This window comes from Wolffia australiana, chromosome 12, assembly GCF_029677425.1.
Source record: "Wolffia australiana isolate 7733 chromosome 12, ASM2967742v1".
Lineage (NCBI taxonomy): Eukaryota > Viridiplantae > Streptophyta > Magnoliopsida > Alismatales > Araceae > Wolffia > Wolffia australiana.
In genome coordinates this window covers 515,674-587,762 of record NC_135846.1, presented here as the reverse complement: position 1 = coordinate 587,762, position 72,089 = coordinate 515,674, and the positions used below count along the sequence as shown (strand labels likewise).

General features: G+C 48.3%; 1 long non-coding RNA gene and 1 other non-coding gene across 2 annotated transcripts; both read right to left on the bottom strand.

Annotated features, from left to right (window-relative positions):
• Nucleotides 1-39,235: 39,235 nt before the first annotated feature.
• On the bottom strand, nucleotides 39,236-39,341 carry LOC144710763 (small nucleolar RNA R71). Its single transcript, XR_013583407.1, has one exon. It is a non-coding gene; the product is annotated as a small nucleolar RNA R71 (small nucleolar RNA).
• Nucleotides 39,342-59,000: 19,659 nt separating this feature from the next.
• LOC144710653 (uncharacterized) lies at nucleotides 59,001-62,166 on the bottom strand. Its single transcript, XR_013583361.1, has 2 exons — nucleotides 61,533-62,166; nucleotides 59,001-59,347 (listed from the first exon to the last, which is right to left on the bottom strand). It is a non-coding gene; the product is annotated as an uncharacterized LOC144710653 (long non-coding RNA).
• Nucleotides 62,167-72,089: the final 9,923 nt, after the last annotated feature.

Sequence of the window (72,089 nt, the reverse complement as noted above, 5' to 3'; positions counted from 1 at the left end):
GCGCCCGCTGGTGTCCTGTGGCGACACCCGCAGCTCCCGCGCCGTAGGCACCTCGCGCCAGGCCGTGCGGCAGCCGCTCCTCGCCTGGATCGTTGCTCGCCGCTCAACGCCGAGGCCGCCGCCGCGCTGGCTGCGCGGTGCCACTCGCGCGCTGGGCGCCGCGCACGGTCCCTAGCTGCAGCTCACCAGCTGCGCCGCTGGTGTCCGTGCGACACCCGCAGCGCTGCGGGCAACAGCGCGCGCGTGCATCGTGGCGCCATCTCGCGCGCCGCTGGCCGTGCTCACCGGTGCCTTATGCGCCCGGCCGTGTGCCACCGTCCTCGCGCCGTGCCCGCCGTCCGTGATCCGCGCGACGCTGGGGTTCCCGTTCTGCTCACACCGACGCCGCTGCCCCTCCGCACCAGTCAACCTCCGGCGCCCCCGACACTCCCTCTTCCGGAACCAGTTGGTACGAAGATCCCGTCGCCAGCGCGACGAAGGTACTCTGCTTCCCCTCGCCTCTTTACGTCATTTATTTCCTTCAGTATTCTTTCGTATTGCCTCCACCGCGCTCGGGTTAGATAGGTGAGCGAGACAGAGTGAGAGAACAACGAAACAAAGACGAGCGTCTTACCTGTCCGGTAGGAGTCGAGACGCCCCGACGCGTGTGAGCATTCCAGTGGGAGTTACCCCATTCGACGGCGTGCGCGCCCTCGACCCACCTCGGACGACTTGGAGGGCTGGTTCGACCCAGCTTGGCGACCCCGTCCCCGCTCCGGGTTGGCTCTCATAGCTTGTCGGCGCACCGCACGTACCATAGTAGGACCATCATCCTCGTCAACGTCATACATACGTTCCTATTCTCCGCATATCCATCGGTTGACGTCGAGGACGAGAACCGATTAGTTCGTGATACGACACCGAGTCCCTACCCTCGGTGACAGTCGGACGCCGTTGAGACGACGTCCGGCATCAAATTGGTATCAGAGCCCGGCTGTGGTCGCCCACAGCACGTCTCCGACTTCGCATCGCATCTAGTGCATCGCATCCATCGAATTTACGTGCATTCATATATGTACCCAGGGAATGGCCGTAGAGACGCGATCCGCACGGATGGCGCAACGCGGAGGTTCTACCCCCCGCGACGAGTCGAACCGTCGCGAGACGAGAGAGGCAACAAGATTGCCCTCTCGAGACCTCAACCGGCGTCGCCGGTTGCGGATCCTACCTTACACCATATTGAGGACACGCTGGTCCCACCCGACGTCGCGGGTGCTCCAGGCGCGTCGAGATCACCAGCATCGCCCGGTGGTTCACGCCGATCACAGCACTCCCCACGCGGCACCCCGCGCGTCCTCGACGACTCCCGATCGAGTGACTACGAAGACCGGGATACAACGAGACGACGACCACACGGGAAATCTCCCGTCGTCGAGTACACTCCCAGAGCGACCCCTGCACGGGGTAGAGGACGAGGACGAAGAGGCGCCACTCGCCAGTACCCGCCAAGAGAAGAACTTCCGGAAGACCAAGAAGCTCAACGTCGCGCATCGGCAGCTAGGATTGAGCGCTTGGAGCGGATGCTCGCCGACACCCGAGTGTCCGAGCACGGAGTTGAGGCGGGACCGGTTGCACGAGGCCCCCCTCGCCCCCCTTACGGGGTCGGTAGACCCGAATACCGTGGTCACCCCGACCCGGACTTCGCTGATGATTACGAGGTCCCTGATTGCCCATTTTACGGCGTACCGCCACTGGTCCGCCTAGCTAGGGAACCCGCGCGCGACCCCCAGGATGTCCGCGCTTGGGACATGCATCGCCAGTGGGACGACTACACCCGTGGCTACGACGGGGACCCTTATGCTCGACCTGATCTCCCTATACGTCAGTACGAACGCGACCCGAGCCGTGACTACCCGGCTCGTCGGTTCGACCCCGTCCCTCCCCGTGGTCCGCGGTTCGACGAGCCACCGGCACGACGCGAGGACTACCCACGGCCGCCACCCCCGCCATATTACGGGGTTGACGGTGCATACCAACCCCCATATTGTCCGGTGCCTTTGGACCGAGCACCGCGGGAGGGTCGTCCCTACCACGGGGACGACCGTGGACACGACCCATTCCCGCCCCGTCGCCCCATGGACTAGCGACGAGGGGACTACCCCGTGCCCGAGCGGCACTATGATGACGACGAGCGTCGGCGCGAGGAACATCGTGCACGCATCTAGAGGAGCGTGCGTGCCAACGTACCCGTCTACGAGGGCTCGAGGAAGCCCAAGGAGTTCATTGACTGGGAATCAAAAATGAACTCGTATTTCAGGTGGTACAGGATGGATGACGACCTTTCCGTCGAGTACGCGGAGACACGGCTTGACAAACAAGCCAAGATCTTCTGGGAGAATGAGCAATTCTCGGCCGAACGACGAGGACAGCCCATCATGTCGTGGGCAGAAATGGCGCGGAAGCTAAGGAACAAGTACGTTCCTCGTCAGTACCAGATGACACTCTTCCTCTCGTGGCTCGACCTTAAGCATGGTCGACTCCCGGTGTCGGAGCACATCGAGGCTTTCAAGGAATGCCGGATGCGTTGCCGTTTCGTGGAGGATCCCCGCGTCATCATCGGCCTCTTCGCCACGGTTTTGGCCCGCCTTTGCGCAGCAGGTCCTCGATCGCCAACCGGCAGAGGTCGACGAGGCATACCACCTAGTGGAACACATGGATCCGCCTGTCGAAGACGCCCCGGCGCCCAACGCGCACACCACGCCGCGAGTTCCTACGGTTCGGCTTGCACCCGCTCGTTCCACCCTACCCGCGACCACTCGGGTTGCACCGGTCACCGGGGGCCAAGGAACGACCCCAATCACCTCAGTGGGGTCTACCCCGCAAGCCTGGGCCTCGACCGGCGATGCCCCGGCCCGTAGCGCTGCACCAAGTCAAGCACACATCACGTGCTACAAATGCCAAGGACGAGGGCACCGGGCACACCAATGCCCATCTACACTTTTGATTGATGTCGGGGAAACCGAACAGGATTATTGCGATGGAGCCGACGTACCCCAGGAGGACCACTATCACGGGAACGAGGAATGCGCCCTTGAGTACGAGGAGCCCGATGGACAGATAGGATTCATCCAGATCATTGAGGCGCGAGGAACCCCACCCGTGGCAGGCCGTGCGTCCGTCCGGCCGTTAGCCAGCATCGCTGTCGACACACCCGGCAGCAGTAGAGATAGGATATCACCGCGGGTTGACAACACCGCTAGACTTCCACAGGCTGCTCATCAGCCGACACCGTTCGTTGATGCGGCCACCCGTACCTCGATCTTCTACACGTACATCAAGATCAACGGCAAGGCGTGCAAGGTGATCGTGGATAGCGGTAGTTGCATCAACGCGATCTCAGATACTATGGTCAGTGGCTTAGGGTTGACTTCGATAGAGCACCCCACGCCGTACGACGTTTCATGGATCGACGCTTCATCACTATCTGTGAAGCATCAGTGCCGCGTCCCCCTGAAGGTGAACACCTACGCCGAGGACGTACTCTGTGATGTACTACCCATGAAGGTGGGTAGCATCATCCTTGGTCGGCCATGGTTATATGATCACGACGTTACCTTAGCAGGGCGCGTGAACACCTGCTCCTTTATGCACCAGGGGCGACGAGTTACGTGGCACCCGTGCACACCACGGCCGCCGCGCGACCCAGTAGGGTTAGTGATAGTCCGAGGACCCCTATTCACTCGCGACCTTGGCCGCGAGGGTGACGATACACCTATGTGTCTGGCCGTCACCCTTGACGTCCCTGATGACAGTGCAGTGACCCCTCGCACCCCAGAGGTTGAGGCTCTCCTATCGGAGTTCGGAGATGTCTTCCCGGAAGAGCTACCAAGCGGATTACCCCCGATGAGGAACATACAGCATGCCATCGACTTGGTGCCCGGCGCGTCACTTCCGAATCTACCGCATTACCGCATGGAGCCGCCGAAGTACGAGGAGTTGCTACGACAAGTGAGGGAGCTTTTGGGGAAGGGCCTCATTCAGGAGAGCATGAGCCCCTGCGCAGTACCCGCTCTCCTAGCGCCGAAGAAGGATGGCATGTGGCGCATGTGTTGCGATAGCCGTGCCATCAACAAGATAACGGTCAAGTACCGTTTTCCCATTCCGCGTGTGCAGGATCTATTCGACATGATGGCAGGATCCACTATCTTCTCCAAGATAGACTTGAGGAGTGGATACCATCAGGTACGGATCCGTCCTGGCGACGAATGGAAGACCGCCTTTAAGATAAAGGACGGTTTATATGAGTGGAGGGTTATGCCTTTCGGCCTCTCCAACGCGCCCAGTACCTTCCAACGTCTCATGAACGAGGTATTGCGCGCCTTCATAGGGAAGTTCGTGGTCGTCTACTTCGACGACATCCTCGTCTACAACAGATCCAGAGACGAGCATGCGGACCACCTTCGGCAGGTCTGCACCATCCTACGGCAGGAGCAGCTCTACGCCCACCCCAAGAAGTGTAGCTTCCTTACGTCCGAGGTTGCCTTCTTAGGGTTCATCGTGTCCGCCCAGGGCGTTGCCGCCGATCCGGAGAAGGTCCGGGCCATCACGTCGTGGCCGACCCCGGCAAGCATGCACGACGTTAGGAGTTTCATAGGACTGGCGACTTTCTATAGACGATTCATACGGAATTTCAGTTCCGTTACGGCCCCCATCACCGACTGCCTCAAGGAGGAGTCGTTCACCTGGACACCGGCAGCAGAGAGAGCCTTCCAGCAGATAAAGCTCATGATGACACAGGCGCCGGTACTACGGCTTCCCGACTTCGGGAAAGTGTTCGAGGTTACATGCGATGCCTCAGGTATCGGCATCGGAGGCATCCTCAGCCAGGAGGGCCACCCCGTCGAGTTCTTCAGTGAGAAGCTGAACGATGCAAAGCTTCGATACTCCACGTACGACAAGGAGTTCTACGCGGTCATCCAAGCCTTGCAGCATTGGAGACACTACCTCCTATCATTGGAGTTCGTGCTCTTCTCGGATCACGAGGTGCTCAAGTACCTGCACTCGCAGCAGAAACTGAGCGATCGGCACGCCAGGTGGGTCGAGTACCTACAGGACTACACCTTCGTCATCAAGCACAAGAAGGGCAAGGATAACGTCGTAGCCGACGCCCTCAGCCGGAGAGCTCACGTGGTCAACGTCATGAAGGTGACAGTCTTGGGGTTCGAGACCATCCAAGATGGGTACGATAACTGCCCTGATTTCGGCCCCATCATCGCGGAAGTCCGACGAGGACCATCCCAGGATTACAAGGACTATGTCCTTACTGACAGATACCTGTTCTTTAAGAACAGATTGTGCGTACCCCGCACATCACTACGTGACTTCCTCACTTGGGAATGTCACGCCGGAGGCCTTAGCGGTCATTTTGGCCGCGACAAGACGATCGCCGCCATGGAAGGCCAATTCTACTGGCCTTCCCTAAAGCGCGATGTTGGCAACATAGTTGCCCAGTGCCGTGTATGTGCCTTGGCCAAGCAGGTCAAGAAGAGCGCCGGACTTTATACCCCACTGCCGACGCCGGCGCCCTCGACGACGTGAGCATGGACTTCGCCTTGGGACTGCCCTGCACGCGAGGCACTACGACTCCATCATGGTAGTCTTGGATAGGTTTTCAAGATGGCCCACTTCGTGCCCGCGCGAAGACGTCGACGCCGTGAAGGTCGCCAGATCTTCTTCCGAGATCGTGCGCCTCCATGGCCTGCCATCCTCGATCGTGACCGATCGTGACGCGGCGGTTCACGAGTTACTTCGAGGACCCTGTGGAGCCTCTTGGGCACGGCTCAAGTTCTCGATCGCCTACCATCCGCAGACCGACGGTCAGACGGAGGTGGTCAATCGTAGCTTGGGCAACCTACTACGCTCCTCGTGGCGAACACCGCGTCTTGGGATCTTGTCATACCACGCGCTGAGTTCGCATACAACTCCTCGGTGAACAGAACCACCGGGTTGAGCCCCTTTGAGATCGCCTACGGCCAGGCACCCCGTCGACCCCTAGACCTAGCTCCCATAGATCCTCATGTTAGGGTTTCCGAGGACGCACTTGCATTTGCCCAGCATGTCTCCGCATTACATCATCGCATTTATGATAGAATCACGCAGCAAAATGCATTGTACAAGCAAGCCGCCGACTTGCATTTCCGACCCAGAGCATTTGACGTGGGAGACCTAGTGATGGTCAGACTCAGGCCGGAGAGATACTCTCCCGGGACGGCAACGAAGCTGCATGCTCGCAACGCCGGCCCGTTCCGGATCCTCCGTAGAGTGGGCGACAACGCGTATGTCGTCGAAATTCCTCCTACGTGGGGAATAGGCTCTACATTCAATGTGGCGGACCTAGCTCAGTACCGGGCCCCTTCTTCCCCCCCACCCCCAGCCTCTCTAGACCCCTTCACCGTGAGTGAGTTTGCCGACACCACTCCCCCGATTGTTTCACCCGATAGGCACGAGGCAATCGATTGTGTACTGCAGGAGGTAATTGACCATGCAGGTGGGGAAGCATCGAGGAGATTCCTAGTACGTTGGGCGGGCCACACCTGCGCGGACGACACGTGGATTGCAGAACAGGAGCTTCGACGCCTCCGTCCCGACCTCCTTCCACCGTCGCCGACCCTCCACCTTGACTCGCCGGAGTCGAGTCCTTCCCACCCCGGGAGGGTTGATGGCGCGTCACCACCGGTCGTCATCGAGCCAGCAGCAGAGGAGCAGCAGGACTTCCCCGACTCAGCACCCGAGGAGCCGGCACTACCCAGCTCGCCACCGAGACGAGTCCAGCCACCACGACGAGCCGCCGCAGCAACACGGGATCCCGCATTCCGTTACTCGGCATGACGCGGACGCCGACCACCGGAGCACACCGTTACAGTCGGTTACTTTATCTTATAGTTTTTCCCTTTATTCGTATTGTCGTGTAGCGGGGGAAGGGCCCATAGGAGGAACCCTTTCCCCCCTTTTTTTTATGTTGGGCCTGACAAGCCCGTTTCCTATTTTCTTGCTTATTTTCTCTCCTTTTCTTTTGTGTTATTGGACTTAAGGAAGGGCCATCTTCACCCATATATAAGGGGAAGAGGTGGGCGCTCCCCTTACCTTTGACCTAATTTTGAAGAATTGCACTTTGAGAAAGAAGGGTCAGGTCGTGGAGAAGAGGAGAAGAAAGAAGAAGAAGAAGAAGAAAGAAGAAGAAGAAGAAGAAGAAGAGGAAGAAGGAGAAGAAGAGGGGAAGAGAGAACGCCGCCGCGCCGCCCTCCTGTCGCCGGACCTCGCCGTACCGCCGTCGCCCTACGTCAGGGCCTTCGCGGCGCCGCCCTCCCTCGCCCGGATCGTTGCCTGCCGCTGTAAACGCCGAGGCCGCCGCCGCGCCGCTGCGCTGCGGTGCAGCTCGCGCTGGGCCCGCTGGCGCCGCACAGTCCTAGCCGCTCACCAGCTCGCGCCTGGTGTCTGTGCGACACCCGCAGCCTCCGCGCCGTAGGCACCCGCGCCAGGCCGTGCAGCGCCGCCTCGCCTGGATCGTTGCTCGCCGCTCTGAACGCCGAGGCCGCCGCCGCCCGCTGCGCGTGTGCCACTCGCGCGCTGGGCCCGTCGGCGCCGCACGGTCCTAGCCGTGCTCACCAGCTGCGCCCGCTGGTGTCCGGTGCGACACCCGCAGCGCGTGGCAACAGCGCGCGCGCCGGTGCATCGTGCGCCATCTGCGGCGCCCGCTGGCCGTGCTCACCGGTGCCTTATGCGCCCGGCCGTGTGCCACCGTCCTCGCGCCGTGCCCGCCGTCCGTGATCCGCGCGACGCTGGGGTTCCCGTTCTGCTCACACCGACGCCGCTGCCCCTCCGCACCAGCCAACCTTCGGCGCCCCCGACACTCCCTCCTCCGGAACCCGTTGGTACGAAGATCCCGTCGCCAGCGCGACGAAGGTACTCTGCTTCCCCTCGCCTCTTTACGTCATTTATTTCCTTCAGTATTCTTTCGTATTGCCTCCACCGCGCTCGGGTTAGATAGGTGAGCGAGACAGAGTGAGAGAACAACGAAACAAAGACGAGCGTCTTACCTGTCCGGTAGGAGTCGAGACGCCCCGACGCGTGTGAGCATTCCAGTGGGAGTTACCCCACTCGACGGCGTGCGCGCCGACCCACCTCGGGCGACTTGGAGGGCGGGTTCGACCCAGCTTGGCGACCCCGTCCCCGCTCCGGGTTGGCTCTCATAGCTTGTCGGCGCACCGCACGTACCATAGTAGGACCATCATCCTCGTCAACGTCATACATACGTTCCTATTCTCCGCATATCCATCGGTTGACGTCGAGGACGAGAACCGATTAGTTCGTGATACGACACCGAGTCCCTACCCTCGGTGACAGTCGGACGCCGTTGAGACGACGTCCGGCATCACTAGGGGAAACCAAAGGGGCGATAGCAGGGGGGAGGGGAGATCAAACTATAGGATGAACCTCCCTCCTTACACGCGACCTTACGATTCAGAAAATGATGAACTACGAAAACCACGACTAAAACAACGAACAAAAAGATGACGATAGGGTGTCCATTACCCGGAATACTTGAATCCGGGTGTTCGTATCGTCGCCTTGACTTGTCGAGCAGGCTGAACACATACGGCTGACGGTGTCAGGGGCGCCGGTGATGACTCTGAAGACGTATCCGAGGCTCCTGCTGGTGCTGCCGGGGATGATGATGACGTCTCTAAAGATGCTTCTGGTGCTTCTAATGGTGTTGCGCCATCAATCCTTCTAGGGTCGGAAGAATTCGACTCCGGCGACTAAGGGGTGTCGAAAGGCAGCGGCTGAAGTAGATCTGGTCAAAGGCAGTGAAGCTCTGCCTCTGATATCCATGCGTCGTCTATGCTGGTCCATCCCAGCCACCGTACCAAGAACCTCCTCGAGACCTCGTTCCCTGCATAGTCAATTATCTCCTACAGTACACAATCGATTGTCTCGTGCCAATCGGGTGAAACAAACAGGGGAGTGGTCGCGGCAAGCTCACTCACGCTGAATGGGTCTAGAGAGGCTTGGGTGTGGGGGTTAGAAGGGGTTCGGTACGGAGCCAAATCTGCCACGTTGAACATGGAGCTTATTCCCCACGTAGTAGGAATCTCGACGACGTAGGCGTTATCGCCCACCCTTTGGAGGATCGCAAACGGGCCGGCACTACAAGCATGTAGCTTCGTTGCATTCCCGGGAGAGTATCTCTCCGGTCTAAGCCTAACCATCACTAGGTCTCCCACATCGAAGACTCAGGGTCGGCGGTGCAAGTCGGCAAACTGCTTGTACGATGCATTTTGGCTCGTGATCCTATCATGAATATGCTGATGCAATGTAGAAATATGCTGGGCGAATGCAATGCCGTCCTCGGATACCCTAACATGCGGGTCAACAGTTGCTAAGTCTAGTGGGCGATGAGGGGCCTGGCCATAGACGATCTCAAACAGGCTCAACCCAGTGGTGCGGTTTACCGAGGAGTTGTACGCAAACTCGGCGCGAGGGATGATCTTGAGCCGTGTCGCGAGGTGTTTGCCTACTAAGGAATGTAGTTGGTTGCCCAAGCTTCGATTGACAACCTCCGTTTGATCATTGGTCTGCGGATGGTAGGCAATCAAGAACTTGAGCCGTGTGCCGAGTAGACTCCATAAGGTCTTCCAGAAGTAGCTCGTGAAGCGGACATCTCGGTCAGACACGATCGAAGCTGGCAGTCCATGGAGGCGCACAATTTCTCGAAAGAACAGTTGTGCGACCTTCGTGGCATCGGACGTCTTCGCGTAGGGCACGAATTGCGCCATCTTCGAGAAAGTCATCGCACCACGGTAGAGTCATGTCGTCGTGCTGTCCGGGGTAGTCCTAGGACAAAGTCCATGCTAACGTCATCGCATAGACGCTTGGGCGTCGGTAGCGGGGTGTATAACCCGGCGCTCTTCTTGACCTGTTTGGCCAAGGCACATACGCGGCACTAAGCAGCGATGTTGCCGACGTTGCGTTTCAGCGACGGCCAGTAGAACTAATATTCTACGGCAGAGATGGTCTTGTCACATCTAAAGTGACCGCTCTGACCTCCGGCGTAACATTCCCATGTGAGGAAGTCGAGCATGGACGTGTGTGGCACGGAGAGCCTGTTTTGATAGAACAGGTAGTCATCGGTAATGACGTAGTCCCAGTAGTCGCGGGTCGGTCCCTGTCGAACTGGTGTGATATTCGGCCCAAAGTCGGGGCAACTGTCGTATCCGTCTCTGAGGGTCTCGAACCCGAGGACTCTCACCCTCATGATGTTGAGCACGTGGGCTCGTCGTCTAAGTGCGTCGGTGACGACGTTGTCTTTGCCCTTCTTGTGCTTGATGACGAAGGAATAATTCTGTAAGTACTCGATCCATCTCGCGTGTCGATCGCTCAACTTCTGCTGGGAGTGCAGGTATTTGAGCGCCTCGTGATCCGAGAAAAGTACAAACTCCTTGGAGAGGAGATAGTGGCGCCACTGTCGTAGTGCTTGAACGACTGCGTAGAACTCCTTGTTGTACGTCGAGTGGCGTAGTCTTGAGTCGTTCAGCTTTTCGCTAAAAAACTCAACGGGGTGACCCTCCTGGCTGAGGACACCACCGATCCCGACGCCCGAGGTGTCATAGGTAACCTCGAACACCTTCCCAAAGTCGGGTAGGCGGAGGACAGGAGCCTGCGTCATCAAGAGCTTTACGTGTTGGAAAGCTCGCTCAGCGGCGGTGGTCCAAGTGAACGGCTCCACCTTGAGGCAGTCGGTGATAGGAGCCGTGACAGAATTGAAGTTCTGTATGAAGCGTCGGTAGAACGTGGCGAGGCCGATGAAGCTCCGTACGTTGTGGAGGCTGGCTGGTGACAGCCAGGATGTGATGGTCTGGACCTTCTCCGGATCCGCGACTATGCCTTGGGCTGATACGATGAACCTGAGGAAGGTGACTTCCGATGTGAGGAAGCTGCACTTCTTAGGGTGCGCGTATAGCTGTTTGCAGACTTGTCGAAGATGGTCAAGGTGCTCCTCCCTTGACTGGCTATAGATAAGGATGTCGTCGAAGTAGACGATGACAAATCTCCCGATAAAGGCGCACAGTACTTCGTTCATGAGGCGGTGAAAGGTACTCGGTGCATTGGAGAGGCCGAAGGGCATGACTCTCCACTTGTATAACCCATCCTTTATCCTAAAGGCGATCTTCCATTCGTCTTCGGGACGAAGCCAAACCTGGTGGTAGCCACTACGTAGGTCTATCTTTGAGAAGATAGTGGCTCCAGCCATCATGTTGAAGAGGTCCTGGGTGCGGGGAATGGGAAAACGGTATTGTACCGTTATCTTGTTGATGGCACGGCTGTCGCAGCACATCTGCCATGTGCCATCCTTCTTCGGAGCTAGGAGGGCGGGTACCGCGCATGGGCTAAGGCTCTCCTGGATGAGGCCTCTCTCCAATGAGGCGTCGGGCACGAAATTGATCGCGTGTTGGATGCCACGCATCGCCGGGTAGCTCCTCAGGGAACAAATCGCCAAACTCCGATAGTATGGCCTCAACCTCAGGGGGTCGGTGCTCTACGGGTGGATTGGCGGGGACGTCAAGGGTGACGGTGAGGCACAAGGGCGCGTCGTCTCCCTCACGGCCCAAATCTCAAGCGAATAAGGGGCCTCGGACAACCATAAGCCCTATGGGCTTGGTCAGGACTGGCTTGCTTGCCGGTTTTGTCATATACACATGCCAAGTGACGCGTCGTCCCTGGAATAAGAACGAACACGTGTTCGTCCTTCCGGCTAGAGTGACATCATGGTCATATAGCCAGGGACGGCCCAAGATGATGCTTCCCTCTTTCATGGGAAGTACGTCACAGAGGACGCTCTCATCGTAGGAGCTCACCTTCAACGGTACGCGGCACTAGCTCTTTACCAGTAGTGATGAAGCGTCGATCCATGACACATCATAGGGAGTCGGATGTGGGATCGGGGTTAACCCGATTCGGGTAACCATCATATCGGATATGGCATTTGATGGCACAGCACCGCCGGTCGTCATCGAGCCAGAATGCGAGGAGCCACCGTCGTCATCGAGCCTGCCACCGACACATACCCGGGTGCCGCGACGAGCCGCCGTAGTGACGCGCGATCCAGAAGTCCGTTATTCGGCATGATGACGCGCCGCCGCCACCTTCGGATCGCTCACTGTCTCGCCAATGCTTTCATCTTTATCGGCGCATCTCTTTTCTTTTCATCTTATCTTTGTAAGAGGGGAAGAACCCATATGAGGATTCCTTCTCCCCCCCCCCTAGCACCTTAGGGGGCCTTAATAGGCCTTCTGTCTTATTTCCCTTTTCTTTTTCTTTTTTTTCGCTTTTCTGTTTTGTTGGTTATTAGGGGCCCATATCATCTATCCTATATAAGGAGGAGGGGCGCCCCAAGAAAAAACACTCTTGAATTTTCATGAAATCTTAACGTAAGAATTTGAAGTGTCATGTTCGCGAGGATAGAAAGAAGAAGAAAGAATGAAGAAGAAGAAGAAAGATGAAGAAGGAGGAAGAAGAAGAAGGGGAAGGAGAAGAAGAGAGGCAGGAGGAAGAGAAAGGAATGACGGTCGCCGCCCGTCCATGCGGCCATCCGTAGCACGGTTGCCACCGTCTACGCCGCCGCCGTCCACGCCGTGGACCGCCGCCTTACTGCCGCCATCCGACTCACGCACTCTGCCCCGCTCCCGTCCACTCCCGTGTCTACCTCTCGCAAACCTTGCCCGTGTCGCCGCCCTCAGAGCTCGCCTAATCGCCCAACCAACCCCCGTCCTGCATTTTTTTTTTCCGGTAGCGACCGTCCGGCTAACTGTCCTGGTCGTCGCTGCCTGGTCCCATCGGCTACCCCTTTGCCAGTCTCACCCTACGCCACTTCTCTCTCGCATCCCATTTGACCGCCTACCCGTCGTACCTCCCCTCTATCGATCTCACTCCTGCCACTCCCTCATTCTCTCTTCACTCTGCCCCATTCTCCTTCCCGCCCCTTCTCTCTCACACCCCGTTTGACCCGCCTATCCGCAGTACTTCCCCTCTGTCGATCTCACCCCATGCCACGCTCTCATTCTCTCTTCACTCTAACCCATTCTCCTCCCCGCCCTTTCTCTCTCACATCCTGTTCGATCCGCCTTCCCGCGGCACGTCCACCTCCACCCGTGACACCCCGACTAGGGGCGCCGCGTCCCATGTCGTCCCTGATGGAGGACCATCTCGAGGACGACGCCACGATGACGAAGAACCATCTCGAGGATGACACGACGGGATGTCGTCAGCCACGCCGAGCAGCTCGCGCCGACGCTCGCCACCCGGGGTTTAAGTACCCCGCGTAAGAACTTTTATCTTTTTACTTATGCTCATTTTCATGTGTGTTTGTATTTTTGGATTCGTGGACTGGGCCAATGTTGTTGGGCCCGCCTCGCTATTTTTACTTTTATGTTTGTATTTTGAATTTGTAAGGGAGGCCGAACCACGTCTCGCGACGGTTCGTCCTCTCCCACGTTCACTTGGCACCCATCCTCACTATATAAGGGGATGGCATGCCCAAGGAACACCTTGGAGTCATTGTTGAAAAGTTTATTCACAATCTCCCCTATCGTGAGAGTAGTGTAGGGGTTTGGCTAGCCCCACCCCACGCCGAGATCACTCCGTAGAGCCCACGCTCTCCCGTCGAGATCACTCCGAGGAGACGTGTTAAAGCCGCCGCCGTCGAGATCACTCCGGTGCGAGGAAAGAGTTTCAAGAAGTTGCCGCCATCAAGAATCGAAAGAGGCCTTCGTCGAGATTACTCCGGGGGTCTTGGGAGATTCAAGAAGCGTCGGCGACACGTCATCAACCTGGGAAATCTGCTCCGAGGAGCACACCCAGATCCATCAAGAACTCCTCTTTCTTGGAGGGTTCTTGGTTGTTACAGTTCAAGAAAGCCATTTCTTGGTACCTTTTTTTCCACCCTTCCACCATTCCTGATCCATACCCCCCCTTCTCTTCGTTCTTGCTCCACCCCACCCCCGTTCTTGCACACCCTCCCACGCCTCTTGACTTACCCCTCCTTCCCCCTTTCCCCTCCGTTTCTTGATTCCCAACCGCCTCACCTAGCCTTTCTTGACCGCCCACCCTCTCTTCCCCTTCGTTTCTTGATTCCCAACCGCCTCGTCTTGCCTTTCTTGATCGCCTACCCTCCTTTCTCCCATCGTTTCTTGATTCCCAACCACCTCGTCTTGCCTTTCTTGATCGCCCACCCTCCTTTCCCCATCGTTTCTTGATTCCCAACCGCATCCTCTTGTCTTTCTTGATCGCCCACTTTCTTTCCCCTTGATTTCTTGATTTCTTGATTTCTTGAATTCTTGATTTCATGATTTCTTGATTTCTTGATCTCACCATATCTCCTTGATTCCCCTTCGTTCTCCCCTTCGCCCTCATCTTTCTTGATTTCTTGATTCCCACCCTCTACGCCATAACCGATTACTTGGTTTTCTGCCCTACCCCCACGACTATTCCCACGATACTTGGTTCGCTGTCTTGCCCGCCCACACGACTACGCCGTGCGCCAGCCAGCCCAGCCGCGCCTTGTGCGCCCTCTGCTCCGACTTTTGTTGCACGCCACCCGTGGACTCAGCTCTCTGCTGGTAGTTACGACCGCACCGTCCGCACCCGGTTTTGTCCTCGTCAACGACACTCGTCCGCACGACCCGACACTAAGCATCCGCTCGACGACTTGGACGCCTTGGACTAAGCGATACAAAGGTCAGTCTCGTCTCCCCTCCATAAACTCTAGTATTATTATCTTCGACAATCTCGTCTTCCCCTATCGCGTCCGCTACCGTGATATTCTCGAACATCATCGGATAGGACTAGCCACCTTGTCGAGCATAGGGATTCTTGTGGTAGACGGACTGTCATCCGACTTGGACGCCGAACGCTCCAGGGCTGTTAGATGCCCCTCACTTAGTAGACGTCTAGTAGGTCCACCGGGTCATTGGGAGTTTGATCTTAGGAGCACTCGTCTCTCATTGATCGGTACGGCCGACGTCGTTATCCGTCAAGTCCTTATCTACTCATTCGTATTTTCTCATCATTCGGCTTACATCCCATACATTCGCATCATAACCCTGTGACGTGAAACGCGCCGATCGATCCCGGCCGTCGTCGTTTCACATCAGTCCCACTGTGTGCTGCAGGTCGCGCGCGCAGCGCTCACCGCCAGCGCGGATCTGCCTCACGCCGCGCAGCCGGTCCTACCCGCTAGGCGCTCGAGCACGCTCAGCCATCCGCATCTTTCTCGTGCGCCGCCCCTGCCACGCAATCTGCCGCCGACTTGGTTGCACCTAGGCTACCTACACACTGACGCCGACGCACAGTTTGCCCCTGCACCGTTTGACCGTTTGAGCCCCCCCCATCAGCAGCCTCCGGCCGTCTAGAGTCCCTGCAGTTCTACGGATCTCCGATTACGAATATCTGTCACCCGCGCGACGACGGTACCTCTCACTCGCTGTCCTTTACGTCCTTTACTTTCTTTAGTATACTTTCGTATCGTCTCCTCTGCGCTCGGGTTCGATAGGTGAGAGTGAGACAGGTTGAGAAACGACGAAAATTGCACGAGGGTCTTACCTGTCCGGTACAAGTCGAGACCCCCCGACGAGTGTGAGCATTTCAATAGGGTTTCCGCGTTCGGCGGCGTATTCGTCCTCGACCTTCTCGGGCGAGGTTCAGGAGGTCTGTCCAGCCTCACTCAAAGCGACCCGTCGGTTCTCTAGAACGGCCCCCACCGCTTGTCGGCGCACGCACATACGATCGTAGGACTTTCATACATACATCATCGTCATTATATCTGCTCACTAGCATTCGTCGGACGACGTCGGTCGATGCCATCCGACTAGTCCTTGATACGACATCGAGTCGTACCCTCGGTGATGACCAGACGACGTATTGACGACATCCGGCATCAGCATTGATGCAACTCCCGCTATCGACGATCAGTTTACACACCTTATCATTGATCTTGATATAAGTGTAAATGATCGAGGTGCAGAGCGACGCGCCCGCCATAGGGTCTGGTCAGGGCTCTACGGGAGCGGTCTGAATAGGAGGGGCGACTCGAGGTGGTGGTCGTGTCCTGCTAGCACTAGGCTGGTCAACGGCTATGTTGGCTAGCAAGCGATCTATGACTCGTGGTGCCGGTGTCGGAGACGTGGGAGGAACCCTGATCTGGATGTACCCAATCTGTCCGTCGGGTTCCTCATACTCGATGGCAAACTCCTCGTCTCCATGGTAGTGATCGTCCAGAGGCGCGTCCATGTCCTCCGTATAGTCGGGGTCAACGTCTCCAACGTCGATCAATAATGCCGAAGATGGGCATTGGCTTGCCCAGTTCCCTCTACCTTCGCACTTGAAGCACGTTAAGTATGCTTGGCTGATGGTGATGCTACGGGTCAGTGTGTCGTTCGTGACGACCCGAGCAGGTGGGTTAGAACTCACAGAAGTGGCGGGGGGGCTTCCTTGCACCCCACTGGACTAAGTAGCCCGTATGACTATGGGTGGGGTAGGCCGAATAGGAACGGGCCGAACCGGTTTGGTTCGGGGCACGATCGTCGCGCTAGGTGGAGTCACCTCGTCACTCGGAGGATCCATGTGCTCAAATAGGTGATACGCCTTGTCCACCTCAGCCGGGTTGCACATGAGAACCTCGTTGCGCAGGGCTGGTCAGAGCCCGTGGGCGAACAGTCCGATAATGACTCACGGGTCCTCCACGAATTGGCAACGCATACGATACTCCTCGAACGCCTCGATGTATTCCATCACGGAGAGTCGACCTTGCTTAAGGTTGAGCCAGGTGAGGAACAGTGACATCTGATACTATCGAGGAACATGCTCCGTAGCTTCTGTGCCATGTCGACCCAGGACATGATGGGTCATCCTCGTCGCTCGGCGGCGACGCGCTCGTTCTCCCATAATATCTTGGCTTGTCCGCCAAGTCTCGTCTCGGCATATTCGACGCAGAGGTCGTCATCCATGCTGTACCACCGAAAGTAGGAGGTTATGCTCGACTCCCAGTCGATGAACTCTTTGGGTTTCTGTGAACCCTCGAAGACGGCGACGTCGGCATGTACGCTCCTCTGGATGCGGGCACGATGCTCCTCCCGTTGTCACTCCTCATCGTCCGAGTGACGATCGGGTACCGAGTAGCCCTCGTGACACGGGTTGACGCGTCATCGAGGTGGGGTCAGCTCGCGGTCACTGTCGTCCCGAGGGCGGGGACTCCCATCGCGAGGGGCGCAGCCCTCAGGCATCGCGCGTGGCGGGTGACGGGGGACATGGTCGTCCCTCTCATACCGGCGGTGTGGTGGTCGATAGAGGTTGTCACGGCGGGCAGGTATGTCCGCTACCTGGTGATGATCGCGAGGCGGGACGGGTTTGTCTCGGCGTGCCGGGTGGTCGGCGTCCAGGTCGCGATCTCATCGTCAGAAGCAGTGGTCCGCTCGGGCCGGACGGTCGGCCATGTAGTCGCGGACGTAGTCATCCCGCTGGTATCGTCTATCCCCAGCATGGGCACCACGTGGGCCTCGTACGGGGTCTAGGTCAGGACATCCACGGTATGGGACGTCATCGTACCAGCGGTCGTAGTCCTCGTACACGTCTTCGTCTACGTCGTAGGGGCTCCTCGGTCGTGGCGCGTGTCGGGTAACCCAAGGCGGGTCGTGGCGGCGTCCTTGAGCGGGGAACGCTGGTCTGGGTACGTGTAGGGGGGATCGGGGGCGCGCGAGCATCCGCTTCATGCGCTCCATCCTGGCGGCTATGGCACAAAAGTACGCTGCTTGATCTTCATGCGGGTCCTCTTGGGGTGGAAGCTGGCGGTGTACTCCTCGTCCGCGAGTAGCGGTGCTCCAGGGTGTGACCTCCTCAATTGGAGTCTTTCCGTACGGTCGACGTCCTACAGCCATCTCGTCATCGTAATCACTAGGGGGGGACTCGCCGCGAGAGGGCGGTGAGCCGTGCGGGGAGACCCGTTGCTCACAAGATGCGCTAGTGGGATCTCGTGGTCCGGATGACCAGGGGGCACCCGTAACGGCGGGTGCAGTCTGCACGACTTTGATAGGCGGCGGTATCGGGCCAGCCACTGGTGTCGTGGGATGATGCTCCGAGAGAGCAGTAGCATTGCCTCTCTCGTCAGGCGATGGTTCTGACCGTCGCGGGGAGGTAGAACCTCCGCGTTGAGCTCCCTAGCTCGATCGCGTCTCTATGGCCATCCCTAGGGAATCCTAGATGCGTTTTAAAAATTGATGAAATGTGATGCCATGCGGATGCAGCTAGTGATGAAAATGCAGTGTCCGAGGTGCGCTATGAGCAACCACAGCCTGCTCTGATACCAATTTGATGCAGGACAACGTATGCCCATCACCGAGGGGTTCGTACTCGGTGGGGATATCGTCGGTGCGGTCGCCTATTCAAGGGGGAGGCGTACGGCACGGGTCACCTACGGAAGACCTACGATGAAATGCACGGGTGGGGGATGTTGTATGCATAGTTGCCGACAAGCCGAAGGGGAAGCCAATGCTTGGGTGCCGACGGAGTCGACCGGAGACGGATAGGTAAACCTCCTGACCCTCGTCCGGATAGACGAGGTCGCTCGGCGCGGAACAAGATATATCCCGCGAGGTAGTGCTCGCACGTGTCGGGCAAACCCGACTCGTACCAAACAAGGTCAGACACACGATAGTCGTATTCTTCAATCGTCCTGTCACCCTCACCTAGGTCTAACCCGAGCGCGAGGGAGGCAACCGAAAATGCACTGTAGGAAATAATCGACGGGAGCGAACGGCGTACCTCGTCGTCGCCCGAGAGAATAGTCCTCACGTCGTACAGGAGCTCGCTTGTCGTAATAGCAGTGCTGGGATGGGGTCGATGTCGCTGACGGTCAGGGAGCGCGAAGGGCGCCGATCGGTGGCCAAGAGCGGCGCGATGGGGCGGATCGGAGCCTCAGAAAGTAGGGCATCGTTGGCGATCTTGGTGCAGCGGACAGTCTGCTCGGCATGATAGTTCCGCCGGCGGGTGGTTGTGACTGGCGATTCTTCACGCGCGTGGGGCGCGAGCAAGGGCAGTCGGGTGGCTGGCCCGACGGCCAGGCGCGGTGCTAGCGCGGGCGAACGCGCGAGGGTTGCCTGGTGGCTATGGGCGCGGTGCGGGGGTGCTTTAGCGGGCGCGTCATAGGTGGCGCATGCATGCGACGTTGGGAATGTCAGTAATAGGGTGCGGTGCTGAGTGAGCAGTACGCGGCGCATGAGAGGCGCGGTTGTGTGGACGGTGCGGGGAGTTCCATGAGGGGTGGATTGGCCTGCGGACGATCTCACACGCAGGCGGCCACAAATTTAGCAAGCCGATGAGGGTGCAACCAGCGTCGCGGACGGCTGGTTCAGTGCAACCGACGGCATTGAATCACGTTGTACGGCAGGCGGGGGTGGACCAAGTACCAGTAATCTCGTGGGGCGACCGGTAGTGGACAGGCACGGCGATCGTCGGGCTAGGGGTTGGCCGGGGGAAGATCGGCGAGCTGGTGATGCAGTCAGCGGCGCCAGGGGCGGCGGTAGTGGCGGCCTCCAGGCACGGTGAGGAGGCACCGATGGCCGGTGCAACTCAGGAGCGCGGCTCTCTCAACGGGAGGCTCCGGCAGGTGATGCAGGCAGCGTCCGGCGGCGCGGACGTGCGCTAGCGGCGCGACAGCGCGCAGTGGCGCGGGAGCTCACGCGATCGCGCGGGCACGCGAACAGTGGATGCACACAGCGGGGGAGGGGCGCGGGGCGAGCACGAGGGGCGCGGAGGCATGTGGGCAGCACTGTCCTCTTCTTCCCACTCCTTCCCTTCTCCTTCCTCTGCTCCTTCCTCTTCTCCTTCTTCTTCTTCTTCCTCTTCCTAGTCGTAACCCTAATTTATCGTGTAGAAAACCATCTTTTTCAAAACAACAACATCATTCAAAATTCATCGAGAGGAAAGTCCTTTCATTTAGGGCATCCTTGCTTCCCTTATATAGGGGAAGTGGGGTTTTGCCCATTAAACCCAAAACACAATATGAAAAACCCAAAGCAAACAAACCTATGACCTCTAGGAAACGAAAACAACTAGGGGAAACCAAAGGAGCAATAGCAGGGGGGAGGGGAGATCAAATTATAGGATGAACCTCCCTCCTTACACGCGACCTTATGATTCAGAAAATGACGAACTACGAAAACCACGACTAAAACAACGAACCAAAAGATGACGATAGGGTGTCCATTACCCGGAATACTTGAATCCGGGTGTTCGTACCGTCGCCTTGGCTTGTCGAACAGGCTGAACACGTACGGCTGGTGGTGTTGGGGGTGCCGCTGACAACTTTGAAGACGTATCCGAGGATCCTGCTGGTGCTGCCGGGGATGACGATGACGTCTCCAAAGATGCTTCTGGTGCTGCGCCATCACAATCTACTTGCTCCATCGAAATGGTTTTATTGAGTGCAGCCTCCAAGTGGATATTCTATAAGGTATATATTAGGCAAGGCATGCGTCATCTCAGCCTTAGTCGTCTGTGTTGGTCATGGGGCTGGGGAGGGCGTTAAATGCGAGACACGAGGCAAACCCCACCTATTGAAGAAGTTGAGGGTCAAATCAGACTTAATGAGATTACATTCATTCGGATTAAATGGGGAAAGAAGCTGGGCGTGACAAAAAACATTCCAAAGATGCGTAGGTTAAAGGGTCTTTGGCGAAGGGTCTGGAGAGCCGATCAATCGACGTATGCAACCAAATGATAACGTTCTTGACTGCAAACTGACGCCGAATGGCGGTAGTAAGCCAACAAAATGGGACAATTTCACCAAATTTAATCCCTTGTCATTGTCAATTTCAGCTTATACAATAAAATTCATAAAACCTTAACTTAATATGTATAGAGATAAGTAAAGGTATTGTCCAAGGGAAGCTGCGAAGGAATTTAATTTGATGGTTTTCTTGATATTTCAACGCTAACTAGAGTTAACTTGATGGTCAATGAAGATCAAGTCAAACTAATTAGACAAGTAGAGTAGAGAGGGAGTTAGAAGAGATGAGCAGAGTAGAAGGAATAAGGGGTTCTAAGTTGAACTAATTGATCCAATTGAATGGATCAAGGGATTCAATTAGAGAGATTAAGAAGAAAATTTTGATTTGTTCTGGCTGGTTCTACAAGTTTGATAATGCAGAAAACTACTCTATTGGGTAATAAAATGGCAAACCTAATTTCCTATAAAGTAAACAGTTTTCTCAAAGTTTTTTTTAGTTTTCTTCATATACACTTGTAATAGCTAGGTAGATTCTTCCATTGCTCCTCTTAATCCTAGTCAGGGCTTGTACATGGTGCTCAAGCCAAAACGATTTTGAAGTTCAGACAATAAACAAGAAGAACGATTAAGAAATTTAACTAATAACATCCAAAATACACCAAATAATCAAATACAAAGAAAGAAAAAATATCAAACAAGTTGATCTAACTTGTTTGGAGCTCCTCTCTATCTTGCAACTGTGATAGAGCACCATCCAGAATGAGCTCCCCTCTCAGAATCCAGCTTTTGTACCTGGGTTGCATGGTGAAAATCACCATTTTACCCCCAGGTAGTAATTAATTTTTATCTATCAATATAGGATTTATCTGAATGATCAAACTATATAGATAGAAAGAGGCGGTCAAGACGAGCAAATCCATAAAAAAATCATCTCAATCGGACCTCAGGATCGAAAGTGATGAATAAATGAATTTAAACAAATTTTAACCATTCGATTTAAATCCATTTGTTTAATTATTTTCTTTTAAAACAAGCAATGACGTGTCGCTTTCCCATTGGCTGACAATTTTTGAACTTCAAACGGTGGGTTTGTTCTTGTTGCGCCACGTACCCTTGGCCTCAAATAAAAAATAAAGGAAAACAATAAAAACCAATATAATACTTAGCGTTTTGCACGTACTTCTACGTTTTTTATAAATTAAGCCATTGATAAGATGCCAAGTCACCTTCCCGGAGAAAGTGGCCTGGAATTTTGCAATCAAGTCCTTTATTTAATGCAGACATGCAAAAGGACACGGCCCAAACATATTTACGAATATATCCTACTCGATGTCTCTCTCTCTCTCCTCCTTCTCATAAAAACCATTAAAAATGACTGATTTGTTGCAATAAAAGCCTGTAACTATTTGAATAATATATTTAAGACTGCACGCATGATTGAGAGCTGCATTAAGGGCACAATTGCAACACTGATGTAAGAAAACTCCCCCGAAGTTCAAAAATTACTTTAAGACTCATTTTTCTCTTATAATGAGTCTTAAAGTAAGGCCTTTAGGCGGCCTAGGGCGGCTTGGGGGCGGCCTTGGGCAGCCCTGGTTGGGTGGCCTGCGCGGCCCTGGTTGGGTGGCCTGGGCGGCCCTTGGGCGACCCTAGATGGGCGGCCTGGGGCGGCCTTTGGGTGGCCCTGGGCAGGCCGCCTGGGGCGACCTGGGGGTGGCCTTGGGGCAGCCCTTGGGAGGCAGCCCAGGGCGGCCAAGGTCAGGCAGCCTTCGCAACCCTGGGCGGTGGAGAGAGAGGGAAGAGAGAGAAGAAAGAAGCAGAGGAGGAGATGAGAGAGATGGAGAGGAAGATGATCGGCGACGCGAGATGGCGGCGGCGGCGGAGGCGACGGTGGTCGGGCTGGAGAAGGGGGTAAGGGAGGCTTGGCAATCCTCCAATAAGAGTTAGAAACAAACTCAATTCCTCAATAATGACTGCCTAATTGTTTATTGAAACAATGGCCTATGCATATAGGGCTTGGAGGAAAGAGAAAATAAAACTTAACGACGAAAAATTAAAGACGATAAATTAAAGACGAAAGACGTGCTTGTGTCGCGTCAAGGGGCAGTTGTTGATCTGCCGTTGGCGACGTGTCATGATGCGTGAAGGAGCGTGCATCCATGGAGACGTGCATGATGTCGTAGTGTTGACTTCATCATATGAGGGTGGTGGCATGTCTGTAGCGGTGGCGTTGACTTCGGTTGACGGTGGGGACGTATCCAATGACGATGCATTGGCGTCCTTGCCATCAAAACCTATACACGTTAAAGCTCCTCTTTCTTCTATGTCTTCTTCTTCTTCTTCTCTTTCTTCTTCTTATTCTTCCATTTCTTCTTCGTTTTATTTTCCAAACTTACTTTCCTTTTTTTTCTCAATACTAATTCATTTTCTTATTCTTCTTTTTCTTTGAAATAGATGATGAACATAAAAAAGTAACACACCTTCTATTGAGTGGTTTCCAATCATCTTAAGACAACTAGCATGAATGACATAAAAATCATATTGGTAAAAAGAGAATGCACAAAAGAATAAGATTTAGATAATGTAGAGAGAAACATGGACAGAAACAGAGGCGAAGACAGGATATCAAAGTGATACCATGGGGAGGCAGATAGATTTACTTGGGAGATAGGTATATCCTTCATAGTGGAATCAAGGTGATGACCGGTACAATGTGAAAATCCGTTGGAAAAGTGAGGTGGTGTAGTATTGAGAACAATGAGGTAGGTAAAGACGATGCATTCCATCCATAGGATTTGGAGAATGACTCACTCCTATTATGAAATAGGAGTAAGCTAATAGTTGATGAAATAAGAGAGCGCCATGATCATTGGCTCGTATTGCAACGCAATAACGATGATGTTAAACCAAAAAGGATAATTAGGCAAACGTAATTTGAGAATAACACCCTAATGAGTAATCAGGGATTCCATTGGACCTAGTGAACAATCCACTAAATCATCGAAGGAGGAAAAGAATCAAGACAGACTCTCAATGACCGTCAAGACCACTAAAATAGATAAAACGTAAGAAGCGTTTGACGGTTTGAAATTGTTCACACTTTTATATCAGGAAATTTAATATTTTATCACAATTAGAAGCCTACCTCTCGACGAGCGCTGGCTATCCTATTGAATCACCTTTCAAATCATTCGGTAGAGAAAATGAAAGTGAAATATGGCACTGTAGGACATAATGATACTGAATTGAGAAGCGAGGACGATGTAGAACCTGGCGAAGTCACGTGGGAAATCACTAATGGTGAAAGACGTGAAAGCATAGAACTATACGCAGTCCGCAGCAGGGACATTTGTAATGGCAATCACGACATGTGTCAGGGCACCTGAGCTCGACAAAGCATGGTGCGCAACGGGGTTTGGTGCGTGCAGTATATGGTTATCGATAGGGCGTGCACGCGGCATGTCGGTATGCGTAGCGGGCGGCAATTCCAGTGCATGGCAGGGCATGGCACTTGACGACTGTGTGGCGCGTGGTGGGCGCGGCACACGGTGAGCGACGGAGCATGACACTCGATGGGCGAGGTGCACGGTGGAGATCGAGGAGATGGCGCGTGGGGATGGCGGTGGCAGCAGAGAAGGGCACCGCCCAGGCATGGCGTGCAATGGGTTGAGACGGGCGTTGGCAATCATTGCATGAAGATGTCAGCATGTGCGCGCAGCAGCGGAGGCAACAGTTTGGGACTCCGCTGGGTTCCAAGGATGCGATCCGGCGGCTGCGGGGTCTCAAGGTCCCTACTAGCGGTCGGCAGCCGGATCTCGAGCGGCAGCGATGCAGGCGGACGGCAACGCCGCATGCACGGGTTGGGGCTCGTTGGTGGAGTTCGGTGGAACAAGATTTGATGGAAAGGGGGACTGGCGATGACTGTCGGCGTCGTTCTTGCTCTGCCCTTCTCTCTCTCACTCTCTTATTTTCTCCTTTTTTTTCCTTCCTTTTTTTTCTTCGTCATACAAGAGAACGGAATAGGATCTTTTATTTACAAAAATTCAAGATTTTATACTTCTTTACGACGCCCTCTCCTTTCCTTATGTACGAAGGGTAATGGGCCCTAAGGAGGGACCAAAGAGGGGGAACCTATTAGGAGAGGGCCCCCACCTTAAGCCCACTTCTACATTGGTCTTGAAACAAAACGAAATAAAGGAAGAGGGTTTGAAGGGGGAAAGAGGAAATGAAAAGGGCCTTTACAAGGCGGGTTGATTCACCGCGGAGTTCATTGCATGCTAGGCGCAAAGAATATGACAATGGTGCTGGACCATTGTCCTGGGTATGGCACGGCAATCGTAACACGGCACGTCGTGTCATCCATCTCTAGGGCAAAGAGTGTAGGGGTCGTCTTAGGACTCCAACTTTTTTTCGGTGAGTCTGGGTGGGAGGACACTCTCTTGCTCTAGGCGGGTTGCGCCGGCTACTTGATGAGCGGTGTATTTGACTGAGCATGGTGGGCTGTCATGGATATCGCGTCCCGGATCTCAAGGGGGCATAAGATGGGGAACGGCAATTAGCCCGACCATTCTGGTCAGGGCACTCTTCATTACCTAGTTCATGGCAAACAGGTACTAGGAGCCTCGTTGTTTCCAGGGCATGATCGAACACACATTCATTCCCCTAGTGATGGCAACGTTGTGGTGATGTAACTATAGTTGGTTCCATCGGAACTAGTAGTTCTTACCAGACTCCGAGTCTGTGAACTCCCTCAGCTTCCTCGACCCTTCGAAGATAGAGACGTTGGCTTGGACGGTCCTTAAGATCTGACCTTGATGCTCTTCGAGTCCACGCTCATAGTCGTCTGGGTGTGGACCGCACACCGGGTAATGTTTAAGACGATGACCAATTGGTCGACGAGGCGACGTTGGATAGCGTTCCTGATGAAACCAACATGGGGCTTGATCATCGTGTGGGTGCCGATATCGAGTATCTCACGTACGGGGTATCATGGAACCTTGGCGGGTTTATTATACCTGTTGTCTCGTGGCGTGATGTAATCATCTAGGCGAGTTGGAGGATTGTCCTCGAATCCACATCATGGTTGACTTGTGGATCCTAACGTTCTGGGGTGTCGACCTCTTGGGGGACGTGTGCGGTATTGCTGTTGAGATGGAGGCCTCTCTAGGCCTTGTCTCGCCACCTCTCCTCTTCCACTACCACATCGTTGCTGGGGCTTCAAAGGCACTTCCATTGTCACGACCTCGGTCCGGTGCCATGGTCATAGGGGAAGCGTTGGGTGCTGGCAGTACTGTATGTGGGGCCAGTAGTCACTCCAATCCTGTGGCAGTGGTACTAATAATGCGGAGGGAGAGGTCCCAGATTTTTGTCAGATCCTCTCGGGGCCATAAAGGCAGCTGTGGGCTTCATTGACTATGTCATGCTTCTCAGATTCTTGTAGCAGGAACGCAACATGTAGGTTTATTCATTGTTTTTTCCTCATCCTCACTAGGAGACACAATCCTTAGTGATTGGGAGGAGTTCCGGTGAGATCCCCCTCATCTGCGGCGAGTATGGGGGTGTCCGCGGGAACCGGACGATCCGGTAGCACCCCTAGCAATGGGTGGCTATCCTCACAACGAAGGAGGTTGTGATGTACCACCTTTGGGCATTAGAGGATGGTATGCAAGATGGCGCATCAGGTTGACTCTCGTAGTCGGTGGCCAGACATCGTGTTGCGTGGTGGAGGAACCATGGCTAGTTTCTCGAGAAAGCCTAGATACATTTTTGAAACAATGAAATACATACGCGATGATGCCGGTAGGGAGACGTGGTGTGAGCAACCACAGCCGAGCTCTGATACCAAAATGACGCAGGACGAGGTTGGGTACCGAGGCAATGCTCAGATACCTAGGAGATAGTGCAGACATCCTTGAAGACGGAGTCCGTCAACGTGGACCTACAGAGATCCAACTATGTGATGCAATGGACGCATAGCTGGTGGGACTTGTAGGCCCCAACTCGTCACTTGGGCTTCGTGCTCTGGAGCGGCCACTGATGGCGGTGAGGGTGACCTCATCATTATCAGAGTGATGAAGGAACCTACAATGTCAAACAGACATGCACGACCATTTACCGATAGCTCTGGCCTCCCCCTTGGGTGCGCTTGACGCCCCGGCTGGGCGAGTAACAGTGTCACGCCCTAGGCTCCCCCTCGCGGGACATTTGGTATTCCGTGGACCGGTGCTGGCCGACCAAGGCGTTGGATCACCAACGTGTGTGTTGATGGAGGGGTCGCGACGATTGTGATCCCAGGTCAATGCTCGGAGGGCCTATCGCACTCACTTGGGTGGGTGAGACCGAAAGTATCGACCATTGAACCCCTTTGATAAAGCATCACGGACATGGAGTCAGTGGAAACGCATTCCCCTTCTATAATGGGAAACCTATTAAAGTATTGATGCGTCCTTTGAGTCCTCCCAGTCATCCGCCCCAGCCCCACAGCTGCTACGTCTCCCTGGCCTCCACCTACCCTAGCTGCCCACGCTAGTGCCATTGTCGCACCAGGCCTGAATGTATGAAGTAGAAGGAGTTTTGCTCATAGACACCGACGAGGTATGTCATCTATCTGCCTGCCAGTCTCTTATTTTTTGGAATGCATTTTGGTGTTGCCTCCACTGCCCTCGGGTTAGATATAGGTGAGAGGAACAGGTTTGATAAGAATTAGGACAAGCTTGAGCGTCTCTCCTTGGTGCGAGTCGCATTTTCCTGTCCTATGTGTGCAATACCCGGTGGCGTTACTCTGTTGGGGGCCATAATCATCCTTGCCCCTTCGGACGAGGCTTGAGAGGTCTACCCCTTCCACTATCGTGTGACTACATCAATCCCGAGAGTCGGTATTCCCAGCTAATCAGCACTTGTACGTACCAAATTAGTCCCATCATGCACTACATCGTAGTCTATTTTCCGTTTTAGGAATTTTTTAATAGACCATGCTACCGTTGTAGTCTGATACCATTATCATTCACCAGCACCAAACCATCATATTCAGCGCCGCCCGCACAACGTCCGACATCCACTTTGTATCATAGCCCGGCTTTGGTCACTCGCAGCACATCTCCGATGCCTCATCGACATCATCCGCATCGCATTGCATTTTGAAAATTTATATATGTACACTAGGCATGGTCATAGAAACGTGATCAGCGGCAGCGTCCAGCGGAGTCGGTGTCAATCGGCGGCGGTGTCGAGCGACGGCAGCGTCGAGCAGCGGCATCCAGCGGCGGCGGCATCGAGCGACAGCGGCGACAAGCGGCGGCGACGAGCGGCAGCGGCAAGCGACAACGGGGTCGAGCAGCGGCGGCTGGTGGTGGTGTTGGTGGCCAGAGGCAGCAGCGGCGACCGGTGGCGGTGTTGGTGGCCAGAGGCAGCAGCGGCGACCGGTGGCGGTGTTGGTGGCCAGAGGCGACGGCGGCTGCCGTAATGGGCCATGGCTAGGCCATGACCGGGCTGTAGTCTGAGCCGCATACTGGGCCGCGGTTTGCTAAGCTTGGGGGTGCAGTGGCGCAGGCTGGCTCAGTGCGCGGGGCGTGGCGTGGTGCGGCTGGGGGTGGCGCAGGGCGGCGCTGCGGGACGTGGTGTGGTTGGGCTCGCCGCGGGGCGGAGCGGCGAGGTGCGGGTAGGCGCGGTGAGAGCGGCGCAGCAGCGCGGCGGCTGGGTACCGTGGCAGCACGGGCGCGCGGCGGAGAGCGCGCGACTCAAAGTGATGGCTCGGAGTGCGGCGGCGCGCAGGGGGCGCAGGCGGCGGAGGATGTAAACGGGCGGCGTAGGGCACGCGCGGGCACCACGAGGCGCGTGGAGAAGGTGCGCGGGTGGCACAGGCAGCGCGTGGGTGGCACGGGCTGTGCGGGCTCAGGCGGCGAAGCCGCGAGCGGCGGCGTGGCCGCCTTCTTCTAAGACACTCGAACCTCTCTTCTTCTCTTCTAAAAACTGGTTTTCTCAAAGTGAAAATCTGTCTTTCTAATACATAGGGGTTCCTTATATAGGACCCATGAGAAAAATAAGGGAAACCCTAAATTATGAAAGATGAAAATTTAAACTACGTGGAGAAAAAAAATGCGGATACGTTGAGGGCTTTGCCATCAATTATCCCCGTCTTGAAGAACTCGACTCTGTCGAGTATGTGGAAGACGGAATACCTTTTGGCGTACTCGAAGAGGCCTATGTGGAGTGATGGCCTAGTGCGTTAGTGTTTGCCTTTGTAGCTGTCGGCGGCTGCGCTTCACAGCACGGCAACGACAGCATCAAATGAGGCGGCAGCGTCTCTTGCGGCGGCCTCAAGCATGCGGCAGGTTGCATTCCCTCGCAGCTTTGCCCGCGGGCATTGTTAGCAGAAATGACTATGGCAACGGCAGCTCATCTCCATCGACATTGCACTCGAAGGGCGATGAGCTTCGTTAACCTCTTCGTGCGTCGGTGAGCGCCCACAGTTGACTCTAATACCAGATTGATGCAGGACAGACGTCGTCGACGTCCTGTGGCCGAAGCATGCTGATCCGTTCGTCCGGCTCGGGGACGATAGTCTTGGACGGCACGTTCCGCTCCTGGTGGGTGTCACGGAAAGGGCCTTCGCGGGGTCCTCAATTCGTTGGGGCCGAAGGGTGTCTCTATCTTCATGTGGTTGACGCTCAACGAATAATCGTCGAGGCGCTGGTGGGCCTGACTACCGGTGGGCGGCTGGTTCAGCCGACCGGATGATGAGAATGGTGGCGAACAGTGCAGCGGCGACAGACGTCGCGCTGTCGGTGCTCTCGATGATGGCGGAGGACGGCGACCTTGAAAGGCAGCGGCGGGCGGCAGTCGGAGGCGACAACGGGCGGCGGCCGGTGGCGGCAGGGCGAGCGGCGGCGGCGGAGGCGTCGAGCCGCAGCTTCAGTAAGTGGTGCCAGCAAGCGGCGGCGATGAGCAGTGGCAACGAGCGGCGGCGATGAGCGGTGGCGACAAGTAGTGGCAACGAGCGGTAGCGATGAGCGGTGGCCGCAAGCGGTGGCATGGTCGAGCGGTGGCGGCAGGCAGCGGCGGCGCGTCGAGCGGCAATGGCGAGCAGCACAGTGGCAGCGGCAGCTTTGAGCGACGGCGGCGTCGAGCGGCGACGGCGTCGAGCAGCGGCGGCGAGTGGCATCAGCGTCAGCGTCTAGCGGGGGCGGAGGCAGCGGCGGCGGCGAGTAGCAGCGATGGCAGTGTCAATCGATGGTAGTGGCGGTGACGATGGCGTGCGGCGGTGGTGACTGGATATTGCGGCGTCGGCCGTAGGTGGCGACGGCGGGCGGAGATGGCGCCAGCGGCCGGGGGTGGCAGCGGTCGAGGGTGGCGGCGGCCGGCTGTAGCCGTGGCGGCCGCAAGTAGTGGTGGCAGCTAGAGGGAAGGGGGGCGGCTGGTGGCGGGGGTGACGGCCAGAGGCGGCGGCGGCCGGTGGCGGCGTTGATGGCCGGAGGCGGCGGCCGTAAAGGGCCACGACTAGGCCATGACCGGGCTGCGGTTGGGGCCGCGTGCTGGGCCACGCCTAAGGCCGCGGCTAGGCCGTGGCTAGGGCCACTAGTGACCCGGTCTGGGTCGCAGGCTGGCCGCAGGCTGGGCCGCGGCATTGAGCCATGGTTTGGGGGCCATGGCCCTGTATGATTGGGCGCAAATGGCCATATGGGCTGGCGGCGGCCCAATGGTAGTGGCCCAGAAAGGGCTAGGGCTCACCTGGCAGCCTCGAGAAGTGTGCCTGATGGCCAAGGAGCAGCGCCTCACAACGCAGGCTGAGGCGGCTAGGGCAGATGGCGCCTCAGGGCGCAAGGGGACGGCACCTCATGGCGCGGTCACTAGCGCTGGGCCTGGTGGGCCTAGCCGCCAGGAGCTGGCCCATTAGGCCGAATGGTCCATTGGGCCGATCGGCTGAGCTTGGGCGCGCGGTGACATGCCTTGGCTCAGCGGCTGGGCTGGGCGCGGCGAGGGGCGACGCAACGGGCACACGCGGCTGGGCACCGCGGCGGCATGGTGTCTGGTGGCCTGAGGCGCGGCGGAGGAGAGCGCGGCGCCCCGGGAGCAGCGGCTCAGAGCGCGCGCGCGGCGCGGCTTGGTGGCACAGGCGGCGCGGGCGGCGTGCGGGGCGCGTAGGAGGCGTACGGGCGGCGCGGGCAGTGCGGGGCGCGCGCAGGGGGTGCGTGGCATGGGCGGCGCACGATCGGTGGGGGCGTGCGGGCAGCTAGACTGTGCCGGCGGCAGTGGAGCTGGCTTCTTCTAGGTCACTCGGACCTCTCTTCTTCTCTTCCAAAAATGGGTTTCTCCCAAAGGGAAAAACGCTGTCTTTCTAGTACATAGGGGTTCCTTATATAGGACCCATGAGAAAAATAAGGGAAACCCTAACTTATGAAAGATGAAAATTTAAACTACCTAGGGAAAAAAATGCGGATACGTTGAGGGCTTCGCCATCAACCCCACAAGCTTGGGCGGTCATAAGCGATGCTCCGGGCTGTAGCACCGCTATAACTCAAGACATGTAATGTGCTTCAAGTGCTAAGGAAGAGGGAACCGGGCCTACCAATGCCCCATCTCGACGCTATTGATTGATGCAATAGACGTAGACCCTGTCCAGTTGGACGACATGGAGCCGCCACATGATAACCATTTCCATGTCGACGCAAAGTTTGCACTTGAATATGAGGAACCCAATAGACTGGTCGGATACATACAGATCACCGAATCACGTGCGACCCCACCCATAGCTCAACAAGTTGCTGCCCGACCTTTGGCCATTATAGCTGTCAAATAGCCAAGAACTAGTAGGCCATGGCCGCCATCCCGAACTGCCCTACCCGCTATGTCTGCCCAATCAAGCATTGACCAAAGCCGATGGAAGATGTGTTACTCCGCACCTTGATATTCTACACCCACAACAAGATCAATGACAAGGTGTGTAAGTTGATCATAAATTGTGGGAGTTGCATTAATGCCATCTCTAATACGATGGTTACCAGACTAGGGTTAACTACCATTCGCCATGCAACTCCATACAATGTATCATGGAGAGACACTTCATCGCTACCTATGAATTGTCAATGTCGCATTTCGTTGCAAGTGAGCACCTATGATGAAAACGTCCTCTGTGACTTACTACCTATCAAAGTGGGGAGCATCATCCTAGGACGTCTATATGTATATGACCATGATGTCACTCTACCCGATAGGATAAACCTGTGTTCGTTCATCTACTAGGGATGACGGGTTACCTAGTACCATGAAACTGGCAAACAAGCTGGACACAACCAACCTTGTAGGGTTCGTGCTAGTTCGAGGCCCCGTGTTCCCTTGAGATCTAAGTCGCGAGAGAGAAGACAAGCCACTATGCCTCGCTGTCACTCTCAAGGTCCCCACAAACCCACCCATAGTACCCCAACCACCCGAAGTCGAAGCCCTTGTATTAGAATTCGGAGACATCTTCCCATATGTGTTACCCAGCGGACAACCGGCGATGTGTAACATTCAGCATGTGATCAATCTTGTGCCTGGCGCGACCTTACAGAATCTACCCATTGCCGAATGAAGCCACAAAAATATGAGGAGCTGCAATGCCAGGTCCGAGAACTTCTCGCGAAGGGTTACATTTTAGAGAGCCTTAGTCCTTGTGCAGTCCCCTCTCTCCTAGTCTTGAAGAAGGATGGCACATGGCCCATGTACTATAAAAGTCATGCCATCAACAGGATAACGGTCAAGTACCATTTTCCCATTCCCCACGTACAAAACCTTTTCAATATGATGACCAGATCCACTATCTTCTTGAACATAGACCTTTGGATTGTCTACCCTCTTGTTCAGATTCATCCCAGGGACGAATGGAAGACCGCCTTTAAGATAAAGGGTTATGCGAGTGGAGGTTCATGCCATTTAGCCTCTCCAACGCACCGAGTACCTTGAGGCGACTAATCAATGAGGTACTCCATGCGTTTATTGGGAGGTTTGTCATCGTCTACTTCGACAACATCATCATATACAGTCACACGTGAGAGGAGCATATGGACCACATCCAACAGGTTTGGACCGTCCTTTGACGTGAACAACTGTACGCACACCCTATGAAATGTACCCTCCTTACTTTGGAAGTTGCCTTCCTTGAATTTACCGTGTCCACCTAGTGCGTTGCTGCGGATCTAGAAAAGGTCTGGTTTATTATGTCATGGCCATCGCCGCCTAGCATCCACGACGTATAACATTTCAATTGTCTCGATACCTTCTACTGGCAATTTGTGCAGAATTTCAGTGGTGTCATGGCTCCCATCGATGATTGCCTCAAGTTGGAGCCGTTTACTTGGACGTAGGCCAGAGAATAAGCTATCGAACACATAAAGCTCATGATGACCCAAGCACCTGTCTTCCGCCTACCCAACTTTGGCAGGTGTTTGTGGTTACCTGTACTGCTTTGGGCATCAGGGTCACCGGTGTGCTCAGCTCTGATGGCCACCCAGAGCAATTCTTCTACGAGAAGCTGAACGATGCGAGGCTCAGGTACTCCACATAGGACAAGGAGTTGTACGCAGTTGTTCAGGCAATGACACTAGCGGCACTACCTCCTTTTCAAGGAGCTCGTGCTCTTCTTAGACTACAAAGTGCTCAAGTATCTGCACTTTGAAGAGAAGTTGAGCAATTGGCACGCGACATGGGTCAGGTATTTGCAGGACTACTATTCGCCATCAAGTGCAAGAAGGACAAGGATAACGTCGTCACTGACTCACTTAACCAGAGTGCCCACTTGCCCATTATCATGAAGGTGAAGATCCCTAGATTTGAGACCAGCTGGCTCGACTTTGGGCGAAGCTTCATAGAAGTTCAACGAGGACCGTCTTGTGAGTTACGGGATTATGTCATCACCGAGGATTACCTATTTTACCAAAGCAGGTAATGGGTGCACCACACATCTCTTTGTGACTTCCTCACATGGGAATGTCGCATTGGCTGTCTTAGCGGCCCCTTTGGTCATGACAAGACCATCGCGGTCGTAGAATATGGATTCTACTAGTCCTCCCTAAAAGCTACATGGGCAACATTGTTGCCCAATGCTGCATGTGTGCCTTGGCCAAACAGGTCAAGAACAGCACCAAGTTATAAACCCCAATGCCGACGCCCAAGCGTCCCTAGGACGATGTCAACATGGACTTCGTCCAACGGTTACCTTAGACCGCATGATGCCATGATTCCATCATAGTCATCGTTGACGGGTTTTGGAAGACAGTGCACTTCGTGCCTTGCACGAAGTTGCCCAACACCACGCGGGTTGTGCATTTATTCTTCCAAAAAACTATGCGCCTCCATGGTCTGCCAACTTTGATTGTATCTGATCGAGACATTTGCTTCACAAGCTACTTCACGCACACTTTGTGAAGCCTCCTTAGCATGAAGATCAAATTCTCCACTCCTTACCATCCTCAGACGGACAGTCAGACAGAGGTCGTCAATCAAAATTTAGGTAACATGCTCTGGTCCCTAGTGTGTGAAGACCTCGAGACATGGGATTTGATAATCCCCCGCGCCGAGTTTGCATATAGGTCCTTAGTGAACAGAACCACTTGATTGAGCCCCTTTGAGATTCCTATGGTCAATCCCCTCATTGCCCACTCAACCAAGCACCCGTAGACCCTCATCTTATGGTATCAAACGATGGTTTTGCATTTGCCCGACATGTCTCAACTTTCCATAAGCATATCCATGATAGGATTACTAGACAGAATGCATGGTACACGCAAGCTGCCGACTTGCATCGCTGACCCCGAGTCTTCGATGTGGGAGACCTAGTAATGGTAGGCTCAGACCGAAGAGATATTCTCTCTAGATGACTACCACGATACATGCTCGTAGTGCTGGCCCATTCTCGATCCGCCAAAGAGTCGGTGATAATGCCTACTTCATCTAGATTCCTCCTACATGGGGAATAAGCTCCAAATTCAATGTGGCGGACTTGGCTCTGTACTTAACCTCTTGTCACCCCGTCAACCTAGGCTCTCTAGACCCAATTAGTGTGAGTGAACTTGACGTGACCACTCCCCCAATTGTTTCACCCGATTGGCACGATGCAATCGATTGTGTATGGCAAGAGATAATTCAGTATGCAGGGAAAGACGTATCAACAAGATTCCTAGTGCAGTAGCTGGGATGGAACAGTGCAAACAATGCATGAATTATAGAAGTAGAGCTCTATCGCCTTCGACCATATTTACTTCAGCTGCTGCCCTTCATTCATCTTAACTTGCCAGAGTCAAGTTCTTCTGACTACGTGATGGTTGATGGCATGATGCAGCCCAAGCCCCAAGGAACACGTCCTGAGACGCGGCCATCATCATCGATACCACTGCCACCTCGCATTCAACCTGCCTGGCAAGCCAAGGCGACTATGCGCACGCCCACATTTAGATATCATGTGTACAGTGTGTATCATCCGGTTTGCTGCATCACTTTCGTCTGTATCTTTAAGTTGTGTTTTCATTCGTGTCATCATGCGTCGAGCTTAGCCATCAGGTTCTTGCCCTCTAGTTTTCTCCACGCAATTCCCCTTCATTCCCTTGACTTTCTTTCTTTTCTCTCTCTTTCTATCTCGTTGCAGGGTGGGTGGGAAGTCCATTCTATAAATACCTTTCCCCCCAATGGGCCTTAATCTTATTTTCTATTCTTTTCTTTTGACCACTAAGTCACATTCACGTCCTTCCCTATAAAAGGAAAGTATGGGTGCCCTAGTTCAGACACACTTGTTGTGTTTTCCCAAAGAATTGTCGTGTTGAAGAAAAAAAAGCCCTATCCAGAGGGAAAAGAATCAGACAGTGAAACAACGAAGAGAAGGAGAGTCACGGTTAAACGAACATGAACTGGGCAGGCGCTCAAGTGGCGCTGCAATTTCCGTTCACCTCTCATTCTCCATATCTGTGGCGCCGCGCCCCTTGGTGGTTCTTCACCATCTCCACCTCACCCGACATCAAAATAGCTGCAGCCTAGACACACGTGACCCTTTCCCCACTGCCCAATACTCCCCTTTGGGTGCGCCTGATGCCCCGGCCGCACGAGTAGCATCATCACACCCTTGGCTCTCCCCAAGGGACTTTGGGTATTCCGTGGACTAGGGCTGGCCGACCAAAGTGCCCGATCGCCAGTATGTGCTTTGACCCCGGGGTTTGCATCGATCGTGATCCCAGGTCAACGCTCAGAGGGCCTATCATTCACCTTGGTGGGTGAGTGAGAAAGTGTCGATCGTAGAATCCCTTTGCCCAACCATCGTGCAAGTGGAGCCTGTAGGAATAGATTCCCCATCTGTAGCGGGAAAACCTGTTTAAGTACCATTACCTCCTTTCAGTCCTCCCACTCATTTGCCCCAGCCCCCGGCTACTACGTCTCTTCGGCCTCCACCTACCCTGGCTACCCATGCCAGCACCATTGCCACGCCAGGTCTGGACAAACGAAGTACGAGGTCATCTCTCTGCCCACCCATGTCATATTTTTTGCACTGTATTTTCGTTTTGTCTCCATCGTGCTCGGGTTTGATATAGGTGAGGATCAATGAGAATTACGACAAGATTCAGTGTCTCTCCTTGGTACGAGTCGCATTCACCCATCGCATGTGGGTAAAACCTGGCGAAGTTACTCCTTTCGATGCTCTAATCATCCTCGCCCCTTCGGACAAGGCTCGAGACGTCTACCCCTCCCACTATCGGGAAATTCCTTCGATCAAGGAAGTCCGTATTCCTAGCTAGTCCGCACTTGCACGTACCAAATTAGTCACATCATGCATTACATCTTAGTCTATTTTTGTTTTAGGATTTTTGGTCAGACGATGCCACCCTCATAGTCAGACACTATTTTCATTCACCAACACCGAACCATCATATTTTGTGTTGACCAGGCCACATCCCAGACATTGTTTGACATCATGGGGTTGCTAGAGCTGTGGCGGTGCCGGCTGAGCGTTGCTCGTCCGGCAGCATGATGCGACTTAGGAGGGGTTTTGAAGGAGTGGATTCAAACGAGGAGCAAGGTGACGCATCACGGACCATGGTGTGTGATTACCACAGTAAACAGCAGCGGCAACCTGCGCACGATACGGTGTGTGTGGTGCGGCGTAGACCGTGGGCGTCGTGGAGGGCGAGGATGGTATTTTGGCAGTGCGTCGATGATGTTGGTGATAGCAGCAACGACTACGGCACGTTTGGCATAAAGGGCATCAGAGGTCAGGCAGCTGTAGGAATCTGGCGGTGGCATAGGTCGGTCATGGGCAACCGATGGTGGCTGCGATGGGTGAGAGTGATGACTCTAAAATATGTCATCAAATAATCAAGTTCTTTAGTTTAAATTCATTACAATTATCTTGTGAATTCATGCTAAGTTCATGCATATGTATTGTTTTATGAAATCACTAACCCCACTTGATTCTTTGAATCAAGTGGAATATATTTAACATTTTATGGCTAGTGAACATTCAGAAACAGGTTAAGAAGATCAAGGAAGAGAGGAGGATCAAGAGAAGTGGGCAAAAATTCGAAGTGGCAAAAATTACGAAAATGCCCCTGGGCATGACTTAAGAGAAAACCTATAAATACTCTCTTGAGAGAGGAGTTTAGGTGTTCAGAATTTTCTCTAAGGAAACAAGGGCTTGGAGAAGAGGATTTTTGCACCCTCCAAGAGTTGCTGAGCATTGGAGTTGGGAGGAGAAACAAGCTGAAGATTATCTGAAGATCGAAGACCTCCACCTCGCAAAGGAAGTGACCTTGGTTGGAGTGAGTTCTTCAGTTCAGTGGTGTACTCTTCCCATTTCAGACAATCTCAGTTGGGGCTGGAGAATCATCAAAGGTTCTTCAGCATTTCCCAATCTGTGTTGTTGCTTTGTGTTAGTTTGAATATCAGTTCATAGTTTTTGTGTTTGTTTGTGTTTGTTTATTCCTTTGTTCAAGCTCCTATCAATCTACTCCACCTATCAGAAACCTATCTGCATAAACGAAAGTTTGCTTGAGCTCCTGTGCAGCGCAAGGGGTAGGCACCTGTCGCGCACGCCACAGGCACGCTGTCGCGCCGCAAGCAGCTTGCAACCGCTGGTCGCACGGGCTTGTGCGCTTGCGCGCAAGTGTTGCCGCACACCAGCGGACGTGCAACACACTTGTTCGAGCGCGTGTTGCAGGCGGGTGGCGCTTTGAGGCCGTGGCGCGAGCTTGTGTCGCGCAGCCACGAGCCCACTCTGTGTGCACGCTGCTTGCACCGCAAGCAGTTGTGAGCTCGTGCAGCTTCCCCCTGCGAGCTGCAGGTTCTGGTCGTGCATAATCAAACACCTGTTAGGTGTTTGATGAATTGACTAGACCGTAGTTGCAGCCCATTTCATTATTTAATTGAAACTATAGGATTCTGCTTGTGGTTAAACTCAGATTCTAATCTTGCGGAGTAATCCTGAGTGGTACAAGCTCTGGAAGAATTATCGAATTGGGTGTAGATATTTCTTTCCATTGCTGAAATTCAACATTCTGATCTGATAATTCAAAGTGAACCGAAGACATTTTCTGCTGTTTCTCTGCTCCCTGAGGATCGACCCTCACTCTCCCTAAGCCGTGAGGTTATAAATTTTGTTGTATAAGCTCTCAACCTCACACGATTATCTTGCTAAATAACCAGTAAAAATCACAGTAAAATTGAGCTTATCAACTGGCGCCGCTGCCGGGGAGCACGGTATAACAGTAGGAATTTTTATTTTCTTTAAATCTACAGTCAATTCTCTGAATCTACAGTCATTTTTTGCAAATCTACAGTCATTCTCCTGAATCTACAGTCATTTTTTTTGCAAATCTACAGTCATTCTCCTGAATCTACAGTCATTTTTGTTGATTCTCCTAGAGCTGCAGGACTTAACAATCCTCAGCCTATTGTTATTCTAACCGTTTGCTGAAGATTTATGGTAGTAACACGTTCAGGAGCTGGTGAAAAATCTGCAGAGAAGGACATTAGAGACACCTCTCCAGATTCTACAGTTACAGAACCTGAAATTCAGCAGGAGAATATGGCTGAAGAGATTCATCAGCATCATGAAAGGAGAAGGACCATGCTTGACAGGTCGACTCCGTCGGGAAGCCTACGTCAAACTGATGTAAATCTTAACATCGGTGACGGTATCTCCTTTCGATATGACAATGCATTAATTCATTCCTTACCTGAATTTAATGGACTGCCTGCTCAAAATCCCTTAGAATTTCTTGATGACTTCCATATTAGGTGTTCATCTCAAAACGTTCCAAGAATTTCTACAGAAATTTTAAAAATGAAATATTTTCCTCTAACTTTGAAAGACAAAGCATTTTCTTGGTATCGTAATTTAGGAATCACCTTCTGCAAATTTCTGCAAGGAAATTTCTGCAAAAATTCTACCCTCTCTCCAAAACAAATTTCTATAGAAGGGAAATTCACAATTTCCATCCTCATGATGGAGAAACTTTTAGTGAGTCATGGGAGAGATTCAATGATTTGTTGAGGAAATGTCCTCACCATGGCATTGAACAATGTCAATTAGCCCAAATATTTTATGAGTCTCTCTCTGATTTTATGAAAAACAAAGTAAATCTCGCTACCGGTGGAACGTTCTATACTGCATATGAGGACGAAGTTTTTGATATTTTGGAGAGAGTTGCAGAAACTGATTTGCAGGAGATTGGAGCCAATCAGAATGGGAGGAATGTGCAGCCCAAGAGAGCAGGAATTCTGCAGGTCAACGCCAAGGAGGGAGAGCTACAAGCGGGCCTAAGGGAGACCAACCAGAAATTGGAGGAGCTCACCTCTACCTTGAAGAATGTCTTCCTAGGTAACTCTCCCATCATTAAAGCTAAGATCTGCTCTCTCTGTTTTAGCAGGGAACATGAAGATGGAGCCTGCCAAGCCATGGAAGAAGAGGTGAAGGCCTTCAATCAGCCGCAACAACCGTGGGCAGGTCAAAAGCGGCCAAATTTCCAAAACGGAGAGGCCTTCCACCAAGGAAACAAGCCGGCAGCTCAACCCCCGTTCCAGCAGAGACAACAATTCCAGCACAGGCCTCCACAACAGTATCAGGTTTCATCTCAAACTCAACCTGATTTCTCTACATTAACCCTCGTCATTTCAGATATGATCGAAAAGCAAAACCAAAAGTTGCGGGCGGAGATGGAGATGCGAATGCAGGTGATGATGGAGTTCCAGACTAAACAAATGCTCGAGTCACAAGAGCAAATGAGGAAGCTGCTAGAGAGTTTCAGGCCACCCTCTGAGTCCCAAGGTATCCTTGCAGAAAACACTTGCACTTCTCAACGTTTTCCTACGAAACCCGTCATCAATCCATGCAATTTGCATCATATTCAGCATTCTAGCCATGAAGAAATGGATGAATTGGATCCTGAAGTTCTGGCAGCCTCAAGATTGAGGAATGGAAAAGAACTTCAGGATCCCTATAGGTATTCTGTAGAGAACGCTAGGAAGAAAGAGGAGTCAAGGGAGCACGAAGGAGAGGATCTTCCCGACGGCGATGAACCCTTACCTTCCACAAGTGGGCAACACATACCTTATCCCTCTGCCCTAACGAGAAAGAAACATGTCTTTGATTATGAAAACAGGTTGTTAGAGAACTTTAGGAAGGCCACAATGACAGTCACTGTGGAAGACATGCTTAGGTGTGCACCATCACTTAAGAAATATCTTAAGGACTCTTGCACAAATAGAACGAGTAGGGAAGTTGTTAAACTTTCCGAAAATGCCTCTAGCATTTTAAATGACATACCTATAAAAAAGAGGGATCCTGGTGCCCCTTTTATCACTTGTAACATAGGAGGAAAGACTTTTTCAAAAGTCTTGTTAGACACAGGAGCAAGCATCAGCATCATTCCGACAGCATTGTATGAGGAATACGGCTTCGGGGAGCTTGAAGAGATCCATATGGACTTACTCTTAGCCGACGGAACGGTCAGGCAACCTGAGGGACGATTGACTGATGTCACTATCACTGTAGAAAATTGTGAAATTCTTGTAGATTTCATAGTAACTGATGTAAAAATTTCAGGAAACTTTAGCTTGGCTCCTATCATTCTAGGAAGACCGTTTTTAGTGACGGCTAGGACTATCATGGACTGGGAAAAGGGGACTGTCGAGTTTAAGATAGGAAGGAAAGAGTTCAACTTGACATCTCTAGAATGATGAAGTGCCCTTAGGAGCAATGAAGAGCTCAGCTTCTGCACAGAAAATGAAGGAGAAGAGGGAAGAGTGAAGGAGTACCTATCCAACATAGAAAGTAGAGAGCTAGATGATGAACTCTTAGACTCTGCAGAAGTAAAAGCTCACCCAGAACTTAAACCACTTCCCTCTACCCTCAAGTATGCCTATTTAGACTGTACAGAAAGTTTACCTGTGATTATATCTTCATCCCTCACTCCAACACAAGAAGAGAGCTTACTCAAAGTGCTTAAGGAGCATAAATCGGCCATAGGGTGGACTTTTGATGACATCAAAGGAATTCCATCTTCAATTTGTGAGCACAGAATATTTCTAGAAGATGAAGCTAGACCCTGTAGAGAACATCAGAGGAGGTTGAATCCTCACATGAGAGAAGTCCTCGAAAAGGAAATTCTCAAGTGGCTTAATGCCGGCGTCATCTATGCGATTTCCGATAGTAGATGGGTAAGCCCGGTACATATGGTTCCTAAGAAGTCAGGAGTGACTGTTGAGCTGAATGATAAAGGAGAAGAAGTGCAGAAGAGGCTAACCACTGGGTGGAGGGTGTGCATTGACTATCGGAAATTGAACAAGGCTACCAAGAAGGATCATTACCCATTACCCTTCATGGATCAAATACTAGAAAAATTATCGGGGCAGCATTATTTCTGTTTTCTTGATGGTTATTCAGGATATAACCAAGTGAATATCCATCCTGAGGACCAAGAGAAGACGACCTTCACGAGTCCTGTAGGGACATATGCCTTTAGGCGTATGCCTTTCGGGCTATGTAATGCGCCCGCCACATTCCAACGATGCATGAATGCACTCTTCTCCGATCTAGTGGGGGAGTGCTTAGAAATATTTATGGATGATTTTTCTGTATTTGGATCCACATTTCAAAACTGCCTCCTTAGCCTCACCAAAGTATTGAAGAGGTGCATTGAGTCGAACCTCGTACTAAGTTGGGAAAAATCTCATTTCATGGTGCAGGAGGGAGTAGTGCTGGGCCACATGGTAGCAGTCGTGGCTTGGAAGTGGACAAGGCCAAGATCGAGGTCATCCAGGGCCTTCCACCTCCAACCAACCTAAAAACCCTTAGGGGTTTCTCGCCACGCTGAGTTTCTATAGACGTTTTATCCTTGATTTTGCTAAAATTTTTAAACCGCTTACAAACCTTTTATCGTCTAAAAATAATGATTTTGAACTAACACTAGAGGCTAAGAATGTATTTGATAAATTAAAAGAAGCTTTAGTAAATGCACCTATCTTGCAAGGGCCCGATTGGACCCTTCCTTTTGAACTAATGTGTGATGCTTCTGATTTTGCAGTAGGTGCAGTGTTAGGTCAGCGAATTGACAAGAAACCCGTGGTCATCTACTACGCCAGTAGAACATTAGTGGATGCACAGCTGAATTATTCTACGACCGAAAAGGAACTACTGGCTATTATTTTTGCATTAGAAAAATTTAGGTCTTATTTGTTAGGAAGTAAAATTACTGTTTTTTCTGATCATGCAGCTATTAGATATTTATTAGCAAAGAAGGAGGCAAAACCTAGGTTGATTAGATGGGTGTTACTATTACAAGAATTTGATTTGGAGATTAAGGACAAGCGAGGATGTGAAAACGTAGTAGCAGATCACCTCTCTCGAATTTTAAACACCCAACCTGCGTTAATAAACGATGCATTTCCGGATGAACATGTCCTAACCGCACAAGGAGCATCGCCTCCTTGGTATGCGCATATTGTCAATTTCTTGGTTTCAGGACAAATTCCAACAGGTTGGACGTCTCACGAGAGGAAGAAGCTGCTTAAAGATGCAAGATTTTACTTTTGGGAAGACCGGAGCTATTCCATCAAGGCCAAGATCAAATTTTGAGGCGGTGCGTCCCGAGAGCGAGCAAAGGAGCATCTTGGAATTCTGCCATTCCAAACCTGGAGGAGGACATTACTCCGCTAAGGTAACCGCATAAAATTGTTGAATCTGGTTTTTTTGGCCTCGTTATTTCAAGACGCTCAAAGTTTTATAACACATGTTTATCATGCCAAGCATCCATCAACATAAGTAGGAAAGATAGAATGCCTCTACAACCCATTCTAGAAGTAGAAATATTTGATTTATGGGAATAGATTTTATGGGACCTTTTCCTAGTTCAAATGGGTATGAATATATATTGATGGCTGTCGATTATGTCTCCAAATGGGTGGAGGCCATCCTCAAAAACCAATGACAGCAAGGTAGTGACTAATTTTATTGAGAAACATATTTTTATAGATATGGATGCCCACGATCATTAGTGACGGAGGATCACACTTTACAAATTACAACTTTAGGAACCTCCTCAAGAAATTTGGTGTTCATCATCGAGTCACTACCCTTATCACCCCCGAGCGAATGGCCAAGTGGAATTATGCTTTTGGGAGGTTAAGAAATTTTTGAGGAAAATAGTGCGTCCAGATGGGAAAGATTGGTCTAGGAAGCTCGACGAGGCATTATGGGCTTATAGGACAGCTTACAAAACCCCTCTCGGCATGTCTCCCTTCCGCCTTATCTTTGGCAAAGCTTGTCACCTACCACTTGAGTTAGAACACAAGGCCCTTTGGGCTATTAGAAAACTCAACCTAGATTTGGATAGAGCCGGCAAGCATAGACTTCTTCAATTGAATGAGTTGGAAGAGTTAAGAAATGAGGCTTATGAGAATTCGAAGATTTATAAAGCCAAGATGAAGATGTTTCATGACAAGAGCTTGAGGAGAAGAATCTTTGTGGAGAATCAAAAAGTATGGCTGTACAACTCTAGACTAAAACTCTTTCCAGGTAAATTGAAAACACGATGGGATGGTCCCTTCCTTGTTCAGCAGGTTTTTGAGAATGGAGCCGTCACAATTTTAGATCCTACGTCTCAAAGACGATTCACTGTGAACGGGCAACGGCTCAAACCCTACTTAGAAGAAGAAGATCTTCACAGCCCCATGAATATTACGTTAGAAAAGCCATCGCATGATAGCTCATTATCCGATTAGTTTTTGTTTTTACTACATTTCCTATTCTCTATGCTTGGTTATTTTCCTTGTTTTGTTTTTGTTTCTGCGTTTTTGTTTCTGTTCTCGTGTGCAGCCACTTCGATCCACGCCCACCTAACACGTCACTGGACAACACGCATGCTGATCGCCGCCCTTGCTTCCATGGTTTGGTAGTCCTTTCTCCTTCCTCTCAATTATGATTTGTCATGTAGGAACATGCCTTTTATTGAGGGGGGGAGGGGAGTACATTTACATGCATTATCCATGAAATTTTTTTCGTTTTTGCATTCACAAACCATGGATATTTGATGATCTTAGGAGATGATTGTCCAATGATATGCATGATAATTCGATTCTTTTCAAAAGGGTAGAAATGCAAGAGTGGCCAGCTAGGGAATCCTAGGTGAAGTAAGCCTAGCTAGGTGCACTACGATCCATACCACGACAGTCATATCTATTACCATTATACTTCTCTCACCTCACCATCCACCTCGGGTTGAGTTAGCACTTACATGCACGAAAATTTTTAGCTTTAGTGGAGAGTAGGGTTAGTGTTAGCTCATTGGCAGTATTATTATGACGTGAGTGAAGCTCCCTGACCCATGAAGGATACATAACTTCGTCGGGGGAATAAGCTGCCGGTCTACTAAGGACGGCACATGGGTAGTGGATAAGCGCCACCAAACTATCAAGTGAAAGCTGCACTGCGCATAAACAAGCAAAAGCTTGCATCATAGTATTAAAGTTGATTGTCATCAAAAATGACCAACAAGCAGCAAATGCCAAATAAAATAAAGGTGAAAAAGCTGTCTCCCATGTGTTTGAGCCGATGCTACTATAGCCATAGTATTGAGCTAGCATTAATACCACTCTCTACGCCTCGTTCAGTAGTGCGCTTGGGGTGTTAACTCGATCTTATTCCATATACTATGTACTTACTATATGTACTCCATAGATCATGTGCACTTAGTTGAGGTTTAAGGCTGAGATAGATCCTAAATTTCTTCTACGCTGGTCAATTTTAATTGCTGAAAGTACTCCTTGAGAAGAGCATGAATCAAAGTTATCGGAAGTCAAAATTCACCTTGAGATCATCTTCTATTCTCACCTGCATGTCATTACTAAGGGACTAGTAATGATCTAAGTTGGGGGGTGTTTGATGACTCTAAAATATGTCATCAAATAATCAAGTTCTTAAGTTTAAATTCATTACAATTATCTTGTGAATTCATGCTAAGTTCATGCATATGTATTGTTTTATGAAATCACTAACCCCACTTGATTCTTTGAATCAAGTGGAATATATTTAACATTTTATGGCTAGTGAACATTCAGAAACAGGTTAAGAAGATCAAGGAAGAGAGGAGGATCAAGAGAAGTGGGCAAAAATTCAAGTGGCAAAATTACGAAAATGCCCCTGGGCATGACTTAAGAGAAAACCAATAAATACTCTCTTGAGAGAGGAGTTTAGGTGTTCAGAATTTTCTCTAAGGAAACAAGGGCTTGGAGAAGAGGATTTTTGCACCCTCCAAGAGTTGCTGAGCATTGGAGTTGGGAGGAGAAACAAGCTGAAGATTATCTGAAGATCGAAGACCTCCACCTCGCCGCAAGGAAGTGACCTTGGTTGGAGTGAGTTCTTCAGTTCAGTGGTGTACTCTTCCCATTTCAGACAATCTCAGTTGGGGCTGGAGAATCATCAAAGGTTCTTCAGCATTTCCCAATCTGTGTTGTTGCTTTGTGTTAGTTTGAATATCAGTTCATAGTTTTTGTGTTTGTTTGTGTTTGTTTATTCCTTTGTTCAAGCTCCTATCAATCTACTCCACCTATCAGAAACCTATCTGCATAAACGAAAGTTTGCTTGAGCTCCTGTGCAGCGCAAGGCAGGCACCTGTCTTGCGCACGCCACAGGCTGCACTGCGCGCCACAAGACGCAGCTTGCAAACCGCTGGTCGCACGGGCTTGTGCGCTTGCGCGCAAGTGTTGCCGCGCACACCAGCGGACGCGTGCAACACACTTGTTCGAGCGTGTTGCAGGCGGGTGGGCGCTTTTGAGGCCGTGGCGCGAGCTTGTGTCGCGCAGCCACGAGCCCACTGTGTGCGCAGCTGCTTGCACCGCAAGCAGTTGTGAGCTCGTGCTTTTCCTCGCGAGCTGCAGGTTCTGGTCGTGCATAATCAAACACCTGTTAGGTGTTTGATGAATTGACTAGACCGTAGTTGCAGCCCATTTCATTATTTAATTGAAACTATAGGATTCTGCTTGTGGTTAAACTCAGATTCTAATCTTGCGGAGTAATCCTGAGTGGTACAAGCTACTGGAAGAATTATCGAATTGGACTGTAGATATTTCTTTCCATTGCTGAAATTCAACATTCTGATCTGATAATTCAAAGTGAACCGAAGACATTTTCTGCTGTTTCTCTGCTCCCTGAGGATCGACCCTCACTCTCCCTAAGCCGTGAGGTTATAAATTTTGTTGTATAAGCTCTCAACCTCACACGATTATCTTGCTAAATAACCAGTAAAAATCACAGTAAAATTGAGCTTATCAGAGAGCAACTCCAACTACGCCTTCAGTTGTCGCTAGCGCGGTCATGGCCAATGATGGCCATGGTTGGGCTGTGATTGGCGGTGCCTACGAGCGGGGGTCGCGGGCTCAATCGGCGACAGCCAAAACCGGCGATGAGTGTAGTTGGGGTTGCGTTCGTCAATCAGAGCCGTGATGGCTACGCCCGTGGGTTACGACTATGATTGGCAGTAGCTGCGTGATCCATGATGATTAGCAGATGACGGGGTGACGTAGGGTTGCTAGAGGAGACGGGGACAGGGTTACAATGGGAACTAGATACTAGGATGATTAGGGGAGGGATAGGAGAAAACAGACAACAAATCACACAATTGAATTCGGAAATTTAAATCCGGTCAAAATAATGATGAGGGAGCCCCTTTCCTCGTCGAGGGCGGGAGTACTGTCTTACAACCACCAAGGTGAAAACAAAGTAACATGTTCAATAAATACAAACGAGGATCATTAGAAGACTCAAAGACCTATTTAACGGGTTGCATGAAGATTCTAAATCCAATTAAATCCGACGGTGGTTGGATGAACACTCGAAGAACACTAAAAGCAGAAGAGGGACACCAAAGAGTATAGAAGTACCTAGGCACTAGATAGTGCATGAAGAGGCTACAGGAAATTCTTGATGTGTCGCTGGCAGGACGATTTGACGTGCTCTTCAACAGGGTGCCGCAGACCCAAGTGGTTGCGAGGGCATCAGGGGGCACGCTGGGCGTGCGGGAGCGGTTAGTGCCTCAACGGGCACACGCGATCGGGGCGTGGCACGCACGGGTGACCAAGGGGCATGGGCGGGTGGGCGCGTAGTGGGCACGGGCGGCCAGACATGCGAGGGGGCTTGTGTGACCGAGCATGCGGCGGGCACGAGCGGACGAAGCGTGACTTGCGCATGCAGGCAGGGTGAAAGGCGCACGTGGCCAGGGCGTTGGGCGAGGGTGGTGGCCAGTCGACGGGTGGGCAGCAAGAGTAGTCCTTCATCAACAGGGGCGGTGGCGACTCCAAGAGGCGGCCGCGACTCAGCAAGGGACCACTAGGGCAAGCTTTTTTGAAGAAGAAGACTTCAATTCAAATGAAATTCCACTAAGTGCTTCAATTCAAGGATATGGCCTTCTATGGGTACTAGCATATGGAGTCAACAAGGGATTTGGACGTTAGCGATCTGAGGTGGGCTTAACCTAGTGCCATAGGCCTCTAGAGAGTTAGGGGCAAACTCCGAACACAGGCAAGGGTGACGGGGATTGGCCGTTACCTGGTGGATGGCACGCGGATCACAACATGTTCATTGTTCATCATCCTGGCTGTAGAAGAGTGTGTGATCCACACCACGTCAATGAAACTTTTGAACAAAGTGGGTGGGGACAACACAAGATGGCTCTAGCTCTAGGTGATTGGCGGGCGGCCGGGCACGCAGTGTTGTTGGTCAGGCGACTAGCGAGCCCCTCTAGAAGTGGAAGGAGTGGCACAGGCAGCACTATGAGTAGCACGGGTCTCCTGACTGGTAGTGCCAGTAGTCTGGGGGTTGGCGTGATCAGCTAGGAACCATAACACATTACTATCTTGTATCGTAGCTCTCTAAGGAGAACGAGAAAGTGGACGATGGTGACCCCCCTCATCTTGGTTGAGGCACTCTTCGCCGATGGCTTCGTGGTGTATGGGTACCACATGACCCATTGTCCCTAATGTAGAAACAAACATATGTTTGCTCTGCCGACTATGGTGACGTCGTGGTCATAGATCTAGGGACATCTGTCGATGGCTTTGTGGTCTCATCATACACACCCATCTTCAACGGGACGTCGCATTGTCGCTTCCATGACAATCAGGAAGTGTCAATCCATGACACCTCAAAAGGGGTGGGTTGGGGTATGTCACCAAGCCAAGTCAAGCGACCACTATGTCACATGTGGCATTGATGCAACTGGAACTATCCACCGTCACCTTACACACTTTGTTGTTTATCCTTACAAACATGTAGAACACCGGTGCTTGTAGCATCGTGTCGGCCATTGGAATTGTCCTTTGCAAGATAGTCGCAGGGTTAACGTGCAAAACAAGGTCAGGTGGGACCGACGTCGCATTAGTGCGTGGGCGGTCAGCGATAATGCTAGCGAGTCGCCAAGCGCAAGGGCGTGGTGCGGATGTAAGAGTCGTACTAGCATCCACTATCTAGATGTATCCAACTTTGGGTTTGGCTTTTGTAACCATTCAGGGTCTCCTCATTTGCACGATAGTCATCGTGGGGTAATGGATCAAGTTCTCCTTTTGGGTCCCCTCCAACTTCTCCCATATCAATCAGGAGAGCAAAGGATGCACATTGGCTAGCTCGGTGCCCTTTCCCATGGCACCTAAAGCACAGGATGAGTGCTCGATTAACGGTGGTGCTGCGGGCCAACATGTCACTTCTGATGGCTTGAGCATGTGAGGTAGAACCCATAGAGGTGGCGGACGCGATTCCTGGCCCCCGCGTGTTCTAAGAAACCCTAACGATAGCAGGCGGTGTAGTGCGAGCAGGGGTGGCTTGATGGCGCAGCACAACCCGCAGCCCTGGAAGCGTCTTCGGAGACATCAACGTCGCCCGTGACATCACCACAGGTATGTGTCCAGCCTGCCCACAAGCCAAGGCGACGGTACGAACACCCGGATTCAATTATTCCGGTAACTTCCACAGTATCTTCCCTTTTATGTTTATCATTTTCGTTCACTGTTTTGGTTCCTAGTCATCATTCTCTGTTTTGATCCCCGTCAAGATCATATGTAGCAAGGGAGATTCATTCTACAAGAATCTCCCTCCACGTCCTTTTCCCTTTTTCTGAGAATATCCTGCTGTTGTGTCTAAGGGGTCACCCATGTTCCACGTATATAAGGGAAGGATGGGTGCCCTAAACCCTTATCCTTGTTTTTTTTTGAAAGAAGAACTTGAAGAAGAGAAGGGTCACCGCTCGAAGAGAAAAGAGAGAGGAAGAATACGAGAAGAAGAGGACAATGAAGAAGAAGAAGAGGAAGAAGAAGGAGAAGGGGATACCTGCCAACGCTGCCAGCCTAGGTCTCCGCTAGGAGAGTTTCCCATGCCACACCCACGCCGGATCAGCGCGCCCTTGCAGCCCAGCCACACCGCGGTGCTGCGCCGGGCCTGCACTGCCGCACCACGCCCACACTATCGCGCCACGCTCGCACTACCGCGTCGCGCCGCTCGTGCCGCTCGCCCCGCGTCACACACATCACCATCACTGCGAGCACCGCCCATCTGCCTCGGGCCGCCCAACTATGCGTGTGCCAGACCGCCGCGCCCGGGCTGCACTATCTTGTCCTCCTAGCTACACCGTGGCCGCGCTGTTGTACCATGCCACGCACGCCACTGATACAACCTTCAGCCTGCGCCGTGCGCTCGCGTTGGTTGTATCCGTACATTAGCCACCGTCGATGGCCCCTCACTATCGCGCAATGCTCTCGACCTCTGCCCTGACCCAACCCCCTCGACACCCATGCATCGCGCCCCATCCTCGAGCCGGGCACGCCACCCTATCGCCCTTGAGCCACCAACCCCTGGTGCTGCTCACGCCGCTACCCACAGTGCCCGGCTGCCCTGCTTGTGCCTGCCAGATGCCGCCCTGCCTGTGCCGCTCGTCACTGCTGACCGCGGTCGCTGCTGCATTGCCATCGCCTGCACCTCCCGGGCTTGCCTGCGCTGCACTGCGCGCCTCATCCGCAACCGGCCACCTTGCGCCGCATGCACTGAGATTGTCAGGGGTACATGCCATCATCACTGACGCTTGGGAGCCTACGCTCGCATCGGAATAGTGTTCGCCGCCACCGTCCATCGTCATCGATGATGCCACAACCAACTGGTGCACGAGACTAAGACGACCCATCCCTAGACGACGATGAGGTATGTCATTCCGTGCTATCTCGTATCTCTTGCCCCGCATTTTCGATTGCTTTCACCGCACTCGGATTAGACGTAGGTAATTGTGAAAAGTTGAGTGACAACACGCCGCAATTTGAGTGTCTTACTTGTTATGTACAAGTCGGGTTGGCCCGTCCAGTGCGAGCACTACGCGACAGAAAAACACCCCGTTGACGCTGTAGCATCTTTGTCCCGCTCGGATGAGATTTAGGAGGTCTACCGATCGACCCCAGGTGACTCTATCAACTTCCCGGGCATCAAAACACTTTGCCTGTTAGCAGTCGCACGTACTAAATCTACACACCCATTGCATTGCATCGTAGGTCTTTACCGTCAGTACCCCTTGTCGGACGACACCCCCTGGTCGTTGTCTGATTTTGTTGATCTGGACACCCAGTCTACCCCCTTGGTGACGGCCGGACAGCGTCCCTGACGTTGTCCTACATCATGGCTCGAGTTGTGGTGTGAGTAGCATGCGCGGTGGCTTCGTCACCTTGATGGCCCATGTGCTCCACTAAGTAGGCGACTTCGTCGGGCTCGGCAAGGTTGGACTTAAGAACCTTGCTGTGTAGAGCCGGCTGAAACCCGTGGGCAAACACAACGATGATGATTCACGAGTTCTCTAAGAATTGACATAGCAATAACAAATCCTTGAATGCCTCTATGTATTCTGTCATGGTGAGTTGACCTTCTTAAGGTCGTTGCATGTGAGGAACATTGATATCTGTTATTGTCACATCAGGTAATTATTTTTCAACTTCAGCATCATCGTCGCTCAGCGGCGATACAGCCGTTTACCCAAAACCTATTGGTGTGCCACCAGCTCTGCATATTCGATGCACATGTCGTTGTCCATGCAGTACAATCAGAAGTAGGAGTGCATGCTCGACTCCCACTCAATGAACTCCTTGAGTTTTCTCGACCCCTCAAAGACGGCGATGTCGGCACGCACACTTTACTAAATTTGAGCCTGGTACTCTTCTCGTCAGCGTGCGTCATTTTCCAGGCACCCTTTGCGCACTGAGTGATCCTCTTGACGTGGGTCGATGCCTCGTTAAGGCTAGGTCCAATCGTGATAATGGTCATCCTAGTGACCAAAATGACAGTCGCACGATATGCGGATGTTGAGCATCGTGCGTGATAGGTACTAGGGAACCTCATCAAGTTCATCATACTAGTGGAGGTGGGATCAGAAGTATTCGTCAAGATGGGCAGGTGGGTTGGCATCGTGACTAGGATCGTGGGCCCGGACATAGTCGTCATAGCACACTGGTAGATCAAAGTCATACTCACAATTAGAGCGCCAGATGTATTCACCCCGGCGGGCCGGTCGCCTGGCCTCATATCCTTGATTATGGCGTTGAACGGGTTTGGCTTGACGGGCCGCTAAGTCAGCCGTGCAACCACGGTCATCGTGCTGGACATAGTTATCTTCATAGACTGGCATCGTGCCTATGATCGTGGGGCTGGACATAGTCATCACAGAAAGCACGTAGGTCAGCGTCATACTCACAATCATAGCGCCGGATGTATTTGTCGCGGCGGGCTAGTCGATCGGCCTCGTGTCCTTGACCGTGGGGCCGAACGTGTTAGGCTTGACCAGCCAATAAGTCGGCTCTACAACCACGGTCATCGTGCTGGATATAGTTGTATTGGTGGACTGGCATCATGTCTATGATCCTGGGGCTGGACATAGTCATCAAAGCAAGCAAGAAGGTCAGTGTCATACTCACAATTATAGTGCCAGATGTATTTGCCCTGGTGAGCTGGTCTGTCAGCCTCGTATCGTCGACGGTGGCCTCAGACGTGTTTGCCTCAAGGGGCCAATAAGTCCAGTGGGTAACCACACTCATCGTTTTGGAAATAGTCATCTTGGTGGGCTGGTAGGTGATAAGTTGCAGATTTTAACACTTCATTGATGAATATCACATAACAATTATATGTTTTAATGGGCATATTTGCATGTTATCATATATGAATAGACATAAATGACTTACACTTTGATTTAATATGGTATTTGACCTCTTCACATTGAATTAATGGTTTTTACAAAGCTTAGAATACTTGGCTAAAGGTTGGTAAAGGTTTTATTAATTTTCTGACACACACACACACACATATAAATAGATATCACGGCATTCACATCATTCGTCTGAATTTTGGGCGAACAAGTAAATGTGTAATAAACCAAAAGAAAAGTGAGTTTTATTAGCTCATTATGGCATTGCAATGCGTGATGCCATAATAAAAAATAATTGGATAAAAATAAATAATGCGGCGTGGTCAGTGTGAAAACAAAAAGGTAACCGATAAATGTGCGATTATGGCATGAGGAGAATCAAAGCACGGGGAATTGGTTATCCGCGTCCATTTTAATGCACGCCCTGACCGACAGAAGTGCATTTATATATATTAATGGATTATCATTGTATTTAATACACGCGGCATCGATTCGTCATGTGCATGAAATTCACACGGAATGAAGCACGGATGTATTAAAAAATGCTGTAAGCTCACCATTTTATTATTATTATTTTTTAAACAAGGGCAATTACAAGGGCAATTACAAGGGCAACGTGGCATTTTCATAGTCATTCAAAACACATAATTATTGAGCAATAATTGCGCCCTTTAAAAGTGCACAAAAAAGTGGCACCACATGACCCGAGGATGCAAAAAATGAGGAAAAGCACCAGCCAATCATAATATGCCATTTTGTAGGACATTGAAAGCGAGATAAAATTTTCAACAATTGAGATTCAACATCAGTAAAATGGTGATATCGTGGGATCTAGTCGTGCGATAGAGCTGACATTTTGAGGGCACGTTTGTCTTTTCCCCTTCTACTTTCGAGACATTTAAATCTTTAAATAGAGGTCTGGACAAAGATGAAATTCACTGTTTGAAGTTTGATAAGCCAAAAATATGGGTGAAGTTTTCTATTTTTTTGAACCGCTTGTCGTTGTTGATTTAGCTTATTCAATCAAATTTATAAAACCCTATTTAAGATGTGTGATAAGTAAAGGGTGTCATCCAAGGTAAGCTAGTAAGTGAATATAATTGAGAATATAATTGAATAATGTGACACTAATTACAGTTAATTTGATCTTCAATGAAGATCAAATCACCAAATTAAATGACAAATTTAGAAAGGGAGGTAGGAGAGATGAGAGGAATAGAAGAATATGGGGCTCTAAATTGGCTTCTTTGGCCCAATGAAAAGGGTCAAAGTGGTCAATTAGAGAGGTTGAGAGGATAAAATTTTGATTTTTTTTGGTTGGTGCTCTAGGCTTGATAATTCAAAAATAACTACTATATTGGATGATAAAAACGGAAATTTCATCTCATAGAAATTGAAGTTTTTTATAGTTTTTTTTTAATGTGCACTTGGAATTGCGAGGGAAATCTATAAATTTATCATCTCAATCGATGCAAGGGCCTGTACATGTCGCTTAAGCCAAGCGATTTAGAAGGTCTGACCAGAATCGAGAAGAACAATAAAAAAACTAAACTAACCCCATCCAAAATACACCAAAAATTCGAATACAAAGAAATAAGTACCAAATAGGCTGATTCAAGCAAGAGCTCCTCTCTATCTTGCAGCTGTGATAGACCACCATCAAGAATGAGCTCCCCCTCGCAAAATTCAGCTTTTATACTCAGATTGCATGTTGAAAATTATTATTTTACCCCTATTTAATAATTAATTGTTATCTCTCAGTGGAGGCTTCATCTGAATGAACTAATTGTACAATTAGAAAGAGGAGATTAGGATGACCAAACCCATAAAATAATCGTCTCAATCAGACATTATGATTAAAAGTTATGAATAAATGAATTGAAACCAATTTTAACCATTGGATTTAAATCCATTTATTTAGTTATTTTATTTTAAAACACGCAATAATGACATGCCGATATCTCATTGGCTGATGATTTTTGAACTTGAAACGGCGGGTGCGTTCTTATTGCGCTATGTACCCCTTGGCCTGGAATAAAAACTAAAGAAAACACTAAGCAATAATATAATACCGATTTGCACGTAAGTGTACGCTCTTTATAATTTAAGCCATTCATTAGATGCCATGTCACCTCCCGTGCATGCACTTTGATGCAAAGCATAGAAGGTGAGCTTACCTCCTGGAGAGAGAATGGCCTGGAATTTTGCAATCACATCCCTCAACGAATACGCACATGCAAAAGGATGCCGCCTAAAAATATTTAGGTAGATATCCTATTCGCTCTCTCTCCTCTTCATAAAAACCATCAAACAATTTCTGATTAATAGCAATAAACCCACGTAACTATCTGAATAATTATTTATGGTTGCACACACAACTGACAGCTCGTTTGAAGGGCATAATTACAACACCAATTTAAGAAAAACCCCTAGAAAAGTAAACATTGGGTTAACACTCAATTTCTCCTTATAAATGTATCATTCTCCTCTTTAAAAATTCATTTCTCACTTAAATAAATCCCACAAACTCCAATTAAATCCTTAACAAATCCTGGAAACTTCAGAAAAAATCTAGAAAATTCAGCAATTCATCCCCATGATAATTAACCTTCAAATTAAATTAACCTTATATTTTCATTTCAATTAATTATTTCAAGCTCAAATAAATACCTTGATAACAAAATTATCAGAAAATCGGGGAAAATAAAAAATCTATGGAAAACATTATTTTCATGTTAATATGTGATAACAATCCTTTTTTATCCCATTAAATGAGTAACATTTTGCTAAATTGCTTGAAATCAAGACCAAAATAAGGCTGTTATCAAAGCTCTTCCCAAGGACTTGGCGAGGAGGGTCACCAGACTTACTTTGGAAGTTGAAAGATCCTCATTAATTATTAAAGTTCGTAAGTTTCTAATTTGTATTTTGAACTTATTCTTGAACGATTCTAAAAGGCGATGGCATGTGTGAAATGTACACGCCCTTGAAGTTGTTTTGAAATGAAATTAGCATTGGATTTTGATTTTGATTCAAAATCTCATTTATAATATTTTGTTCTACATAGATTTTTTCACGAACGTAGAATGTTTTCTCTCTCTATGTTAGATCGCTGATTTTCTCTCAATAGATTTGGAAATATTTTTTTGTAAAATTCATTTAATATATAAAAAACATAAATATAAAACCTCATCCAAAATTTTTTCCATCTAAAAGTCCAATTTCAAAATCCCTTTCTTGATTATAAATTCCTAATCTTCATACATAAATGTGTCTTATTTTTTTGTCATAATTGGGAAATTAGTAATCCAAATTATTCTGATCTTATAATGAAAATTATGCTATCTTGAGTGTCTTGACCAAAAATATTAAAATAAAAATTTAGTATCTGCTTAATTTTGATTAATTATAAACATGACTAAAGTCTTTTGTGTGCAGAATTAATGTAATATTGAATTCAACCATTTCAAATTGGATTATTAAATATTGCCTAGTGCCTCTCTGTGGTTCGAACCCATGCTTGCTTTATAAACAGTATTTAGTTATTAGGGGTATTTATAAATTTGATTCCCTCAGTCTAAAAGCCAAACAACAACGTATTTACACATCAATTTTAGGCTTATGAATTGGTCGTGTTACTGGGGAGGCAAGGTGAGTTTTAAAAAGGTATACAACAAGCATATTTATATCTAGTGTGCCTAAATATTTTTGATACATTATTGATTTGAATTTTCTATTTATTCTAGAATTTTGAAAACGAATAGTGAAAATAGCGAATTTGTCATTTCTTTCTCTCTTATGTTGAATTTTCTTGTTTAGCTAAGGTGATTGTCTTTACTTTTTGTGTGGTTCATCTAGTTTATCTTAAGTGGATCAGTAGTAGAAGTCCTGGTATCAATAGAATTTTTGGGAGTATCGAATGAGAAAATCAACAAGTAGGTGAGCAAATGGTGGATTACCAAAATTGTATAGTTGAACAAGGAATGAGACGAATTAGATTGAGAGTATCCTGATTCTATAGACAGTTAAACCTACACTAAAATTTATGCTTCTATAGCAGAAAATGTCAACTTTAGAAATGACCCAAATAGGATCAATCAACTACCTACATCTTATTGACAATCCAATGAGGTAACTTATGAGTTTTTAGAAGAGTATAACCAGATATTTTCTGGTTCTAGCTTTGCAGGTGTTCCTTAAGAAATTTCAAAACTTAGGCTATTACAATTTCCTTTGAAAGCTATTGCCAAAGAGTTGTTCAAAGCAATAGGTCAAGAATTTCAATCATGGAGTAAGATGCAATCTAGTTTTTAAAGAAATTCTATTTTTATGGAAACATCGCTTCAATTGGGAAGGCTTTAAAATATTTTTATGGAGGAACTAACACCCTTGGAGAAGCGTGGGAAAGGTTCATAGCACTTACTAGGAAGGGTCAACATCATGGAATTCCATCTCATGACCTACTTCAAATTTTTACAGGGGATTGAATTGTCAATAACAACACATAGTCGATAAATTTGGTGGACGCATTTTCCTTGATACGTATGTAGATGAATCCGTGACACTTACGGAAACGTTAGTGGAAGATTGGCCATATCGACAAAGCTTTTCATACACTAACCAAAATGCCGTTCCAAAGTGTGGAGGAATCATTTACGTCATAGCAGCTGAACTAGAGATCAGAATGGGTAAATTGGAAAGAGACATGAGCAAGATTGGTAAAACAATGTAAGATATGAAAAATAGTTGTCAATATTTTTCGCACGAAACTAAGGAAGAGTCAATTGCATATCATGGCAACAAATCTCTAAATGTTTTTTTTGTTTTGTTGTAGTGAAGAACATTCTGATGAATCTTGCCCCATGGTTGAACAGGTTAATGCATTTGGGAGACAATATGTAGAACACACTCAATGGCATGCAAGACCTAATTTTGCCAATCAGAATTGGAGCAGAGGTGCAAAAAATAACTCTGAATCAAAGCAATTTGGTCCGTAACAATATATCCACAAGATTTTCAAAACCAGTGTAAATATTTTTACTCTCGTCCACACAAAAACAATGAAAACACTAACTAAACTTTAATGGATTTTATCAGGGAAATGCAGGAAGCGAGAAAGTGCTTGCATGAGGAAAGGAAGATGTTGATGTAATATAAAGAGCGTGCCAGGATCGGAGGGCTCGTATTACATCACAAGAGCAATGGTGAGTGAATTCATAGTTAATGTTATGGAATGGATGTCGATTAGAAACCCTTGTTGAGCAATAATAGACGACTACGAATGAGGAGGGAAGATCAATGACGTCCACTAAGAAAGATATTGATCTGATTAAACGCCCAATGACCCTTCAAGACCAAATACGACGTCTACGAGTGAGGGGTGTTTGACGGCCCTAAGTTGTTCCAAGTCTAAGGATCAACGAGTAACCTTCTACCGCAAAGAAGTCCTATCTCTCGACATGGTGGTTATCCTATAGCAATTATCGTAGTAATCCAAGGCAGAGGAAGAGATAGCGGGAGACGGCATTGCAACAGATAATGATACTGAAAATACGATGGGGAAGACGAGGAGATACCTGAATTGATAGAGTCCACAGCAGGAAATGATGTCTCGACGAAGCCGAAGGCGATGGGAGATTCCGTTGACGGTGAGACAACAACGGAGAGGAGCCTGTGTGCTGTTGGTCGACTCAGCACGGAATGAGAAAGAGCGGGGAGGCCTTGAGTTCCGACGTGCGTGTAGTGGGCGAGGATGGGTTCTTGGCTTGTAACCACCCCAAGAACGCCTCCGGATGGTGGCTTGCATCGATTCTTGGAGCTTCTTGTGTGGTAGATGATCAAGAACGCCAAGAAGGTGGCGGTTTCTTGAAATCTTGACCGTTCTTGAGTGGTAGTTGATCAAGAATGCCAAGAAGGTGGCGGTTTCTTGAAATCTTGGTGGTTCTTGTGCGGTAGTTGATCAAGAACGCTAAGAGGGTGGAGGTTTCTTGAAATCTTGTTGGTTCTTGTGCGGTAGTTGATCAAGAATGCCAAGAAGGTGGCAGTTTCTTGAAATGTTGGAGGTTCTTGGGCAGTGGTTGATCAAGAATGCCAAGAAGGAGATGGTTTATTGAAGAATAACCACCCAAAAACCCACGAGAAATGGCGGCTTCTTCATCTGTTGGAGGATTCTTGAAGGCAAGATGGTTGGATCTTGGCGGTTGACGTCAAGGGCACGTTCCTGCAGTGGTCTCGATGAGGAAGGGCTGCCAACGAAACCCCAACGTTGGCCCTTCTTGAATCCTCAAGACAACCTCGCAATGGTCTCGACGAGGAAGCCTTAATGCTCGAAAAGAGGACGATTCTTGAATCTTTAACCCTCGGCCTCAGAGTTGTCTCGACGAGGACAGTTGAACACGACGTCATGGAGTAGTCTCAACGTGAACGCGCGGGCTCTAATCCACGGAGTAGTCTCGACGTGGAGCGAGAATAGCCACTTCTCTCTACACTCTAATTCCTATCTACGCTAGATAGAACGATGCGACAACTTTCGAATTTTCTTCAACAATTGCCTGCCTTCACTTGGGCATGCTATCCCCTCATATAATGAGGATAGGTGCCAAGTGAGGTCGTGGAGAGGAAGAACCGTCACGAGACGTGGTTCGGCCTCTTCAACAGTTACAAGCAAAAGGAAAAACATAACATGGACGAGGCCCAAAACACCGGCCCAGTCCGTAAAATCCAAGAACAAAAACAAGACAAAGCAAAAAAAATACGAAGATAGAGGATGCTTACGCAGAGTACTTAAACACCTTGTGGCGAGCATCGGCGCGAGAGGCCCCGTGTGGTTGGACTCATTCCATCCCAGCGTCAGCTGGATGGTCCACTAATAACACAAAAATAGGATCTAATAAAGAGCTAATTTTTTCATATTTTTAGGATTTTAATGCGTAAAAAGATTAATTTTTAATGCATGTTATCATGATTTTAGCTTAAAACAAGAATTTCCTTAAATTTCAAAGTAAATGATGTATTTGACAAATAATTAGGTCAATTTGGACATTTTTAATGGTTTTTAAATCATCATTCTAAGGATTTAAATGCTTTTAAATTGACCTATTTCTATAAAAAAAAAACAATAAAACTTATTTTAGACGCTATTAGGACATCTTTTCGCATTATTAACCTTTTTCTTTCATTTTATTTCAAAGTATTTCTTTTACAAATGTTTTTTTTATATAGACTGGCCCATATTGGGCCAGTTTTTGGCTCTAACTATGCTTATGAGCGCAGGGCTCACGAACGAGGCGATGCGCACGCAGCGCCGCGCGAGCTAATTAGAAGGAAGAACCACAGCTTTCTGTGTGTGACACGCACGTGCCCGATCCCATGCGTGTCGCGCACAGAAAGAAGACACGGGAAGGCTCAACGAGCCAGTGGCATCGCGTCGTACGCCCACCATACGACGCGAATCAGATAGAAGTTCTAATAGAATCGGAAGAAGCTGTTCTTCCGATTCTGCGGCGATAAATAGGAAGAAATGTGAAGATTTCAGATCATTCTTGATTTGTTAAGCTCAAGGAACGATCGCCAAGCCTCCTTGAAGACTCAAGAATCAGCCAGGAGCGATTGGGGAACAAAATTGAGCTGAAATTCCGCAGATCCGGCGCTGTCGTTCTTCGTCAAATTTAAACCAAATCCGAGAAAAAATCGGCGTCCGTTGCTCGGGATCAGATCGAATCAACTCCCTGATAGTTTCTGGTATATCTAGGTCTCTCTACCTTTGATTGTTTCACCATATTTCATCGTTAACTTTTTGAAATTTGCACTTGTTTATTCTCGCCGTCGTTCTTTTTATGCTCCGATTTTAATCGTTTTATTTCATAGATTTTAGTTCATTTTAAAATCGTTTGGTAATAGTTTAGTATAAACCTCCTCTTTCGAATCTTATCTGAAATTAGAATCGAATCAATCATGAACTGGATTCACGATTCCGTTCATCTTGAATAAGCAAATCATAAATCGAATTCACGATTTGCCATTTTAGGACATATCTACAATTTGGAAATAAATAGGATAAAATAAAAATGTTATAAAGATGCTCTACAAATCCCATAAAAATTAGTTTCTTTTATTCTTAAAAAATTAGTAAAACGTCTTCTGACAAAAATAGTGAAATAAGTCAAATTAAATACGAAACACTTAATCAAATTAGATCTCAAATTCACTAAACAAAATTACAAATATAATTCAAAACAACTAAAGATTTTAGATCAAATATAAATATAGAATTAAGTGATTTTATATCGCTGTTATTCAATAACAGAGAAACAGTAAAATCACTTAAGTTCGAAAGGATAGAATGTTAGGTAAAACTTACATCTATTCACTTAGGTTTAAAATTGAAAACCCTAATCAGAAAGAAAACTGAATATTTTCCATCGCCTCCCTAGGGTTCGACCCCTTACTCAAGTATTAAGGGATATATAAATTTTAGTGATTAAGCTCTAAAAAACCCTAAATAACGACATATATAAACGTAATTTTTGAGCTTATCATTTGGTGCCGTTGCCGGGGAGGCAACAAAGCTAAATTCATTTTTTTTCGTGAATTTGATATATATATATATATATATATATAAGAAATTTGATTCTAAGTGTTTTGTGTTTGGTTTGATTTATTTCATATTTTTATCAGAAGATGTTTTAGTATCTTTTTACAGAATAAAAGCAACTAAACTTTATGCTATTTTTAGAGCAATTTTTTATCGCATTTTTATTTAATCCTAATTAAATCAAAATTGCAAATATGTCCGATATCGCAAATCGTGAATGTGATTCACGATTTGCTGAATTTTCAGAAACACAAAACTGAATTTTATGATTTTGAGCAACAAATGTGATTCAAAATGAGAGAGTGACAATCGATCTAGGCTAATCAATTTGAAAACAAACTGAAATTCACGCGCTAAAATGATTAAAATCTGAACATAAAAAAAACGATAAACGTGAACGGAATTGAAAATCTGATAACACTTAAATGTTAAATGAGGTCTAAAAATGCGTTCAAACTGAGCCTTGCGATGCCAGAAACAATCAGCGTCTCGATAGGGCTTGATTCCGCACAATGAACGCACAAAAATTATGATAAATTTGGCTTGAATAAGCTGGAAATGGCGGCGCCGGATCTGCAGAATTCATCTTCAAAATAGGTTCCAAATCACTCCTACTGATTCTTGAGTCTTGAAATAGGTTCCAAATCACTCCTACCGATCCTTCCTTCAGCTTAAACAATCAAGAACCACCCATAATCTTCATTTTTTTTTCCTTTTTATCGCCGCGGAATCGGAAGATTAAGTTCTTCCGATTGCTTTATTTTCTCTCTATTTTTCGCGTTGTACGCATAGCGACATTCGCTGTTTTTGTATCGTGTACGGGTTTTCCTTCGTGCAAACCACACTTCGTGCACGTGCTTTGCACGGGAGAAAACCAGCCCAACGCTTCGCATGCCTTAACTCGCTGCGTCGCACGCAGCGAGTTAAGATGCGTGTGATTGGTCAGCGTGCAGTTGCGTGTGGTGCGCAACACGCACGACACTATGTATGTGTCTGTCGTGCACGGAAGACACCAATCTGCATGCTAATTGGTTGGCGGTGGTTTCGGATGCCCTGCACCATGCAGCTCCCGCGTGAGCACCACAACTGGATCAATAAGGGCCAGTTTAAATAAAAAATGTTTTGTAACTATAAAATAACTGGAATAAATCCTAAAAAAATGTTTTGTAATTAAAAATAAATGTAACAAATCCTAAAAAAAATGTTTATTAATGCCTAAAATGTTTATTAATTTCTAAATTTTGTTTAAATTTTTTCTTTTCTTTATTTTTATAGAAATAGGTCAATTAATCAATTGATTTCATTTCAAATTTATTTTAAAAACATTTAACGTGTAAAAAATGACCAAAATATTGATTGAAAGCATTATTTAACTTGCAATTCAAGGAATTTATTATTTTTGCCTAAAATGATGATAACGTGCCTTAAAAATCCATGTTTTATGCATTAAAAGCCCAGAAATATGATGAAATTAGTACTTATTTAGCTCCTATTTGCATGTTATCATGTAGATAAGAATTTTGAATCGTAATTTTGAATCATCATGTTGTTTATCTGAAAATATAAATAAAATTCACTTTTGTGAAGATAATAATGTTGCATCATGCACTAGCTTCATGAATAATTTTTTTGTAAAATTCTGAACAAAATATGAATAAACATAATGACGATGAGCAAGCGCATGCAATATCAAAACTTCAAAATTAAAAAGCTCTAGTAGATCCTCATGAAAAATGCCCAGATATACGTGGAGCTGAAGAAAAAGTAAATGGAGAGATGCTAAATGATCAGCAAAATGCGCATTGTTGGAATGAAGTGATAAACCCTAATTGAATTGAAAGGCATCCAGAAATGATAAACCCTAATCCAGAGGATTATAGACTACCCATTCTATTTCCTAGTGCATTAAATTTGACCAAGCAAAACCCAGAAAATCCTCATTTGCTTCAAATATTTAACATGCAACCGTAACTATTCCCCTTACTGTGGCAATACAACACATTACTTCATATGCAGAATGTGTGAAGGAATGTGAAACACTTCTAGGAAAAAGAAAAGAGTACCACTTGCAGAAAATATCCATTCAATTCTATTAAATGATACTCATAAAAAGAAGGGATCCAAGGGCTCCTCCGATTAAATGTGAAATAAGGGGACTAATTTTTGGCAAATCACTTCTTCATTAAGGTGCTAGTGTTAACATAATGCCTAAAGCTTTATATGACAAATTTAAATTTGATGAACTTGAACCCATTTTTCTTGAATTACAATTAGCCGATCGATCAATTCGGAAACATTATGGGGAACTAGAAGATGTTATTTATGAAAGTAGAGAATTGTAAATTTGCTGCTGATTTCATAGTTGCAGATGAAGATAAAAGTAAATCTTAGCCATGAACCTACAATTTTGGGTAGACCATATCGAGCTACGACAAAAGCCATGATGGATAAGGATAAGGGTAAACTAGAATTTATAGTAGATGTAAATATTTAACTATCAATCTCAAGATTAATGAAATATCCAAAAGACAACAGTGAGGATGTTTTTTTTTCTAGGCATGGTAGAAGATAATAATTTTGATTTTGATCCAAGCTATTATGATTTGTTTTCTTGTGAACCGAATAAGTGCAGATCATCTAAGCCATCAAATATTTCTTTGCATTCTGAAATTGAGCTAAAACCTTTACCTTCATCACTGAAGTCTGCTTATTTAAGCTATGTAATTCTAATCCAGTAACTTTGTCATCACTTTTATTCTCGAAACATGAATTTGAGTTATTATATGTTTGAAATATTTACAAATCCGCTATTGGATGGACAATAGATGATATCAAGGGCATTAGTCCAAACATTTGTGAGCATATAATTTACTGAGAAGAAAATTGTAAAGCAACAAGACAACCTCAAAGGCGACTCAACCTGCACATGTTAGATGTTGTTAAGAAAGAATTCATGAAATGGCTAAAAGCTGATTTCATACATCCCATTTCAGATAGCCCATGTGCAAGTCCTATACACGTAGTACCTAAGAAAACAGGAATAAGAGTAACGAAGGATGAAAATGGAAACGAAGTTCAAACAAGAGTGGCTTCTATTTGGAGAGTATGCATAGATTAGAGGAAGCTTAACTCAGTAACAAAAAAAGATCATTACACATTACCATTCATTAATCGAATTATTGAAACACTGTGAAGTAAAAACTTTTAATTGTTTTCTAGATGCATATTCTGAATATAGCCAAATTGAAATGAACAAAAGTGATTTGGAAAAAAAAAAGTTTACATGTGTAGTAGGTACTTTTACATTTAAAAGGATGCTTTTTGGGTTATGCAATGAACCGACAACTTTTACAATGTGTATGACTGCTATGTTTTCTGATTTAGTAGGGGATTTCCTACAAATTCTCATGTATGAGTTTTCAGTATTTGGTTCATCATTTGATAATTGTTTATCTACTTTAACCAAGGTGTTGCATATATGTGTACAGACCCATCTAGGTTTAAGGTGGGAGAAGTCCCTTTTCAGGGGGGCGAGGGAATGGTCATCGGGCACCACACCAGCAAAGATGGACTAATGGTGGGCAGGACCAATGTATAGGTCATCAAGAACCTCCCTTTGCCCACAACCCTAAAATAGCTTAGGGGATTTCTAGTGCATGATGGCTTATACAGAATATTTATTAAAGATTTTGCTAAAATGTCTCAACCTTTAAGTAATTTACTTTCTAAAGATACATTGTTTGGTTTTAATGAAAATGCTAAAGCATCCTTGTTGCAGATTAAGGAGGCTTTAATTGAAGCACCAGTCTTATAGGCTCCACGCTCGAGTAAGCCATTTGAAATCATGTGTGACACTTCTGACAGTGTAGTCGGAGCTATTTTAGGATAACTAATTGAGAAGGAGCCAGTTCCCATCTACTACGCAAGCAATGCTTTAGGAGCACATGTTACTCAACAACTGAAAAATAATTGATTGCTATTATTTTTGCCTTAGAAAAATTTTCATTCTTATCTTCTAGGTAGTAAAATTATTGTTTCTTAATAGGGTGGATTCTACTTTAACAATTATTTGATTTAGAAATCAATGATAAACGTAAAATATACAATACAGTACCAAATCATCTGTCTAGATTATCTACAGAGTTGTCCATGCCTATCCATGATGAATTTCATGATGAATACACTTTAGAAGTTCAAGGTAAAAAGCTTCCATGGTATGCTCACATGGGTAATACCTAGTGATTGGGATGTTAATGATAGAAAAATGTTTTATAAAGATATTAATTACTTCTACTATGATGAACCTCAACAGGTTAACTTGGTGTTGACCATGTGTTTAGAAGATGTGTACTCGAGGAACAACAATGGACTTTATTCGATGCTTGTCATTCTTCTTTATGTTGTGGACATTATGCCCCATAATTAACTGCATTTATGACGAGTCACATAACAGGCATGTAAATCAACATTTATTAAGAATTTATGAAGTCATTTTAAGAAGTGAAGATGCATTATTATGTTAAATCCCACTTTTATGCAAATTTTCATTCAATATGTAAAATGTCATGTTTTAATGAGTTTTTGCACTACTAAGACAGCATAAATTTCGTTGATTCAGAAAAAAAAAGAAAATAAGAGAATAAAAAAATTAGAAAATAAAAAAATGAGTATTATTACTATAAATATAATAAATAAAAAAGTTGGCTTTAAACTCCAAGGATCAGCAAGCCGAGCGAGCCGCAGGCGCCACCCGGAGCCGTAGCTAAAGCCGCAGCCGCAGGCGGAACGTGCAGCACAAGCCCAGCTCAAAGTCAAACCTCAAGCAATCTAACGTATATTGAGTCAGCGCCCAAGCAGAGTGTGTATTTTAAATTTACTTGAAGAAGAAGTTCAAAAATTATATAACACTTAGAAGTTTTAAAACCATCATTATGGGATTGCGAAATCCCATATCTTAGATGCGAGCGGGCTGGGCCTGATGGGATTCATGCTGGCCCATTGGACCACGATCTAAATAAAATACACTTAAACTTTGATCGGGCTTCGAGCCGACGCAGTCCGAAGCCCAATCGAAATGGGCTTTACGTAAAAGACATGTTTTAATATTGATCGTTGATCTTTCTTCAAACGATCAAACGGTCAAGATCGTCCTTATAGTTTATATTTATTTTCTTTTATTTTTGGGTCAACATGTCAGCGTGGGGCGTCATCGTGGACAAATTGTAGGAGAATATGGGGCAGCTGAAGCTGATGTGGAGTGGCTGACGGAGAAGGGGCCCACCAGAGTTAAATGGAAGATCAGATGATCAGAAAGCTTTTTGATCGTCCTCTTCGTTCCATTGCCGCCTCCGTCGCCGACGAAGTCAATCTGCGACGAGAAGGCAGATTTCCACTGATATGTGGTCGAAAACTTTACCAGTAAAGTCCCATATCCATCAGGAAGGTCTTCGGACCACTCCTGATCTATACAATAGCCATATGTTGTGAAAAACCTATATTTCGCCCTCATACTCAAACGCTTCTTTGAAATAAAATTATGGGGGAAGATCCTCCTTTTTTTAGTTTCTTTTGATTCTCTCGGTTGACGGTAGTGATAGTGCAGCAATCTGAAGGGAGAACGTGAAGAGAGTGATAGAAGAAGAGAGAATTAGGAAGATTTATTTAGAGGGAATACTCCAACCGAGAACGGAGTTTGAAGCCAATGGCGACTTTGAGATCGTGAGGAATCCCCAATACTCCATCTTCTTCTAATCTCTCTTGGGTCTCTCGTTCAACGCCGGTGACAGAGCCGTGACTTGAAGGGAGATTGACGAGGGAGATGAGCGGAAGAAGGAAACATTCAAGAGAAGCTTACCTAAAGGATGATGCAGCCGGAGGAGGGTTAGGAGCCGACGATGACCTCCATCCACCGCTACATCACGTAAGTAATTTGATTTTACTTAGTTTTAATTCATAATTCATTAGGTATAACGAAATGATTGAGGAATCATCCTCAATCCATTTCTCAAAATTGAAGTAGTCTGATCTTAAGAGAAAGAACAAAAAAGCTTTATTAGGCATTTCATCAAGCACCTTTCCTTCGCGCATTCAACCTCAAAGTTCTCCCACAAAATGACTTCTGAAAACTCTCAAAAAATTTCCCAAAATCATTAATATTCATCTACTGCAAAAATACAAAATTGGAGGTCTAGATAAAATATTTTGAGAGGGCTTCCTTTACACATCACTATTAAATACATCATCGTTCTCTCTAAGACATTATAACAAACACCTAGTGGTGTTTGTTGACCTTCCTACTCATTAGTTTAATTCAACTCTAAGTGCAAATCCCTGTGGAGGTGACCTTACTCAACACTATACATATCTGAGTAAGATTAGAAGATAAAAAATTTTATTTGGTCAAAGCGAAAATAACAACGACAAAATTACACCCCATTTTCGCCTTCATTGATTTACAGTTTTAAATTGTAGATTATTTTGGCCCAGCTTTTTCTCTACTGCTTTTCAGTTCTGCTCTAGTTGTTTAAAGAGTCCATCTATAGTAATTATTAAAAACAAAGATAAAAGGCCACTATAGCCCATAATTGAAGTGGTAAGTTTTGACCTATGGGGATTCACTTTATGGGACCATCTCCAAATTCAGATGGACAGGAGCACATCTTAATGGGAGTAGATTATCTATCTAGATGGGTTGACACAATCCCCAGTGGGTCAAATGATCATAAAAAAGTTCTTAAATTCATTCAACATCTCATAGTTTGCAGGTTTTGTTGTACCAGAACAATCCTTCGCGATAGATGAAGTCATTTCAATAATTGTCAATTCAGGACCATGTTAAAGAATCACTACCCCCTATCAGACACAAGCCAATAGTCAAATTGAGAAATAAATTAGATAGATTAAGAAAATTATTAAAAAACTTATTCGGCCTCGTGGTAAGGATTGGTCAAGTATGTTGTATGATACTCTATGGGCATACAGAACTGCTTACAAAACACCCTTAGCGATGTCTCCTTATAGGGTTATTTTCAGTACGGCATGGCACATTTCGATGGAAATAAAACACATAGCTTATTGGGCTATTAAAATACTTAATCTCTCTTTATATGCAGCAAGAAAACAACGTTTCTTGCAGATGCATGAGCATCAGGAGATGAGGGGTGAAGCTTATGAAAACTAGAAAATTCATAAAGCCATGATGAAGTGTTTTCATGACAATAACATAAGCCACAAACATTTTCAGAAACGTCTAAGGGTATGGCTTTACAATTCTAAGTTAAAGCTTTTTTTAGAAAAGTTTGAATCAAGACGGGATGGACCATTCATAATTACTGACATATATGATAATGGAGCAATTTTTATTTATGATCCTCAGACAGGACTAGAGTTCACAATAAATGGCATGTGGTTAAAGCCGTATGTTTTCTCCACTACCACCTATGACAACATTGATTGAAGTCCGATTGATCCTACCGAACAAGAATCACCAACCTAGGATTCCGAATTCATATTTTTCTTTCTTTGCATTTTTGCTTTCATAAATAATGGGAACTAACCTAATTCGCCAGCTTTTATTTTTGTTTTGCTTTTAGTTTTTAGTTTTTCAAGAATAAAAATAAGAAAAAGCACAATTATTACACATGGTAATGAGATGTGGGCTCATCATAAGTTCTTTTAAAATCAAGGATCATGCCTAAGCAGGTTTCCAATTCTGAACTTCTAAATTATATTTATGTTCATTCCTATGCATCAAGGACATTGAATAGTTTAAGGATGGGATGAACATTTTATGCATTTAGAATGGCAAACCCTTATTTGATCATTAGGTTATAAATTACATTTATAAGTGAAAACTCGCCCTTACGAGATATTCTTCATCCATTAATGTATATTACATGTGTGGGGATGTTTGGCATTATAGCGCATCATGATCATGCAAAGATGGAACAAACTTTGATTTTTGATAATGTGGGAGTCCATTTCCAAATGGCTGGGATACCTAGTCAGTCTGTAGGGGATAGGAAAATAGAAGGATTGATGCACTTTGACTAAAAAAGTCAGAGATTTGAGTTAATGGAGGAACCCCACCACGCCACCATTCATTGAGCCGATCCTACTTGAACTGATGCAAGATGAATAGAGGGAACGGGATGGGATAACGATGGATATAGGAGGCTGGGCAACTAAGGAAAGGGTAGGATAATACCAAACCACAAAATCACACGATCACTTTCGAGAATTAAATCTGATGAAATAGTGGTGGTGCAGCCCCTTTCCACGTTGAGGGTGGGAGTACTGTCTTCAACCACCGCGGTGATGCTAGGCACTAGAATCAATAAATTCGAACGATACTCTGTTTGAAGATTCAAAAACTGATTCAAATAATTACTTGAAAATTTTAAATCCAAAGCAAACCCGACAGCGGTGGATGAACTCTCAAGCAATACTAGACAAAGAATAGGGGGACACCATTTAGTACTACCACAACACCAGATAGTGCTGCAAAGTTGAGGGGAATTCTCGAAGTGTCATTGGGGGACGATTGACGTGCATTTCGACAGGGTGTCGCGGATCAAACTAGGTGTCACGGATACAACTGTGTGTCGCAGGTCAGTGGGGGTCAAGGGAGTCGCCCCCACGTGGGGTGTAGGGCAGCACCCCGACACCTAAATGGTATGCGCAGTGACCAGTGGCCACGAGGGCGTCCGGGGGCATGGCCGGTGTGCGCTGGCAGCCGGGGACTCTACGGGCACAGGCTAACGGACACGTGGTGTGGTGGCCTATGCACGTAGGGCTTGCTCTGGCAGCCAGCATGGGCAGCCCGCAAGGTTGGGCTGCGTAGGCGGCCTATCTGGGTGGCCGGCACGCGTAGGGCTTGCGGGGAGGGAGGCGTGGGCAGCCCGCAAGGGTGGCTAGCGTGGGTGGCGTGTGTGGGCGAACTACGTGGACAGGGATCGTGCGGGCTGCCGGTGTGGTCTGCCCGCTTGGGTGACCGGCACGGCCGGCCTATTTTTTGTCTTGTGCGGGCAGCCGGCATAGCAAGGCTTGCGCGGGCTTGCTAGGATGATGACCGGTGACGGTGGCGGCGACAAAAACGCCAGCGTCGATCCGAGAGGGAGAGAGGGTTAGGGCAAATCCGTCAAGAAGAAAGAAACTTCAATTTTTGAAATAAATTTGTCGAGAGAAAATATGAAAAATTCAATAAAATCAGAGTGGATCATGTGTTATTGTGTCACGTCAAAGGGTAGTTCTGGACCTGGCATTGACGACGTGTCATGATGCGTGATGCAGTGTGCGTAGGTGGAGACGTGACTGATGCCGGTGCATTGACTTGGTTGTTGTCAGGCCAGTTATGGAGGTGATGCTGGCGACGAGTCATGATGCGGAACGTCTCGGGGACAGTGGCGGCGTGTCTACAAAAGGTGTGTTGACGTCCTCATCACCATGAATGTTTTTATTCTTGTATTGAGTCAATCTTGTTTTAAGGTGAAAGATAGGTATTTCTCCAAGTCTTTAAGCAGAAAATTTTCTTTTTCTTTATTTTCCATCAATCTTACCATTACACTTGCCATTCCATTTGTTATACCATGTGCCATATTCATTTCCCTTTTTTTGAAACTTTCTCTAACCAACAGCCTTCCATTGATGGTACCCATCTACCAAGCCATCATACCTCCCTTTCTATGGGATCATCTATATCCTATCTCTATCGCCGTTTATTTCTATTTTTTATCTTCAATTTCTTAATACCTCTTATTCTCTTCAATGATTTTATGTAATGCCCTCATTAGAGGCAAAGTCCATTCTCTTCTCTCTACATGTATATACTATTTTAGTATGTTATTTACTCCTGACAAAAAGAAAAAAGACCTCAACGTCAAGCAAAATATGAGGAATCATAAAAAAAGTTGTTGCAATTGTTTTGTGATAGGCAAGCTGAAATGATATATCAATTATGAAACCATACATTCCAAATCCATCTATTCCCCTTTGAGCATTCTACTTTCATTCGTTCTCATTCTCTTACCCGTGCCATCATAACATTTGATATTTTGCACTAAATGGGATGCGGAGAATGTCTATATTTTATCATAAAGTTGGAGGAAACTTAGATGATAATTTTAACATAAAGTAGCCACTACCCGGAAGAGAGTTACCTTGATATGAGAGGCGAGGGGTTCATCACTTGAAGAGTGTAGCGAGGAACCTTTAGACCATAGTGTCAATTTTGGAGAGAAGTACATATTTCCATCTCATTTCATTATCTCTACCCCACCCAATTGGGATGGCACTCAATTTCTTGACAAGGTGGAATCCAAATTGTCGAGGGGAGTTTCTTTTAAGCATGTATTGATATCTCTAACACTTCATGCAGGTGAATGAGGTTTGATGGATCAAAAGTCAGCTAGAGTAACAATGGTACATTTCTAAGGGACTAGCAATGATTTAAGTGGGTGGGGGGGGGGGGTATGATAAGTTGCAAAATTATAATATTTAATTGATAAATATTACATTTATTTGCTTTAACGGCTATATTTGTGTGTTATCATATTTAAATGGATATACATGACTTACACTTTGATTTTGTCTCCTATCTGACCTATTTGAATCAAATAAATATTTTTTCCAGGGCTTATAATACTTGTCTAACGGTTGGTAAAGGTGTTCTTAATTTTTCAGAATTTAACCATATTTTTTATAATTGGCTGACAATTATTTAGCCAAGAAATGAATTTAAATTTAAAGAGTCAGGTTACTTATTTATTTGGCATTTTAAAACAAGGATAGATACAGATATATGTATATATCATGTGGCATTTACGTCATTCACCCAAAAGTTGTGCGAATTAGTGGATATGTAAAAAAAAGAAAAGAGAAGAGAGCTTTATTAGCTCATTATGGCATTCTAATGCGTAATGCCATAGTGTGCAATCATTGGCTAGGAAAATGAGTAACCGACACACGTGCGCTTATGATAAGAGGAGAATCAACACACATAATACCAATCAGTCGC